At 46.6% G+C, this 72089-nt stretch overlaps 1 protein-coding gene across 1 annotated transcript; it reads left to right on the top strand.

Annotated features, from left to right (window-relative positions):
• Window positions 1-12065: 12065 nt before the first annotated feature.
• Window positions 12066-60118, top strand: LOC116989254 (hydroxysteroid 11-beta-dehydrogenase 1-like protein). The gene is made up of 7 exons (XM_033046446.1): window positions 12066-12249; window positions 26874-27004; window positions 35239-35350; window positions 37857-37948; window positions 50404-50497; window positions 55897-56062; window positions 59856-60118. The coding sequence occupies exons 1-7, from the start codon at window positions 12168-12170 to the stop codon at window positions 60049-60051; spliced, it is 873 nt and encodes a 290-aa protein (XP_032902337.1). The 5' UTR covers window positions 12066-12167; the 3' UTR covers window positions 60052-60118.
• Window positions 60119-72089: the final 11971 nt, after the last annotated feature.

Below are 72089 nucleotides of genomic sequence, written 5' to 3'. Positions count from 1 at the left end.
CAGTTGGATTTAGCGGCTCCGTGCGTCGAGCCCTATGACCCAGTGACCTTTCGTGCAACCACCCTATAATCCATAGCACCTAGTGTACAATTTCATAATATATACTAAATAACTGGGCTGACACACCTTGGCCGGGGACCTGGGGCCCACCAAAATTGTTCCCAATTGGGCCCCGCACATCCTAAGGCCGGCCCTGACTGCAGATGCTGGTTTAAACCAAAGTCAGACACAAAAAGCTGGAGTAACTCTGCGGGACCGGCAGCATCTCTGGAGAGAAGGATTGGGTGACGTTTCGGGTCGAGACTCTTCTTCAGACTGGTTAGGGATTAGGGAAACGACAGATATAGACGGTGATGTAGAGAGATAAAGAACAATGAATAAAAGATTGTATGCAATGCAAAAAAATAACAGTGATAAAGGAAACAGGCTATTGTTAGCGTTTGTTGGGTGAAAATAAAAAGCTTGGGTGGGGGAGGGATAGAGAGAGAGGGAATGCAGGGGCTACCTGCATTGAAGTGAGATAAATCAATATCATACCACTGGGCTGTAAACTGCCTAAGCGAAATATGAGATGCTGTTCCTCCAATTTGTCATGTTAGCCCAGAACCCAAAATTTTATACTTGACACAAATGGCTTCACATCTTCAAACAATTGAATCTTATCATTCAGACAGCTTGCACTCTTAGATAAAACGTTAAAGAACTTAACCTGAAACTACTTAGGGCAGCACGTGGCACGATAGAGATGTCGCCTCACACACCAGAGACCTGGATTCAATCCTAACTACAGGTGCTGTCTTTACAGTACGTTCTCCCCGTGACCGTGTAGGTTTTTTCTGGATGCTCCGGTTTCCTCCCACATTCCAAAGATGGGCAGGTTTGTAGGTTAATTAGCTTCTGTAAATTGTCCCCATGTGTAGGATAGAGCTAGTAAATGCTAGTTTAGCGTGGACTCATTGGGCTGAAGAGTCTATTTTCATGCCATATCTCTAATCTAAGCTAAAATAAAAACTAAACTAATGCTAGATTCACAAGGAAGTGCAGCTGCTAGAATCATGAGCAAAGCGCAAAGTGCTGGAGTAACACAGCGGATCAGGCAGCATCTGTGGAGAACAGGGATAGGCAACGTTTTTCGGGTTGGGTCTCTTCTCCAGACTAATTGGAGTAGGGGGAAGAAAGCTGGAAAGCAGGTGGGGATGGACAAAGCCTGCAAGTGATAGGTGGATGCAGGTGAGGAGGGTTTGTTTGGCATTTGGGTGGAGGAAGTGAGAAAGCCTAGAGATGAAAATGTATCAGAGAAAGAGAGGAATTAAATGTAAAGCCAGAGGGAGAGATATAGGTGGAAGGGAATGGGGAGGGCTGAGGAGGAGGAGGAGGGGGCGGGGGAGGAGGAGGGGGTGGGGTGGGAGGAGCAGGATGGTGGGAGAAATGGGGTGGGGTGGGTGTGGGAGGGGGGGAGTTACAGTAAAGAGAGAGGGGCTGGGGTAGTTTGTTACCTAAGCAGAATATGAGGTGCTATACTTCCAGTTTGTGTGTGGCCTCATTCTAGAAATGGAGGAGGCCCAGGACAGAAAGCTTGGTAAAGGAATGGGATGGGGGTATTAAAATAGTTAGCAAGTGGGAAATCCAGTAGACCTTGGTGGACCGAGCACATTTTTGGTGCAACGATCATTGAGTCTACAGTTCGGTCAGGCTGAAGTAAAAGAGACCACGTCAGGAGCACCAAATACATTAGATGAGGTTAGAGGAGGTACAAATGAACCTCTGTCTCACCTGGAAGGACTACTGTGGCCCCTGGATGGATGTGCGGGAGGAGGTGTAGGGACAGGTGTTGCATCTCCTGTGGTTGCAGTGGAAAGTACCTGGTGTGCGGGTGGTTTGGGTGGGAAGGGATGAGTGAGCCACAAAGTTGGGAGGGAGTGGTCTCTATAGAAAGCTGAAAGAGGTGGGGAAGGGAAGATTTTGAGTTTAGTTTATTGTCACGTGTACAGTGAAAAGCTTTTGTTGCCTGCTTACCAGTCAGCGGAAAGACAATACATGATTACAATCGAGCTGTCCACAATGTACAGATACATGATAAAGGGAATAACTTGAATAACGTTTAGTGCATGATAACGGCAGTAACGTTCGATCAAAGATAGTTTGAGGGTGTTCAATGAGGAACTGTAGATTGTAGTTCAGGACTGCTCTCCAGTTGTTGGTAGAATGGTTCAGTTGCTGGGAAGAAACTGTCCCTGAATCTGGAGGTGTGTGTTTTCACACTTCTATACCTTTTGCCTGATGGGAGAGGGGAGAAGAGGCGGGCGACTCATCCTTGATTATGCTGCTGGCCTTGCCGAGATGTAAATGGAGTCAGTGGAAGGGAGGTTGGTTTGTGTGATGGTGTGGTGTGACTGGTGGTGAGATCACCATGGAGGTGCTGGGAATGTCGGAGAATGATGTGTTGTTGTGGAGACGGGTGGGGTGAAAGGTGAGGACCAGGGGAACTCTATCCTTGTTCTATCTGAGGGGAGGGGGGGGGGGGGGGGGGAGGCAAGGACAGAGCGACAGGGCACAGAGGGAACATGGTGAGGAATCCATCCACAACAGCAGAGGGGAAGCCACGTTTACTAAAGGAAGATAACATCTCGGATATCCTGGTGGAAAGCATCTTGGGAGCAGATTAGTTTAGTTTAGTTCAGACATACAGCGTTGAAACAAGCCCCTCGGTCCTCCGAGTCCGTGCCGAACAGTAATCCCTGCACACTAACACTAACATACACGCACTAAGGAAAATGTACAATTTTACCAATTAACCTACAAATCTGTACGTCTTTCGAGTGTGGGAGGAAACCAGAGCACACAGTGAAAACCCATGCAGGACATGGTGAGAACGTACAAACTCCGTGCAGACACCACCCAAAGTCGGGATCAACCCGGCTCTCCGGCGCTCTAAGGCAGCAATTCTACTGCTGTGCCACCGTGCTGCCCTGCTGTGCCACCAATGTGGTGTTGACAGAGAAGTTGAGAGTACGGGATGGCGTTGTTACAAGAGGCAGGGTGTAAGGAGGAGTAGGCAAGGTAATTCTGGATTTAATGTGGTGTAGTGAACTGGCTTTGATAAATGAACTCATGGTAAAGGTGCCATTAGGAGGTAGCGAACACAATATGATAACTTTTAACCTGCAATTTGAGAGGGAGAAGGTGAAATTTGATGTGTCGGTATTACAGCTGAGCAAAGGTGAATACAGAGGCATGAGGGAGGAGTTGGCCAAAGTTGACTGGAAAGGGACCCCAGCAGGGATGGCGGTGGAACAGCAATGGCAAGAATTTTGGGGAATAATTCGGAAGATGTAGGATCTTTTCATTCCAAAGAGGAAGAAAGATTCTAGGGGAAGAAAGAGGCCACTGTGGATGACAAGAAAGTCAAGGACAGTATAAAATTAAAAGAGAAGGCATATAAATATAACGTTGCAAAGATTAGTGGGCAGCCAGAGGATTGGGAAACTTTTAAAGAACAGCAAAAGGTAACTAAAAAGGCAATACAGGGAAAAAAGATGAAATACAAAGGTAAGCAAAGAGGATAGCGAGAGTTTCTTCAGTTATATAAAGAGGCAAGAGTGGACGTTGTGTTGGAATATAGACGTGAGTGACTATCAATCTGTAGTTACTTTATTAGCAATAACTTGTCAGACAAAGAGAACTGTCAAGCAAGAGACTGACGATTCAAAGCATGCAGTATTTTTATATCATTTTTGATAGCATAATAGCAAGGTTAGTCACGTACACTTGTTTACAGGGTTAACTATTGTGATCCAGCATTCAGTAACTTTCCACTGAAAAATATCTATGTAGGAAGATTAGGGTGTCTCGGTGTGACCTTGAATTCACAAGCTCTTCTTTGTGTTTAGCAAACTTGTTTTCTTAACTCACTGGGCCACCTGCACCTGGTCTGTTTAGCCATTCACTGGAGTAAAGTTCGATTCCCACAGAGTGAAGTGCTGCCCATGTTGAAATACAAAATGGAAGAACAGCTCAGTTCTTCCCACAATTCCCATGGTTGGACCACTGGAAAATAATGCAGGAGAAATGATAATGGGGAATAAAGAAATGGCAGAGGAGGTGAATAACTTTTTTGCACCAGTCTTCACAGTAGAAGACACCAGCAACATGCCTGAAAGTCAAGAGAGTCAGGGGGTGGAAGTTAGTGGAGTGGCTATTATTAGGGAGAAGGTGCTGGGAAGCTGAAAGGGATGAAGGTGGATAAGTCACCTGGACCAGATGGACTACACCCTAGGGTTCTGAAAGAGGTGCTTTAGAGATTGTGGAGGCATTGATAGAATTTCAATTGATAGGCATTTCAAGAATCACGAGAGTCAGTAGTGGCTCCAGATTATTAGAAAATTGCCAATATTACCCCGCTGCACAAGAAGGGAGCAAAGCAGAATAGTTGGAACTATAGGCCGGGTAGTCTGACTTCAATGGTTGGTAAGATTTTAGAATCCATTATAAAGGATGAGGTTACGGAGTACTTAGAAGTTTACAATAAAATAGGCCAAAGTCAACATGGCTTTGTGAAGGGGAGGTCTTGCCTGTCAAATTTGCAGGAATTCTTTGAAGAAGTAAATAGCAGGACAGACAAAGGAGATTCAGTAGATGTTGTTTACCTAGATTTTCAGAAAACCCTTGATAAGGTGCCACATGGGAGGCTGCTAAAGAAGATGAGAGCCTGTGGTATCAAAGGGCAGATACTAGAATGGATATCAAGTTGGCTGGATGGCGGAAGGCAAAGAGTGGCAATAAAGGGGGCTTTTTCTGGTTGGCTGCCAGTGACTAGTGGAGTTCCGCAGGGCTCGGTGCTGGGGCAGCTACATTTCATGTTGTATATTAATGATTTGGATGAGGGGATTGAAGGCTTTGTGGTCAAGTCTGCAGATGATATGAAAATAGTTGGAGGGGCAGGTAGTGTAGAGAAAGCAGGGACTCTGCAGAAGGACTTGGATAGGTTGGGAGACTGGGCAGCGAAGTGGCAGAGGGAATATGTGTGGAGTCATGCATTTTGGTAGTAGGAATAAAGGCGTAGATTATTTTCTAAAAGGTGAGAGAATCCAGAAATCGGAGGTGCAAAGGGACTCGGGAGTGCTGGTGCAGGATTCCCAAAATGTTAACCTGCAAGTCGGATCAGTAGTAAAGAAAGCAAACGCAATGCTAGTGTTTATTTCAAGAGGGCTTGTACACAAAAACAGGGGTGTAATGCTGAGGCATTTGGAATATTGTAAGCAATTTTGGGCACAATTTCTGAGGAAGGATGTGCTGGCTTTGGAGAGGGTCCAGATGAGGTTAAGAAGAATGATCCCAGCAATTAGTAGGTTAACATATGATAAGCGTTTGATAGCTCTGGGTCTGTACTTGCTGGAGTTTAGAAGAAGGAGGGGAGACCTCATTGAAAAGTACAGGGTATTGAAAGGTTTGGACAGAGTGGATGTGGAGAGGATATTTCCACTAGTGGGAGAGTCTAGGACTAGAGGTGCTAGCCTCAGAATTAAAGGATGTTCTTTTAGGAAGGAGATGAGGAGGAATTTCTTTAATCAGAGCATGATGAATCTGTGGAAATCTTTGCCATGGAAGGCTATGAAGGTAAAGTCAGTGGATATATTTAAGGCAAAGATAGATAGATTCTTGATTAGTACGGGTGTCAGAGGTTACGGGGTGAAGGCAGGAGAATTGGGGTTAGGAGAGAGAGAGATAAATCAACCATGATTGAATGGTGGAGTAGACTTGATGGGCCGAATGGCCTAATTCTGCTCCTATCACTTATGATCTTATCAATAGTCAGTCTCCTGTGTTTAGGGTTGCCAACTGTCTCGTATTAGCCGGGACATCCCGTATATTGGGCCAAATTTGTTTGTCCCATACGGGACCGCCCTTGTCCCGAATTTGACTGCTAATACTGTACTCAGTAATCACCAGAGGGCACATTTACAGACAGATCCTAGACCTGATACAACAGTGTGCGTGCATGCGTGCGTGCGTGTCGCATGTGCTGTTGACACCACCACGCACGAGTGATTCACCTGTCCCCCTTATGCGCATCAGTTGTACGCTATAATTTGCCAATTTCTGCCAAAAAAAAAGTTTCATTACGTCTGGTGTTGTTCGGTCGGTTTGGCATGTGCAAATATGGATAAACCTGTAAAAAAGAAAAGACTGTGCAGTGATAACAAGCCGTGAGAAGCAAAAAAGACGTGGGTTTAGCCCGTCAGCGGTGACACGAGGAAGGACTTCTGTACTTTATGCCATCGGGAATTTTCAATTGGCCATGGAGGTGAGAATGACCTAACTCAACATTCTTCCACAGAAGTGCACAAGAAGGCCACACTAGCTAACGGTACAAGCAATTGGTGCATTCTTCATCAAATCTACTGCGGAAAAATGGCAAAATGGCGGCGAGTGAAGCCTGGTATGTGTACCATACGGTTAAACACGGACTCAGCTACAACAGCACTGACTGTCTTGTTAAGCTCAGTGGTGCTTTGTTTAATGCATTAAATGTTGTGAAGAAGATGCACTTCGAAAGAACGAAAGCTGAGATGATTACAATGAATGTTTTTGGACTAAAGACTGAGCAGGATATTATGGATGATCTGGTCCCGACTGAAGAAGGTGAGCCCGCAGAGCCCGCGTATTTCTCAGTTGCCACCAATGCTTTCAACAAGGGAGATAGAAAAATGTTCCCAGTGTGCGTGAGATATTTCTCTGTGTCTGATGGAGTGCAGTGTAAGTTATTGACTTTTATGAAGACAGTGATGTAGCAATGTTACAAAATTTTGAGATTTAAAAAATCAAGTCTTTAATTTATCCCATCAGATAAAGCATAAAAAGAAGTTTAATTTGACACCTAATTCACTTTCATATCCTCAGTATTAAAAAAGTTATGGCCATTTTCATACTCGGAAATTGGCATCTTGGTCCCTATTGCTTTTTCATTGACTTAACACAAAAGCTGTGAACGAGAATATTTAAAGGCCGATAACGTTCTTAAAATTTAAGAGAACTGAAATAAATTTTCAGTTATTATAGATTGAAGCATTCTGAAACAAATATGAAACAATCTTACTTAGATGACTTGAAATTAAAGCATACAATTAGTTAGTTGCCTAATTGTAGCTAATTACAAAATTCAATTACTAGATCTAAACATCTATCCATTTCTTAAGAATAGATTAACATTTTTAAATTGCCTAAGTGTCCAAATAACATTCACACAAGAATTCAGAATATAACATAATTTTTAAATCTCATTGTCATGGGTTTATAGGCCAAATGGAAGGAATTTAATGTTTAATACCTGTAAATTAATGGCCATTTAAATCAGCTTGCGAGTGGGATTTTCTGGAACGGGACCATTTAGAACGTTGAGATTGTGGTGAATTTATACACCCATATCTGCAGCAAATACACTGCCGGTTCCTCGGGGGGAAAAATCACCGTTTCGCAACTTAAAATGTGAATTAAATACATCTTAAGAAACACTTTTATACATAAAAATAAACTACTTTCTTTTACCTGGTCCTCCAAAAAATCCGTCCCTGTTGTCGGCATTGATGGCTTCAGACGCTGCTTTTAAAATCATTCCAGCGATTAACATGTCGGGTGAATTAAATAAAAAACCACACAGAACGGCCGTAGGAACGATTCTTTAGCAAAATCTTGCACTCCAACAAATATAATTCAGGACCCGTTTTAACCCCGCCCCCCCCCCCTCAAACGCGCCAAAATCGTGCACACGGCCAGTGGCAGAATTACAGCGCCGCTGAAGGTAAGTTTTGTAACATACCTAAGTGATGAAGCCGCAAATGGCATACATCAAGCTCTGATGAGCTGTCTCAAAGTATGAACTGGATATTAGACACGCCACAGCCTATGCAGCAGAGAATGCCAATGTAAACTTTGGAAAATACTAGTTTACCAGTTATTGAGCAGTGCCAACAATCACATTCTGAAAGCTAATTGCCCAGCTCACATAGCTCATAACGCCTGCAAGAAAGCCTGTGATCAGCTGTCAGTGGATATTGAGACAATTATTCTACAGCCACTTCTCAATATCTGCTTCCCAAAGAGAGGGACTGTGTTTATTGCTGTTGTCGTTGGGGCCTAGCACCGTGGAGCGGCCTCCAGCCGGAACGACCTGGGGGCTCCAGTCGCGGAGCCTGCGGACTTAGCATCGTGGGGCAGGCCGGCCTCGGAGCGTGGGGAGCTGTGATGGCGCGCGGTTGCGACCAGACTTCGGGGCTTCGGGGGATCCAGCTGCAGGCCTGTGGACGGTGACGTCGGGAGCTTGAGGGTCCCTGGTGGGAGCTCCCGTGGCGGCAGCTTCTCCCGCCCGAGTTGCAAGGCTGAGGGCGACCCGGAGAGGGGCTTGACATCGCCCGGCATGGCTATAAAGGCCGCGGGACTTGCCATCGCCCGCCAGGGGCTCCAATGTTAAGACCCGGAGCAGGGCTTGAAATCGCCCGGCACGGCTTTAACGGCCGCGGGATTTACCATCGCCAGCCGGGGGCTTTAACATCGGGGGAGGATGGAGAGCAGGGGAGAGACAATACTTTGCCTTTCATCACAGTGAGGAGGAGATTCACTGTGATGGATGTCTGTGTGAATTGAGTTGGTTGTGTGGCTTGTAAAATTGTTTATTTTTGTTGTATGGCTGCAGAAACCAAAGTTCCTAACGGAAAAATAAAGTTCATTGAATTGAATTGATTTCAAGAGTCAAGAGTCAAGAGTCAAGCAAGTCTTATTGTCATGTGTCCCAGATAGGACAACGAAATTCTTGCTTGCTGCAGCACAATAGAATATGTAAACATAATACAGAACAGGAGATAAAAGTTCAGTGTGTCTATATACCATAGACCATATATGTACACAATAAATAAACAGATAAAGTGCAATAGACTCTAAATGTTCAGAGCTTGTTTGATGTTGTATTTAGGAGCCTGATGGCTGTGGGGAAGAAGCTGTTCTTGAACCTGGATGTCCCAGATTTCAGGCTCCTGTACCTTCTTCCTGATGGCAATAGAGAGATGTGTGTGTGGCCAGGATAGTGTGGGTCTTTGATGATGCTGGCTGCCTTTTTGAGACGGTGACTGCGATAGATCCCTTCGATGGTGGGGAGGTCAGAGCCGATGATGGACTGGGCAGTGGTCCCAAATTTCTGCATTCTTTTCCGCTCCTGGACATTCAAGTTGCCGAACCAAGCCACGATGCAGCCAGTCAGAATGCTCTCTACTGTGCACCTGTAGAAGTTCGAGAGAGTCCTCCTTGACATACCGACTCTCCGTAATCTTCTCAGGATGTCGAAGCGTTACTTTAAAATTGCATCAGTGTGGTGGGACCAGGAAAGATCTTCGGAAATATGCACGCCCAGGAATTTAAAGTTTTTGATCCTTTCCATCCTTTGATATAAACGGGATTGTGGGTCCGTATCCTACCCCTTCCAAAGTCCACAATCAGTTCCTTGGTTTTGCTGGTGTTGTGAGCCAGGTTGTTGTGCTGGCACCATTTGGTCAATCGGTCGATCTCACTTCTATACTCATCACCATCAGTGATTCGTCCCACAACAGTGGTGTCGTCGGCGAACTTGATGATGGAGTTCGAACTATGTCCGGCTACACAGTCATGAGTATAGAGTGAGTACAGCAGGAGGGTGAGCACGCAGCCTTGAGGTGCTCCCGTGCTGATTGTTATCGAGAATTACACATTTCCACCAATACGGACAGACTGTGGTCTGTGGATGAGGAAGTCGAGGATCCAATTGCAGAGGGATGCGCAGAGACCCAGATTCTTGAGCTTGGTAACCAGCTTTTTTTTTTTTTTTTTTTTTTTTTTTTAAATCAAAAATATTTATTCAAATATTAAAATTGTATTTACAATACAATAAAACAAAACACCACCATAATGCAAGATCAACAATTATGCTAATCAACTGCTAAACAACTATATTACAATCCTTGTCAAGGATACATTCAACCTCCCTCGGTGCCCAGCGGTCGCGGAACTCCCTCAGGGTGCCCGTAGACAGGGCGTATTCCCTTTCCATCCGCACCCGGGCACGGACGTATCCCCGGAAAAGGGGCAGGCTGGTAACCAGCTTGGAGGGGATGATGGTATTAAGCGCTGAGCTGTAGTCTATGAACAAAAGCATGACATATGCGTTTTTGTTGTCCAGGTGGTCCAGAGCGGAGTGGAGAGTCAGTGAGATCGCGGTAAGCGATCCGAAAGTTCAAAATGAAGATGCTTCAGTGGAAACAGGACAGCTTTTTTTGGATCCCAGACCAAGCAGCTGATGGACAAACAAGTGCCAGCACAAAGGTCCAAGCAGCAACAGGACTTTGTGAAGTTCTATCACTCTGTCATTACATACATTGACAAGTGGTTTGATTTCTCACCAGAAAATGTAATGATGAAACTGAAACCGATCGGCCTCTATGAGGAGCTCTCCTTCACTGAGCTGGAGCTGGTGATGGCTGCCCTCAGAGACAATCAATAGGACCAACTCTATGAAGAGTTTTGCGCTAACTGGGAGGAAATACAGAAAACCAGACAGGATACTACAAAATCCACCAGTGAGAAGTGGGTGGCAGTTTTCCAAAACATAGGGAAAGCCAACTTGATTGACATGTTCAGGATTGTATCATTGGTCCTCAGCGGGCCAGCCTCGAATGCCTTTGTACAGAGGATCTTCTCTCTGATGACCATTAAATAGTCAGACTCAAGAAACGGATGCAGCACAGAGCTGATCAAAAATTTACTTCAAATATCTGTGAACTGTGACTTGTCATGTAAGGACTTCTCTCTGGCTGTGCAAAGGACAAAGGACTGCTTGAATCAGTCAAGAGCAGCAAGAAATATCCATGGAAAAAGTAGACTTGGTTAGTTCCCCCCTCCCTCTTTTCCACTTTTGCTGTAATTATATGTCTACTCTCATAGGCACACATAGAGTGGGTTATTTGGTGTTATTTCATGTCTGACTGGTCGTCAGATTATGCTCTGTATTATGCTTTGTTATAATTTGGTGTTACATTTCATATATAACACTGAAGATATGTATACATGGTTCATATATTGGATTTGTTTACCTATTCAGGGTTGTTGGGTTTTTTTTCTCTCTCTCTTTTGAGGAAGGTCCCTGTTACCATCTGCTAGCTGCCAGCCCCCTCAGTCACTTCATCCCGGCCCTGCACCATACGCACATCACCACGGCACGACACCTTTTGTCCCTTGTGTTTAAGAAAGAACTGCAGATGCTAGAAAATCGAAGGTACACAAAAATGCTGGAGAAATTCAGTGGGTGCAGCAGCATCTATGGAGCGAAGGAGATAGGCAACGTTTCGGGCCAAAACCCTTCTTCAGACCTTTTGTCCCTTATTTGGGAATGAGAACGTTGGCAACTCTACCTGTGATGGAGACAGAGAGATAAAGAACTGGGAGAGAGGTGAACAAGATAATCCACGTGAATTTCACAGCAGGATGACAAATAAATGTATCTTGTATCTTGTAATAGTTTAGAGTAAAATTGATGAAAACACAGAGAACTGCACACGTGCAGTGGGCAGCACCAATGCAGTTGTTGATGTAGCAGACAAAGAGTTGGGGAATGGTGCTGGGACACAGTTCGAACAAGGACTGTTGAAATGCAACTACTGCTAGTTGCATTTTCAAATGCTGCAGAATGACTTCTTGTTCTTAAATCTTTCCATGATGCTGCCCCTCCCGATCGTTGCCATTCTCCAATCTTACAAGGTTTCCACCGTTTTCCAAATTTTGTTTGACCATACAACATTGATAAAATGCATTTGGCTCCACAGATGCTGCCTCACCTGCTGAGTTTCTCCGGCATTTTTATCTACCTTTGACTTTGTTGACGATAGTTTGAAAAAAAAATGTTGTGGCTTTGAATGGCGTTTACATCGATAAGACTTAGCTCGCCGTTCATTTCAAAGACTCACAGAGCTGGCTGATAAAGCACCACCCACATACCAGGAAGTGTGCACGATATAGGTCAGCTCAAATTACATGCTGCAAGGCAAGGGTGTGTGCTTTATTTCCAATCAATTCCCTGCGCCCTGTCTGTCTCCCCTGGACATTTGCAGCATTTGAATGCTGCTTGACAACAATTTTGCGAAGACTTGGACATGGCAAGATTAACAAAGATCGTCATTTTAGCAATCTCAGTTGGCATTTTAGCAGTGTTATGGAGAGATACGTTTGAACCTGGTAAGGACTTTTAACATTGTTTGAAACACTTTTGCACTTAAAACGTTTGCTCTTAAAGAAATTAGGAGGAACTCAGTGAATTATGCAACTCACTTCTATTAGGTTTCTTCCTGGTAAAACATGTCTATGTGTTCTCACATCACTGGTTTGGTTGTTAGTAAAAGATTTTTCATTCAGCCTTTTATTAGCTTCTCATAAATGTACACAGCCTGATAAGAAGCATTATTATCAATATTTATTGACGTTTACTGAAACGCCTCTTTTGGATGGTGTTTTAACAAGGTCTCTGATTGCGTGCAATTTCTTACAACTGACATTTATTTCACTTGTGTAGTTTACCGGAACAAGATATTATCTTGAGGAACAGCAGTCGGTGCACAATCTGTGCTGTCAGGCAGTGCTTGTCAGGGCTTTGATTGTCCGGGGATAGAGAAGTAGCAATGTTACATAATTTTGAGATTTTAAAAATCAAGTCTGTAATTTATCCCATCAGATAAAGCATAAAAATAAGTTTAATTTGACACCTAATTCACTTTCATATCTCAAGTATTTAAAAAGTTATGGCCATTTTCATACTGGGAAATGAGCATCTTGTTCCCTATTGATTTTCTATGGACATAACAAAAAAGTTGTGATCGTGAACAGTCAAAAGCCCATAACTTTCTTAAAAATTAAGAGAACTGAATGAAATTTTCAGTTATCATAGATTGAAGCATTCTGAAACAAATATAAAATAATCTTACTTGGATGACCTGAAATTAAAGCATATAATTAGTTAGTTACCTAATTGTAGCTAATTTCAGACTTCAATTACTAGATCTAAACATCTATCCATTTCTTAATAAATGATTAACATTTTTAAATAGCCTAAATGTCCAAATAATATTCACAAATAATTCACAATAAAACATGATTTTTAAATCTCATTTACATTAATTTATAGGCCAAATGGAAGGAATTTAGTGTTTAATTGTTGTAAATAAATGCCCATTTAAATCAGCTTTCCAGTGGGTCCCTGTGGAACGCGCTGGTTTAGAACGTTCACATTGCGGTAGATTTGTGCCCCAAATGCCGAGAAAAATACTGCGGGATATAATGGGCCCAAATTGAGCTACTCGCAATATTAAACTTTGTATAAAGGGATCTTTAGAAGCCCTTTTTAATGTAAAAATATACAACCTAACTTCTGCTATTTGCTTTATGAGACACTGCGGTTGCTGGCGGTCGCGGGTTTAGAGATTGATTTTTAAACTACTATAACTATTATTCAAGGCCTTTAAACCTAATAATAGCTTTTGCGACGGGGTCTTCCAGCGATTTTACGTTAATAATTAACTAGGCTGAACATTTTCGATTGGAACAGCTTAGAGAAAATCGCGTTTTAAACCCGCCCCCTCTAAACAGCGCCAAAATCGCGCACACGGGCAGCGACAGATTTTCAACGACGCTTCAGGTAGGCTTTGCAACATACCTAAGAGAAGGGTGATTTCACGAAAGGTCACTGGATCATAGATCCTCACCCACGTGGACGCAAAATTTAACTGGGGTACAAACACTTCCGGTACATGTTATTGATGCTAGAAACGTGTACTTTCACACCCGTTAAAAACCGCGAAAACGGCCCATTTTTGAGCTGTAAATTACTGTGCCAGTCGGGGTGACCGCGAGACACAGTTATCTTACTTTACAGACCAGAAGATAAAGAAAAACGAAGGTAAAGACAAGAGGGAGCTGAAGGGGCAACAACAGCGGAAGTGTTTAGCGGACATTCGCCGTGGAGATATAAAGATAGCAAATATCGGGAATTATCGCGTTTGCTCGCTGCATTTCATCAAAAGAAAGGCATTATGATTTATCTTTATTAATTTGTTATATAAAAAGTTTTAAAAGTGAAAAATCCATCATTAAAATTGCAAAACTTCCATGGTTCTCAGGTGGGTTTTAACACATGCAAAAAGAAAATGCTTCTGATGCTACATTTACCATTTAAATAATCGTAAACCATAAATGCGTTTTGAAATGAATTTTACTCAGATGCAAGCTAAGGAATGGAATAATTGTCAGCTGTTAATTGGACAAAATTAGGACATTTTATTATTATTATCCAATTAACAGCTGACAATTATCCCATGTTCAGAACAAATCAGTGCCGGCACCGACGACCAAGGAAAGGTGGAGCCCACAATGGTCCATTGTTGGCTGCGGAAGAGGTGATAAGGAAGGGGTTATATGGATGCGACCAGTGGAAGTGGCATTGAAACAGTAGACCAGTAGCAGGACAACTAGGGTGGGGGAGGGAAATACAATACAATACAATTTATTTGTCATTTTATTTGTCATTTGGACCCCGTTGAGGTCCAAACGAAATGTCGTTTCTGCAGCCATACATACAAAACGAAAAAGACCCGAGACACAACACAATTTACACATACATCCATCACAGCGCTGTGATGGAAGGCAAAAAAACTTATCTCTTAATCTCTTAAAGCAAGGATGGCTTGGAAAACTGCAAAGGGGTGGTGTTTAAGAGCCTTTCGGATAAGCACACTGAATGGTATAGTATAGAATGATATGGCACTTTATTTCTCACATGAGGCCACGGGCATATTGGAGGAACAGCATCTCATATTTCGCTCGGGCAGCTTACACCCCAGCGGTATGAACATCCACTTCTCTCCGCCCCTCCCCCACCTCTGTGAACCTCTGCCTCACCTGGACGGAGTTGAGGGGGGAGGTATAGGGACAGGTGTTGCATCTCTTGCAGTTGCAGGGGAAAGTAACTAGGTAGGGGTGGCTTGAGTGGTAAGGGACGAGTTGACCAGGGAGATGCAGAGGGAACGGTCCCTGCGGAAAGGGGTGGAGATGGGAAGATGTGGCTGGTGGTGGGATCCCGTTGGAGGTGGCGAAAATGTCGGAGGATTACGTGCTGTATGTGACGGCTGATGGGGTGGAAGGTGAGGACTCTGTCCCTGTCATGACTGGAGGAAGGGGGAGCAAGAGAGGAACTGCGGGATATCAAGGTGACCCTAGTGAGAGCCTCTTCTGTAATGGAAGAAGGGAAAGGGGAACCCCCCATTCACTAAAGAATGAGGACATCTCCGATGACCTGATATGGATCATTTTATCTTGGGCACAGATGCGGCGTAGACGGAGGAATTGGGAGTAGGGGATCGGGTCTTTACAGGAAGCAGGGTAGTCTAGATAGCTGTGGGAGCCGGTGGGTTTTTATTTGATGTCAGTTGATAGTCTGTCTCCTGTGATGGAGACGGTGAGATCCAGAAACGGTAGGGAGATGTCGGAGATGGTCCAAGTGAATTTGAGTGCAGGATGGAAATTAGTAGTAAAGTTGATGAAGTCAGTGAGTTCTGCATGGGTGCAGGTGGTAGCACCACTGCAGTTAGCAGGATAAGGGATAGAGGGATATGGATCATGTACAGGCCGATGAGATCAGTTTAACTTGACGTCGTGTTTGTCACAAACATGGTGGGCTGAAGGGCTCGATCCTGTGCTGTACAGTTTTACATTCTAATTCTAAAAGCAAGTCTAGCTCTTGCTATCTGGTTGTTGACTTTGTAATCTGTGTAACCTGCAGGAGTTAATATCTAATGGTTAATACGCATTAGTTAATGTCTAATGCTTTCTTTGTACAATGCTAACATTTCCACAGGCACTGACAAGTTTGTCCTAAGCATTCCTGCACAGACATTAGCAGTGACAAGGTCCCTTAAGGGCTATTAAGTGGCATATTCAAGAGCAGCCATGGTGGCACAGGGGTAGAGTTGCTGCTTTACAGAGCCATAGACCCGGGTCCGATCCTGACTACGGGTGCCTCTCTGCATGGAGTTTGCACGTTCTCCCCGTGTGTTTTCTCTGGGACCTTCGGTTTCCTCCCACACTCCAAAGACGTACTGGTTCATGGGCTAATTGGCTTGGTATAATTGTATAATTGTTAATTGTCCCTAGTGTGTGTAGGATAGTGTTGGTGTGCGGGGATTGCTGGTCGGCGTGGACTCGGTGTACCGAAAGGCCTGTTTCCATGCTGTATAACTAAACTAAAAGATGTTTTTTCCTAAATTGTGCAGGAAGGAACTGCAGATGCTGGTTTATGCAAAGTGCTGGAGTGACTCAGCGTGTCAGGCAGCATCTCTGGAGGGAATGGATGGGTGCCATTTCTGGTCAGGACCCTTCCTCAGAATGAAAGTAGAGGGGAGGGAAACTGGAGATAGGAAAAGGCGAGAACAAAGCAGGGCCGGGAACAGATGACCAAGTATTGTTGGCTGGGGAAGCGGAGATAACAAAGGGATACAAGGATACGAACAGTGGAGGGTTAGGGTGGGGGTAGGGGAGGGAGGAGGACGCGAATGCAAGGATTACTTGAAATTAGAGAAATCAATTTACACCCCAGGGGTAGGAATATTGATTTCTCTAATCTCACGTAACCCCTGCATTCCCTCTTTCCCCCTCCTCCCCCACCCTTGTCGTTTTACTAGTTCCACTGTTCGCATTCTTGAATCCTTTAGTCATCACCTCTACTCCAGCCAACAATGAACCATTGTGGGCTCCACCCTTCCCTGGTCATCTAATGCTTGGTTCTGGCCTTTTCTTACCGCCAGTCCCCTCCCCTCTACCCTCAGTCCGTAGAAGGGTCCTGACCAAAGATCCTATTGCAGTCCCGACCTGAAACGCCACCCATCACTTTTCTCCGGAGATACTGCCCGACCCGCTGAGTTACTCCAGCACTTTGTGTCTATCTTCTCCTGCATTGTTTTTTTTTACTTCATGAACACATGCCCCTTTATGACACTTTGGTAGCCAATTCAGAATAGACTGGTGGGGAATGACTGACTGCATTAAATTTGTTCTGCTATTTATGAGTAGAAAATAGCTGCACCACTTTCCATACTGCTGGGTGTGTGCCAGTATTATAGCTCAACGAACACGAGGTGACTGCCAGGTCCGGAGCACGTCCTGACCATGTTGTTCAACCCATTAGATTTTGCCGTATCCGCTGTTACTTTACATCATGTGAAAGGAATCCTGTAAACAGGCAGCGAAGAAGGGTTTCGGCCCGAAACGTCGCCTATTTCCTTCGCTCCATAGATGCTGCTGCACCCGCTGAGTTACCCCAGCAATTTTGTGTAGCCCTGAGGGACAATCCACTTGTGGTTTCTGGATTAGAATAGGGCACAAACACTCCAGTGTGTCTTTCGTGCAGTTTTTCCGTTCCGCTATCTGCAATGATACTGATTTGAAATGCTTTCTGTCAAGAAGTGTTAAATATGGGATTACACTGACAGAGAAAGCATCTATTCTCACAATGATGGTGGCATAGAAGACTGGCACAATATAAAAATGGGGGGGAAAAAGGGGCTATGAATTAATTAATAAAACGGAAAATTAATGCTATGCAGATACAGAGCAAGTTCGTCGACTTCCTGGGCCAGGAATGCTCTGAGCCGTGGAGATTCAACAGGACGCAAAATCTCTGGTACATTTTTCAAACTAGTACAGGGGTGGCTCAATGACCCAGTTGTAGAGCTGCTGCCTCACAGCGCCAGAGATCCTCACTATGGCTGCTGTCTGTACGGAGTTTGTACGTTCTTCCTGTGACCGTGTGGGTTTTCTCCGCTCTGGTTTCCTCCAACACTCCAAAGACGTACAGATTTGTTGGTTAATTGCCTTTGTCACAATTGTAATAAATCGTCCCTAGTGTGTAGGATAATGCTCGTGTACGGGGTGATCGCTGGTCGGCGCGGACTCATTGGGCCAAAGAGCCTGTTTCTGCTCCATCTCTAAGTCTAAGAGTCCCGACCCTATCCATGTTCTCCAGCAATGCTGCCTGTCCCAAGTCCCACTTTGGCGTCATTTGGGCGACATCCTAAAAAGAGGTTGTCGCTTCGTGACGCGTGGTGAGGCGAGGTGACGCATGCAGTGACGCGCGGTAACGCACGGTGCTTCCCTGTCGCCCCAGGATTTTGGAATGTTCAAAATCCTGGGGCGGCATTTGGGTATCTCATCATATCATGTGCCCTGTCACACGCTGACGTATGCTATCCTGTGGGTGACGCCCGGTTAGGGTTAGGGTTACGGTTGGGGAAAGGGACCACAGATGGGGTGTAAAATATTCTTCCTTCAATGCATGGATTTTAAACATCAATATATTAAAATTAATACAATAAAATCAATTGTGCAAATGAAAAGTCTGAGTCATTCAGTTTTATTTATAGATGTATTGGTCCGCTTCCAGATCCGATCACTGTCTCTATAACTTTTCACAGGGATGGATTCAGTGTGTGTAGACTCTCCCCTCTTCCCCCCTCCCGCCCCATCCCTCCTTCTCCACTCCCCCCTACCCTTCTCCCCTCCCCTCTGCCCCCCTTCTTCCCTTCCCCCCTCTTCCTCCCTTCTCCCCGCTGCACTCTTCTCCCCCTTATCCACTACCCCCCTCCCCTCACATCCCCTTCTCCCCCTCTCCCTTCCTTCTCCCATTCTCCACCCCCCACTTTCCCCGAGGCACCCCGATTTGTGGACCCAGCCTGACACCAGCGATCCCCCGCACACTATCCCTCACATGCTAGGGACAATTTATACAAACCTGTGCGCCTTTGGAGTGAGGGAGGAAACCTAAACCCTAACCCTAGCTCTATATCTAGCTTCTGCCTGCTCTTCATGGGAACTAAACTGTTGGCCACGAGTTGTTAGTGGGATCTAGCTGTCACAGGCTGGGTCCACAAATGGGTGCCTCCCCCCTCTCCTCCCTTCTCCCCGCTCCACTCTTCTCCCCCTTCTCTACTACCTCCTCCCCTCACATCCCCTTCTCCCCCTCTCCTTCCCTTCTCCCATTCTCCAACACCCCCCTCCCCCCCACTTTCCCCGATGCCCCCCATTTGTGGGCCCAGCCTGTGACAGCTCGATCCCACTAATAGTACTGCACAAAGGCCACATCATCTGTTTTAGTAACATTGACTATGGAATAAATGCAGACTTTGGGAACAACAACCCCCCCCCCCCCGCACCCTCACCTTGCTTCACAATGGGTGGTGGGTATGTAGACTCAGTGGACGGAGCAGGTGGGTGGCACTGGTACATTGACAACATTGCCTGTACCCAGTTGAAAAGCCCACTGCATCTGGGGGTTTGGAGAGACCATTGGAAGAGAGATCTGCCTCTGGGACAACTCGTGGTCAACAGTTTAATTCCCATGAGGAGCAGGCAGAACATTGGGGGTTTGAGTCCAAGCCCTGGGGCCCCTGTTTCACATTTAGTTCAGAGATACAGTGCCGTTAGACTCACCGAGTCTGCACCAACAAGCAATCCCCGCACACTATCCCACACACGCTAGGGACAATTTATACTTATAACAAGCCTATCAACCTATAGTTAGGGTTAGGGCTAGGGTTTGGGTTTCCTCCTGCACTCCAAAGGCGCACAGGTTTGTATAAATTGTCCCTAGCGTGTGTGGGATACTTTGTGGGGGATCGCTGGTCGCAGGCTGGGTCCACAAATGGGGGGGCACTGTGAAAAGTGGGGGGGAGAGGGGGTGGAGATTGGGAGAAGGGAGGGAGAGGGGGAGAAGGGGATGTGAGGGGAGTGGGTAATGGATAAGGGGGTGAAGAATGGAGCAGGGAGAAGGGAGGAAGAGGGGGGAAGGGAAGAAGGGGGGGGGGAGAGGGAAGGGGAGACGTGTAGGGGGGAGTGGAGAAGGAGGGATGGGGGCAGGAAGAGGGGAGTTCAGTCTACACACACTGAATCCATCCCTGTGAAAGGTTATAGAGACAGTGATCGGATCTGGAAGCGGACCAATACATCTATAAATAAAACTGACTCAGACATCTTTTCACTTGCACTATTGATTTTATTGTATTAAATTTCATATATTAATGCTTAAAATCCAAGCATTGAAGGAAGAATATTTTGCAGCCTCAAACCTAAACAGGCGTCACCCGCATGACAGCAAACGTCAGCGTGTATGTCGTGCAACTTGACGGGTGTCAGTCACTGACGCTCCACAGTTGCCCAAATGTCGCCCAAGTTGGACAGGCCCTTTGCTCTAGCATTTCATATATTTTTAATAATAATAATACTAAAATGTTTTCCTGTTTTCATTAATGAGTAGTGTTAGGGTGAATATTCTCACCCCGTCCTACGAGGTGAACAGTCACACCCTGGCCACTCCCTCTTCTCCCTGCTCCCTTCAGGCAAGAAGTACAGAAGTGTGAAAATGCACACCTCCAGATTCAGGGACAACTTCTTCCCAGCTATTGTCAGGCAACTGAATCATCATGTCAACAACTAGATTGCAGTCCTGAGCTACTATCGACCTCACTGGAGACCCTTGGACTATCTTTAATTGGACTTCACTGGACTTTATCTTGCACTAAACGTCATTGCCTTCATCCTGTATATATGTACACTGTGGATGGCTTGATTGTAACCATGTATATCTTATCCACTGACTGGTTAGCACACAACAAAAGCTTTTCACTCTACCTCGGTACATGCTGAGGGTGGATGGGGAGTGGGTGGGTGCTTCGTTTTGTGGAAGAATCTAGAAGTGGGATTTCCGATTACAAGTGAAGGGTTGTCAAATTTAAGATAGAGAATGAGGTCATTTTGTTTCTGTGGGGGAGTGGGAGGTCTCTGGAAATCTCTTTCTGAAATTTTGATGGAAAAGAGAACTTTGAATATTTTTAAAGCAGACACTTGAAGAACAAGGGAGGAAAAGGAAAACATCGCCGCAGCTAGACAGGAATGTGGGTTTCAGGTTACTGTGCAGAGCAGCCATGATATTATTGAAAGGGAGGGCAGGTTTGAGGAGCTGAGCTCTGAATTTGTCTGTTCCTAAATCCAGGGAGGATTCAGTTCATCCACGACCAAGTAACATTGCACATTCCACAATTTCAACTCCAGTAAAATGCATTACGTTGAAAGCTGCATAATCTCCACATGGAGTTTCCCTGTACTGTAAATGTGTCTCCTATTCACCATGTCCTGTCATTATTATCAGTGTAGGCGTGGTTGCATTTGTGATTCTGGAATTGCATCTGTTAGGCTCACTGTTCCCTATTCTCAACACTTTTCATGCAAAAAGGGTCTGAAGAAGGGTTTCGGCATGAAACGTTGCCTATTTCCTTCGCTCCATAGATGCTGCCGTACCCGCTGAGTTTCTCCAGCATTTTTCTCTACTTTTCATGCAAGCTGTACAATTGGGTAGATTACAGAGAATAAAATTGCGATACTGGATGGTAGATCGGCCTTCCTGAGGGTGAACCTGCAGAAAGCAACTAGCCGGGACGGAGAGCCTGGCCGTGTACTTAGGAACTGCGCAGACCGATTAGCGGGAGTCTACACCATCATCTTTAATCTCTCCCTGCTCCATTCTGAGGTGCTCACCTGCTTCAAGAAGACCACTATCATCCCTGCATCGAAGAAAGACAAGATCTCCAGACTTAATGACTACCGGCCAGTGGACTTGACATCCACCATCATGAAGTGCTTTGAGAGACTGGTCATGGAACGCATTAAATCCAGCCTGCCAAGCAACCTTGATCCACTGCAGTTTGCCCAGAGGTCCATGGCTGATGCCATTTTCCTGGCCCTATACTCATCCCTGGAACACCTGGAAATGAGAGACACCTACATTAGACTACATTCATGGACTACAGCTCTGCTTTCAATACCGTTATCCCATCCAAACTCATCTCAAAACATGTGGAACTTGAAGTCAGCACTCATCTCTGCAACTGGATCCGTGACTTTCTGACCAACAGACCCCAATCAGTGAGGATAGATGACAATAATCTCAACACTGGTGCTGTGCTCCGCAAGGATATGTTCTCAGCCCCCTTCTTTACTCCTTGTAGACCTACTACTGTGCAAGCCAAGTACAAATCCAATTCAAGTTACAAATTCGAGGATGACACCACTGTAGATAGAACAATGATGTGACGGAGTACAGGAAGGAGACTGAGAACCTCGTAACCTGGTGTCACCAACCTTTCTCTCAATGTCAGCAAGACAAAATAGACTGATTCTTGATCAGCAAGGGTGTCAGGGATTACGGGGAGATGGCAGGAGAATGGAATTGAGAGGGAATGATCGATCTGCAATAATTGAATGGTGGAGTAGACTTGATGGGCCAAATGGCCAAATTCTGCTCCTATGACATGAACATATGAAGAGTTGCAAGAGCTCAGAGATCTCGAGAAGATCGTGGTTGGAGGCAATTACAGAGGTGGAAAGAGATGAGGCTTTGGAGAGGTTTGAGTCATGGATTCATAGAAATATAGAAAATAGGTGCAGTAGTAGGCCATTCAACCCTTCGAGCCAGCACTGACGTTGTTTTCGACACATGACCTTTGCTCCACTTTACGATACGATATGATATGATGGAAAGTTATTTATCCCAGGAGGGAAATTGGTCATAAAACCCAAGATACATGAAACATGAGGTGATGAGTAGAAAGTCCAGGATTGAGGATGTGCAAAGATTGGCGGTGGGGGGAGGGGGGGGCGGTGGGGAGTGTGGGGGGGGGGGGGGGGGGGGGAGGAGGTAAGGGGAAGGGGAGCCAGTCTACCCCACAACATAAATCCAGTTTCTGTGTGGTACTGTTCTATTGCATTTATGTGAGAAATACCGTTCCCCAACAAAATACTGATTTTCAGACTAGATTCAGATTCAGATTCAAACTTTATTGTTCTGGCCACGTGGGACTTCGAGCTTCGTGCTAGTGATGTGCGCTGCGTGCACATTATTTCACAAAAAAGTGTTGTAATCCTGTCATGCCACCCCCCCTTTTTGAAAAGCTTCGTATGGGCCTGTCTTGGGGTCGAAAGCCATAACTCCCTGAAAGTAGCAGAACAAGTAGATAGCGTGGTATGATTAGTTTAGAGATGCAGCACGGAAACAGGCCCTTTGGAATAGGAATAGGAGGAATTTATTGTCACGTGACTAGGCACAAAGGGATTCTTTGCTTGCATTCACAATGTACACAAATAGCAGCCACCTACAGCGCTGACAAGGTTACAGAGCACGCCGGCTCCCCCTTTTGTCCCCCCCCCCCCCAACCACAGCGGTTCCCCATGCCGGGTCCTTGTCCCCTCCCCCCCCGTTGTTCATTGTTCTTCCCCTCACCCCTTACGGCAGTTCCCCCATGCCGGGTTCTCCATTGTTTTTGCCCTCCCCTCCCCCCTCATGGTGGTTCTCCACGTTCTCATCGACCGCATGTCGACAGGGCTCGAAATTAGCGGTTGCCCGGGTGCCACTGACCACCCAAAGTGCCGCCGGGCAAACTAAACGGCGAGTCATTTTACCCGGCGATGGCTGTCGTGTGGGGCAAAGATACTAGGTGCATGGTGACGAAGGGTCGGAGCAAATGACAGGCCCCGAACTCCTCCTCCTCCCGCACCCCGCCCGTCCTGATAGCGGCAGTTGCTTGCAAACCCGCTAACGGCGCTTTCAAAACAAACCCTCCCGCACGCCGAGGCCTCCCCCTCCCTCCCTCCTCCCTGCCTCGGCGTGCGGGAGGGTTTGTTTTGAAAGCGCCGTTAGCGGATTTGCAAGCAGCGGCCGCTATCAGGGAGGAGGAGGAGATGGAGCCGCTATCGCGGCCGCTGCTGCCGCCGTGCGGGACCCGTCATTCGCTCCGACCCTTCTGAAGCAGCTGCACCACAGATCCTATAGCTATAGGATCTTTGAGCTGCACCGCTCGGCCCCGCACCTTGCTGTTGGCTGGCGGAGGAGGGAGGCCTGTTCAGACTGTTCCCCCCCGGCCTGGCCCCGACCCGGGCTTCTACGCAGCGAATCGGGAGGCATCAAGATCGCGGCGCCTCGATAAAGGCCTCCGGCCGCATTCCCAGTCCACAGGCGCGGCCCGTCGGGAAGCCAACTGAGTCCGCGCCGACCAACGATCCCAGCACACTTACAGGATCATACACACACTTGGGACAATGTACAATTATACCAAGCCAATTGACCTACAAACCTGTATATCTTTGGAGTGTGGGAGAAATCTGGAACTCCCGGAGAAAACCCATGTAGTTCACAGGGAGAACGTACAAACTCCGCACAGACAAGCACTCATAGTCAGGATTGAACCTGGGTCTCTGGTAGAGCAGTACCGTTGCACCACCATAGCATTCATGTACAGAGCGATCTTGGGGTCTAAAGCCATAACTCCTGAAATTGTCAAAGCAAATAGATAGTGGTACGTTTGTCTTCAAGTGTCAGTGCCTTGAGTATAAAGGTCAGGAAGCCATGATGCAAGTTTATAGGGCATTGGTTGGGTTGTATTTGGAGTATTGCATGCAGTTTTGGTGGTCCAGATACAGGAAGGATGTGGCGGCTTTGGAAAAGGTGCAGAAGAGGCTTGCCAGACGATGGCTAGATTGGAGGGTATTAGCTGTGAGCAGAGGCTGGACTTGGTTGGTTTTGTCTGGAACTTTGTAATTTGAGGGGAGACCCAATGCAAGTATATAAAATGATGAGAGTAGACAATCCCAACTTTTTTCTGGGGTGGAAATATCAAAAGTGCAAAGGGGATGTGCCGGGCAAGTTTTGGAGCGTGCTGCCAGTTGTGTTGATGGAGGCAGATGCGATAGTGGCATTGAAGAGGCTTTCAGATAGATCACGTGCAGAGAGATGCGATTTAACATGTTCGGCACAAACATTGGGTGTTTAAAGGCTTGTTCCTGTGCAGGAAGGAACTGCATGGGTTGAATTACACTGAAGATAGAGACAAAGTGCTGGAGTAATTCGGCGAATCAGGCTGCATCTCTGGAGAAAAGGAATAGGTCTTCTTCTTGCGTATGGCGTGCACAGCTTAAAGTTGTAGGACAACTTGTTCTATTTGATCTTATTTGATTGTGCACGCCCGGTTGATTGCATTCATCGAAACAGGGCGGACCACGTGAAGGTTGCAATCTCCCACCCCAAGGAATAGATGACGTTTTGGGATCGAGACTCTTTTTCAGACTGATGCAATGATAAAGGGGAGAGGAAAACGAGAGGTATGAAAAGGCTCATAACAAATCATAGCCGGCACCGATGGCCAAGGAGCCCACAATGGTCCATTGTTGCCTGTGGAGGAGGTGATAACAAAGGGATACAAACAGTAACGAACAGGTTGACTATGGTGAGGGAAGGATGGAGAGAGAAGAATGCAAGGGTTACATGAAATTAGAAAAATCAAGATTCATACGGCTGGGTTGTAAACTGCCCAAGCGCAATATGAGGTGCTGTTCCTCCAATTTGCATTTGGCCTCACTTTGATAGTGGAGGAGGCCCAGGACAGAAAGGTCAGTGTGGCAATAGTCATAAGGACATAAGTGATAGGAGTAGAATTTGGTCACTTGGTCCATCACTCTACTTCACCATTCAAGTTAAGTCAAGAGGGTTTTATTGTCATGTGTCCCAGATAGGACAATGAAATTCTTGCTTGCTGCAGCAGAACACAATATTGTAAGCATAATACAGAACAGTTCAGTGTGTTTATATACCATAGACCATATATATACACATTAATAAAGAGATAAAGTGCAATAGGCTGTTATTGTTCAGAGTTTGTTTGATGTTGTATTTAATAGCCTGATGGCTGTGGGGAAGAAGCTGTTCTTGAACCTGGATGTTCTAGATTTCAAGCTCCTGTACCTTCTTCCCGATGGCAATGGAGAGATGAGCATGTGGGAGGATGGTGTGGGTCTTTGATGATGTTGGCAGCCTTTTTGAGGCAGCGACTGCGATAGATCCCTACTGTGCACCTGTAGAAGTTTGAGAGAGTCCTCCTGGACATACCGACTCTCCGTAATTTTCTCAGGAAGTAGAGGTGCTGATGTGCCTTCTTTATATTGCATCAGTGTGCTGGGACCAGGAAAGATCTTCGGAAATATGCATGCCCAGGAATTTGAAGTTCTTGACCCTATCCACCTTAGTCCCGTTGATGTAAACTGGATTGTGGGTCCCCATCCTACCCCTTCCAAAGTCCACAATCAGTTCCTTGGTTTTGCTGGTTTTGAGAGCCAGGTTGTTGTGCTGGCACCATTTGGTCATAGCTGATATATCTATCCCTCCTAACACCTTTCTCCTGCCTTCTCCCAATAACCTAGGACACCTGTACTGATTAAGAATCTGTCTTTAAAATATCGCCACAGCCTTCTGTGGCAAAGTATTTTACCACAGAGGTCAGATTCACCACCCTCTGACTAAAGACATTTCTCCTCATCTCCTTCCTAAAAAAACGTCCTTTAATTCTGAGGCTAGTCCTAGACCCTCCCACTAGTGGAAACATCCTCTCCACATCCACTCTATCCAAGCATTTCACTATTCTGTATGTTTCAATGAAGTTCCCCTCATTCTTCTAATCACCAGCCAATACTGTGCCGATAAACGCTCATCATAGGTTAATCGACTCATTCCTGGGATCATTCTTGTAAATGTCCTCTGGACCCTCTCCAGAGTCAGCACATCCTTCCTCAGATATGGTGCCCCAAAGTGCTCACAATTGGAAGGGGAGATTGAATGTCTGGCACCCGGTTTGTTCCTGTACTATTCTGTTCTATGTTCTGTGAAGTATTCAAAAGCAAATGGTTCATGACTTTCTAATTTTTCTGATTTATTTTTTGAACAGAGATACTCTCTGGAGCCCATGTCCTGTTGACTGGAGCTAGTAAAGGGATTGGTGAACAGATGGCATACCACTACGCCCAGTTCGGCAGTGAACTTGTGATAACTGCACGAAATAAAACTCTACTGAAACAAGTAAGGCAGTAAATAATAAATAATGGTCAAACAAACAAAACCTTTCTTCAGCGCAGCACTCCACAAAGCATAGACACAAAATGCTGGAGTAACTCAGCAGGACAGGCAGCATCTCCGGAGAGAAGGAATGGGTGACGTTTCCGGTCGAGACCTTTCTTTTCTCCAGAGATGCTGCCTGTCCTGCTGGGTTACTCCAGTATTTTGTGTCTAATTTTGATTTAAACAGCATCTGCAGTTCCTTCCTCCACACCTCAAAGCATTTCAGTCAGTGAAATCTCTCAAGAGTATTTCCTGATGGTGAATCGTGTTTGATGCCCAGTAAGGCCTCAGGAACAGGAGTGAATTTTGATTTTTTTCTTCAAACACAAGTTCCTTGTCATAGAGTCATACAGTATGGAAACAGGTCCTTCGGCCCATCTCGTCCATGTCGACCAAGATGTCCCATCTATGCTAGTCCCATTTGCCTGCATTTGGCCTGTATCCCTCAAAATCTTTCCTATCCATAAAGAATCCCCAACATTCCCATCAATTCCCCTCCCAATTCTACCACTCACCTACACACGATGGTAATTCACAGTCCAAAATGAACCAGATTTAGCCGCGGGACTGACTTACTTACCATCACCCAGAGGGGTCACAACATCGGGGGCCTGGAGCGCCTCAGCGCAGAGGGAGAACAAGGAGGGAAGAAACAAAGACTTTAAGACTTTTGCCTTCCATCACAGTGAGGAGGTGCCTGGTGAACTCACTGTGGTGGATGTTAAATTTGTGTTTATTGTGTGTTTTTGTTATTTTTATTATATGTATGACTGCAAGGCACGAAATTTCATTCAGATCGAAAGGTCTGAATGACAATAAAAGATACTTTGACTTGACTTTGAGGCTGAAGAAGGGTCCCGACCCGAAATGTCACCCTTCCCTTTTCTCCAGAGATGCTACCTGACCCGCTAAGTGTTTATTGTTGATATAATCAAGCATCTGCAGTCCTTTGTTTTCACATTGAGCCCACAGATCTGATGTGGGAGGAGGCAGGAGATCCCAGAGAAACCCATGCAGTCACTTCCAAAAACATTAATTATTCATGAATTAAACTAATATACTCTGGGCAAGTTAATAGGATGGCACAGTCAATAGTCAATGGTAGACATAAATGCTGGAGAAACTCAGCGGGTGAGGCAGCATCTATGAAGCGAAGGAAATAGGCGACATTTCAGGTCGAGACCCTTCTTCAGTCAATAGACAATGGTGCTTGATTATCACATACACAGACGTACAGTGAAATTCTTTTTACGTACATAGAGTCATTGAGTGATACAGTGTGGACATAGGCCCTTCGGCCCAACGTGCCCACACCAGCCACCGTGTCCCAGCTACACTAATCCTAGCAATGTTACAAAATTTTGAGATTTTAAAAATCAAGTCTTTAATTTATCCCATCAGATAAAGCATAAAAAGAAGTTTAATTTGACACCTAATTCACTTTCATATCTTCAGTATTAAAAAAGTTATGGCCATTTTCATACTCGGAAATTGGCATGTTGTTCCCTATTTCTTTTTCATTGACTTAACACAAAAGCTGTGATCGAGAACATTTAAAAGCCGACAACTTTCTTAAAATTTAAGAGAACTGAAAGAAATTTTCAGTTATTATAGATTGAAGCATTCTGAAACAAATATGAAACAATCTTACTTAGATGACTTGAAATTAAAGCATATAATTAGTTAGTTACCTAATTGTAGCTAATTACAAAATTCAATTACTAGATCTAAACATTTATCCATTTCTTAAGAATAGATTAACATTTTTAAATAGCCTAAGTGTCCAAATAACATTCACACAAGAATTCAGAATATAACATAATTTTTAAATCTCATTGTCATGGGTTTATAGGCCAAATGGAAGGAATTTAATGTTTAATACCTGTAAATTAATGGCCATTTAAATCAGCTTGCGAGTGGGATTTTCTGTAACGGGACCATTTAGAACGTTGAGGATGCGGTGAATTTATATCCCCATATCTGCAGCAAATACACTGCCGGTTCTTCGGGGGGAAAAATCACAGTTCTGCAACTTAAAATGTGAATTAAATACATCTTAAGAAACACTTTTATACATAAAAATAAACTACTTTCTTTTACCTGGTCCTCCATAAAATCTGTCCCAGTTGTCGGCATTGACGGCATCAGAAGTTGCTTTTAAAATCATTCCAGCGATTAACTTGTCGGGTGAATTTTTTAAAAAAAACACACAGAACGGCCGTAGGAACGATTCTTTAGCAAAATCTTGCACTCCAACAAATATAATTCAGGACCAGGTCGGGAAAAAACCCCGTTACATGTACCTGTCTAACTGTTTCTTAAACTTTGGGATAGTCCCAGCCTCAACTACCTCCTCTGGCAGCTTGTTCCATACACCCACCACCCTTTGTGTGAAAAAGTTACTACTCGGATTCCTATTGAATCTTTTCCCCTTGTACATGTGCCCAAGGACCCAGACTATGGCCATGACCTCTCTGCTCAATGTTTTCTCTCACCTCTGCGCTGGAACTTTATATAGGTGCCCCGTGGCTGTCATGGTGAGAGTCCATTAATATCTGACACTCTCACTGGTAATAAACTTGGCAACACAACACAACAGTTCGATAACTCACCCCTTTCCACTCAAACCACCCCCTCCCCAGGTACTTTCCTGTCTATGTATCTGTCACTGTCTATGTATCTTGTTTCCCTTTCCCCTGGCTAGTCTGAAGAAAGGCCCGAAACGTCACCGATTCCTTTTCTCCAGAGACATTGTCTGACCCGCTGAGTTACCCCAGCTTTTTGCATCTACCTTCATCTAGAGTTTGAACAGTTCAGTCGAGCTCCCTATCTCAATCTTATGAGAGAGTTTTCCCAGGTTTCCTCAGCCTTTGTGTGAAGATCTAGTTCCTGAAATCTTCCTTAGATCTGACTTTTTAAGACACTGCCTATTTGTCCTCAGCTGCAAAAAAGCATCTGGTACAGCTGGTCATGCCACTGCCCCACTGCCCCACAGTGCCAGAGACCCGAGTTCAATCCTGACCTCTGCTGCTGTCTGTGTGGAGCTTGCACATTCTCCCTGTGACTTCGTGGGTTTCCTCTGGGATCAGATCCTGATCCGATTTCCTCCCACATCAGACCTGTAGGTTAAATGTGGAAACAAAGAACTGCAGATGCTGGCTTGTACCAAAGATAAACACAAAATTCTGGAGTAGCTAAGCGGCTAAAGGGCCTGACCCACTTTACGTTTTTTTCGGCGACTGCGAACGTCAGTGACTGATGCCCTAAAAACCGTCAAGTTGTATGACATTCCGCGTCACCGACACGTGAAGCACGTCACCCGCCTTCACACTACAGCGAAGTATAATAATCACATTGGAAACGAACACCCGTTTCCTTGTTGGTTTGCCCGCTGCTCGAACAGATTGTGCTCTGGGGTTTTTAAGTATGTCGCTCTCTGCGAGGTCTCTGTTTCGACCCAGCAGTATCCTGTTTCTATCTCGCCACGCTCCGCTCCCGTACTCCCAGCCGAGTTGGATCTCTGCTGCAGATATCGTTCTGCTTTTAATTCCCACTGTTCGTAATTCCGCCCCGCTCCCTTTCCCCTAGACATACCAAGGCCAATAATCTTTAAGCAATCGGCGCCCAGTCCCAGTACCCGAGATCGCTGTTTCTAAGCATTCTTCTCCGGCTTCAATCTAAACAAGCAAGCTTGTGTTCATCCTCGTGGATTGCTCAGACCCCCTCGCTAGCTCTTTAAATAGCGATACATTGCACGTGTGTCGATCTTTGTGATTACAAGAGCAATGAGGACCACCCTCGCTAGTCATTCTCACCTTGCCGAGTTGTGTGTGTACATCATAAGAAATAAAACAGCAAAGTTGCAGGTGTGGAGCGTCACTGGCCGTTACCCGCAGGACATATACGTCAGCGTGTGACAGGCCGCACGACATGAAAAGACACCCAGATGTCGCCTGAAGATTTTGAACATTCCAAAATCCAGGGACGACAGGGAGACACGGTGCGTCTCCGTGGGTCACTACATGCATCACCCTGCGTCACGATGCATCACGCCCCGACCACGCTGCGACAACCTCTTTTCAGGCTGTCGCCGAAGGTGTCGCTCAAGTGGGACAGGCCCTTAACCCATGACCGCATGAGTTTTCCCCGGGTGCCCCAGGAGAGAAAAGACTTTGCCTTCCATCACAGTGAGGAGGAGATTCACTGTGATGGATGTTTGTGTAAACTGAATTGTTTGTATCTCTTGTAGTAATTGTCTCTGGTTCTATAGCTGTGGAAACTAAGTTTTGTTTGAGCCTCACTGAGGTTCAAATGACATGTAATAAATATTCAATTCAATTCAATTCACTTCAATTTCCTCCCACATTCCAAAAGCGTGCAGGTTAATGGGCTTTGGTAAACATTGTAAGTTGTCCCTAGTGTGTAGGATAGTGCTAGGGTATGGGGATCACTGGTTGGCGTAGACTTTGTGGGCCGATAGGCCTGATTCTGCGTTGTATCTGTAAACTAAGCTAAATCTATTTGACTTAGGAAGTTGGTTAAGGACAGCTTAAAAACTTTATAGCGGTGGTTTTTACAACTTCTCAAAGATCTACCTTCGATTAGCCACTAATTTGTCGGAGATGGTTAGAAAAGTAGTCTCACGCTCTCCACGACACATTTGAGACAGCTAAGATGAGTCTTCCAGATGTAGTCTCTTGATTAATATCTTGTTTATTGTAGTAATACCAAACAATGAAATAAGTCATCACCCGTTCTTCATCGCCGTTCCATTCCTGTCATCTAAATCATAAAAAACTCTTCTTGTAAAAGTACATCGTCTGACAACATATATATGTCCCAATCATGCTCGTGGTCATGGTGGAAATCTGTTTCATCCCATGGCCTGACATCAAACTGAAACTAATCATCTGAGAGTCTGCGCCAGAATCCTCTCGCTAAAAACACGCCCCAGACTACGTATAAAATCCCACCCACATTTACACAGGCAGATAATAATTAAAGGTAACTAGACATGACTATAATAAACTTAAGTTAAATGGCTCCAACAAATTTTGTTTTGAAAATGTTCTCCATTGTAGCGTGGACTTCAGAGGTCAGAGTTGGTCATCCTACAAACAACTAGAGAGCAGTCCTGAGCTACGATCTAGCCTAGTCTGGGAGAGCATCAGACTATATTTAATCGGACTTTACTGGACTTTGTGTTGCACTAAACGTTATTCACATTATTCCCTTTATCATGTATGTGTACACTGTACATGGCTCGATAGTAATCATGCATTGTCTTTCCACTGACAAGCAACAAAATCTTTGCCCTGTACCTCGGTACACGTGACAATAAACTACGCTAAATTAAACTAAATCAGAAGGTAGACACAAAAAGCTGGAGTAACTCAGCGGGCCAGGCAGCATCTCTGGGCAAAAGGAATGGGAGACGTTTAGGGTTGAGACTGAGAGTCGGGGAAAGGGAAATGAGTGATATAGACAGTGATATGGAGAGACAGAGAACAAATGAATGAAAGATATCTCTCTATATCTCTCATTTCCTGTCCCTGACTCTCAGCCCTATCCCCAAGACTCTTGCTTTCACCGTGATTGACGCATCGTACGTCGACATAAAGAAATAACGACACAAAGTGCTGATGATCAGGGCAGCACGGTGTCGCAGCGGTAGACTTGTTGCCTCACAGCGCCTGAGACCCGGCTTCAGTCCTGACTACGGGTGCTGTCTGTATGGAGTTTGTACATTCTCCCCGTGGCCTGCGTGGGTTTTCTCCGGTTTCCTCCCACACTCCAAAGACGTACAAGTTTCTAGATTAATTGGCTCAGTATAATTGTAAATTGTCCCTAGTGTAAGTGTGTGGGGATTGCTGGTCGGTGCGGACTGATGGGCCGAAGGGCCTGTTTCCGCTCTGTGTCTCTAAACTAACCTAAACTAAATTAAAATTTATTGTCAAATGTATCTATGTACCTTGGTACAGTGAAATTCTTTGTTTTACATACAATTAGGGTTGCCAACTGTCCTGTATTAGCCGGGACCTCATATATTGGGTTAAATTGGTTTGTCCCATACGGGACCGCCCTTGTCCCGTTACTACCAGGTGCTCCTCAATTTACGATGGGGTTACGTTCCGATAAACCCATTGTCAATTACATTTAATACACTGAACCTACCGTCACCAGTGTGTTCAGGCTTGGACTGCCAGGCGCTTGTGGGTTTTCATTCTCCGGGATAAGGGCCTGTCCCACCGTACGAGCTAATTCAAGAGTTCTCCCGAGTTTCCTCTGATTCGATCTCGGAGAATTGCTGCTACGGTAGTAGGTACTCGGGGCTCTCGTGGACATTTTTCAACATGTTGAAAAATCTTCACGAGTCTTCACGAGCTTACCGCACTTCCCGAGAACCTGCCGTTAGCGTTACAAGCCGCTAAGAGACGTCCCGAGCACCGAAGTAGCCGCTACGCACATTCCACGTGCTTACCACGAGTCTGATTTTTTAAAACTCGGGAAAGCTCTTGAATTACCTCGTACAGTGGGACAAGCCCTTTAGTTTCCCCCCCCCCCCCCCCTCCCTCTCTCTCCTCTTCAGTCCTCTGCCTCTGGGAGTGTTTTTAATTTCTACGTTTTAATTATGAAATCTCTTTGGCGTCTCTCAACCGCCCACCCTGCCCCACCTCCACTCCCACCACCGCCCCTGTTTGATCGGAGTGCTCACCAATTCTCTGAACACCGACGCCCCTTAAACCTCCCGAGTGCCAGCCAGCCACTGCAGGAGCGAACACATGGCCAATTGTCACAGCCGGTAGCAGCTCTGAGATTTTATCAACCGGCTCATCAGATCTGTTGCCGTTCGATGTCCATCTCGCCTCCTGCAAGATTCCTCACGTCCCTCCCTCGTCGCTTCCTGCCACGGAAAGACTAACACGGTTTTCTTATCTCCCTGCAAAATCTCGCCGGACACCAGCCTTCGGTCCTGAAGCTCGCCTCTTCTGTATCCACTACTCTCGTTCTGTCTCTTGTTCTCTCTCTCTCTCCAGCCCCAGTTCAGATACCTTGCATACAAAATAGCTGACTCAATCGACCTTACATCAAGATAAATAGGAGAGAAAGTGCACAAGCTAGCTTTAGATACTAAAAAGCCAGCTCAGGCGAACGAGTGCGTCTGTTCCCGCCAAAACAACAAGTTCCAGTAATATCTGGTATTGTTCGGTCGGTTTGGCATGTGCAAATATGGATAAACCTGCAAAAAAGAAAAGACTGTCTAGCGATAACAAGCCGTGAGAAGCAAAAAAGACGTGGGTTTAGCCCGTCAGCGGTGACTCGACGAAGGCCTTCTGTACTTTATGCCATCGGGAATTTGTCCCTTATTTTGACCTTTTGTCCCTTATTTGGGAGTGATAAAGTTGGCAACCTACATACAATCCAGTAACATCATACTATAGATAAGCACAATCATAAATAAGCACAAACGTGCAATGAGTGTTGCGTAATTGTAGGCTTCACATTGTAGAGTCACCACATTTCTGACACCCACAAAGTTTCAAAGTTCTTAAGAGTGCAGTCTTATCTTGGCTGTAAAGGCCCGTTGTCATGGTAGCACCGATCCTCTCATCTGTCTGCCGCCATCTTGAAAATGGCCCTTTGTCCAGTGTTTGCCGCCGTCACCGACTGCCTGCACCCTCCTCCCCGGTTCTTGGTTCCCGGTCTTCGGGTCTCGGGTCGAACAGGAGACGAGCCTCGGACAACTCCGGGTGCGTTCCCGGTTCTGCGGCAGGCGAGCCAGGCTCGTGGCCGAAGTGCGGCCGCAGTTCACCCGGAGCTTCTACCACCCTGCTGCGGGTGGCTGGAAGCTGGAGTAACTCAGCAGGTCAGGCAGCATCTCTGGAGAACAAGGTTCGGTGACATTTCGGGTCGATGCACAAATATCTTGTTGCTGCTTCAGTGTAGCAGTGGGAGTTCACTCGATGGAGGTGCCATCTTTTGATCCCGTGTATGAAAAAGATTTTGTGGGTGATCGATGGTCGACGCGGACTCGACGGGCCAAAGGGCCTGTTTCTGTCCTGTACCTCTAAACCGAAGTAAACCCAGCGGCTACAACCATCGGGAAGTGGTCAAAGGAGCCACACTGCTGCTTTGTGTTTGTTTTGGTTGTGAGCCTACATTAACCTATATTTTCAACCATTTTGTTTTGATAGGTGGAGGAAAAGTGTTTGCATCTTGGAGCTCGGAAAGTCCACTCCATCTCCGCCGACATGTCTGATCCAAAGAGTGGAAATCAAGTGGTGCAATTCGCTCTGGAAAAACTAGGTTAATGTTTAATTCTTATCAGTGTGAAAGTAGATTGTGAGATTCTATTACTTTCCCGCAGAAAGTAATAAAATAATAAAATAAAGGGGAAAAAGGTTCGATGCTAACTGTCAGAAATGGGAAATCAAACGTCAAGAGGCTCACAGTGGTGCAGTGGTAAAGCTGCTGCCTTACAGCGCTAGAGATCCGGCTTCGATCCTGACTATGGGTGCTATCTGTACAGAGTTTGTACATTCTCCCCGTGACTGCCTGGGTTTTCACAGGGTGCTCCTGCTCCCTCCCACATTCCAAAGGCGGCAGGTTTGAAGGTTAAATAGCCTTTGTAAATTTCCCTTAGTGTGTAGTACAGAAAGGTTGGTCTGGACTTCGTGGGCCGAAGGGCCTGTCTCTGAACTAAACTAAAAAAGTAAAGAGCGTTTAATTGTTTAGTTTAATTTAGTTTAGAGACACAATGCGGAAACAGGCCCATCGGCCGACCGACCAGCGATTCCCGCACACTAACACTATCCTACACACTCTAGGGACAATTTTTACATTTATACCAAGCCAATTAACCTACATACCTGTATGTCTTTGGAGTGTGGAAAGAAACCGAAGATCTCGGAGAAAACCCACGCAGGTCACGGGGAGAACGTACAAACCCTGTACAGACAGCACCCGTAGTCAGGATCGAAACCGGATCTCTAGGGCTGTAAAGGGCCCGTCCCACTTGGGCGCCATTTGCGCGTCACGCAGATGGCGCCCGAAGATTTTGTACATCCCAAAATCCTGGGGCGCACCATGCGCGACGCAACGCGTAGATTACACGCAAATGACGCCCAAGTGGGACAGGCCCTTAAGGCAGTAGCTCTACCGCTGCGCCAGTGTGCCGCCTTAAATATCATATGTATTGGCAACGGGACGAAAATTCTTCCTTGCTACAACTTACAGGCCCGTTAACACAATAACACATGAATAGATGTTCAATAATCAATAATCTAATAAATGAATTACTGTAACACTGGGTAACTATAGTGTTTAAAAAAAACTACTTATAGGGTTATTGAGGAAGAACAATGATATTGGCACTAATTAGATGGATCTTGCAAAGAGCTCTTGCTGAGGGCAGCGCGGTGGTGCAGCGGTAGAGTTGCAGCTTTACAGTGTCAGTGACCCGGGTTCGATCACAACTACAGGTGCTGTCAGTACGGAGTTTGTACGTTCTCCCTGTGACCGCATGGGTTTTCTCCGGGTGCCCCAGTTTACTTCCACACTCCAAAGATGTGCAGTTTATAGGTGAATTGGCTTCGGTAAAATTTGTAAATTGTCGTTAGTTTGTGTAGGATAGTGTTAGTGTTTCGGGGGGATGGCTGGTCGGCATAGACTCAGTGGGCCAAAGGTGTAAGTGGAAGAATGTTACTGTGACTGAGGTGATAGTTAGAAGATTGTTTCTCATGCAACATATACCATTCCAGAGGTAGCAGTGGAGGCAGATTCAATCATGACATTGAAAAAAGAGTTGGTTAAGAAATTAATGGTGAGTAGGAAGGGGGGAGAGATAAGCAATTTTGCGGGAGAAGGCAGGAGAATGGGGTTGAGAGGGAAAGATAAATCAGCCATGATTAAGTGGATGAGTAAACTCGATGAGCCGAATGGCCTACTTCTGCTCCTGGGACTTATGATCTTATAAACACGCGCACACACACACACTCACGCGCACACACTCACGCACACACATGCACACAGGCACCGTTATCTGCAGAGTTATGTACCCAGCATTTTGCTTGAGTTACTCCAGCATTTTGTTTCTATCTTCGATATAGGGTGGAGGTTTGAATTTAACAAGTATCAGGAGGTGTGTGTAACACTTATGTGTGTGTGTAACATGCGACTCCATGCGGCAAGCGCGACCTAACGTGGTCGCTTGAGCCGTATGGCCTCCTGGGGCCGGTCGCACTTCGATCGCCGGAGCCATATGGAGTTGTGCGGAGCTGGTCCCGACATCGCGCGGGGCTCCGAAAAACCGACCGTGTTCAAAAATTCCGCGCGGCAACGGCCTGCCGGCCCGCAGCCGCCTCGACGGGCGTGCGCAGCTTCTCGACACCGTACGCACATCTTAACGCCGTACATCACGCGCGAACTTCCCGCGGACTTCGCTCGAACTTCACTCGACCTTCGCGTGGGCCCCGCTTCCGGTTTGGTCGCGCTCGCCACATGCAGGCGCATGCTGGTGGGATCGGCCCTGTACGGGGATCACTCGACCTCCGCGCGGCCCCCGCTTCCGGTTTGGTCGCGCTTGCTGCATGCAGGTCGCATGCTGGTGGGATCGGCCCTGTACGGGGATCACTCGACCTCCGTGCGGCCCCCGCTTCCGGTTTGGTCGCGCTTGCTGCATGCAGGTCGCATGCTCGTGGGACAGGCCCTTTACTCCAGCACCTTGTGTTGTATTTGGTATCTGGGAGGAAATGGCTGAGTGAGGCAGTGCTTGGAATAAAGTGAACTTTTACTCATCCCATCTTTTCCGCAGGTTCTCTGAACTATTTGGTTTTGAATCACATCGGATATGATCCTTTACAGATGTGGGGTGGGAACGCTGAGCACACAAGCTGGCTGATGCAAGTAAGGTTTTGGTTCTGTTTTAAATTACTTTATTTCCATAAGTGAGTTTGGCAGCAATGTGGAAGTCGATCCTAATTTGAGGAAGGACATTCTTGCTATTGAGGGAGTGCAGCGTAGGTTTACAAGGTTAATTCCTGGGATGTCATATACTGAGAGAATGGAGCGACAGGGCTTGTCTACTCTGGAATTTAGGAGGATGAGAGGAGTCTTATTGAAACATTTAAGATTGTTAAGGGTTTGGACACGCTAGAGGCAGGAAACATGTTCCCGATGTTGGGGGAGTCCAGAACCAGGGGCCACAGTTTAAGATTAAGGGGTAAGCCATTTAGAACGGAGATGAGGAAACACTTTTTCACACAGAGAGTTGTGAGTCTGTGGAATTTTCTGCCTCAAAGGGTGGTGGAGGCCGGTTCCAGAACAAGGGGTCACAGCTTAAGGATAAGGGGGAAGTCTTTTAGGACCGAGTTGAGGAAAACATTTTTCACAGAGAGAGTGGTGAATCTCTGGAATTCTCTGCCACAGAAGGTAGTTGAGGCCAGTTCATTGGCTGTATTTAAGAAGGAGTTAGATGTGGCCCCTGTGACTAAGGGGATCAGGGGGTATGGAGAGAAGGCAGGTACGGGATACTGAGTTGGATGATCAGTCATGATCATATTGAATGGCGGTGCTGGCTCGAAGGGCCGAATGGCCTATTCCTGCACCTATTTTCTATGTTTCTATGTTTCTCTGGATATTTTCACGAGAGAGCTAGATAGGGTCCTTAAAGATCGCGTAGTCAGGGGAAATGGGGAGAAGGCAGGAACGGGGTGCTGATTGGGGATGATCAGCCATGATCACATTGAATGGCGGTGCTGGCTCTCCTGTACCTATTGTCTATTGTGTATTGTCTATATCCTGTGCACATTTGAACAGAGCAAAGATACAAAGCCTGATGCTTGTAACTGCAGAAGGCAGCTCTTTCGTGGAGCTTGATCTTGTCAGCGAAGATAGACACAATATGCTGGGGAACTCCAGCATCTCCAGAGGAAAGGAATAGGTTACGTTTCGGGTTGGAACCCTTCAATCTGAAGAAGTATTCTGACCTGAAACATCACCTATTCTGAGTTATTCCAGCATTTTGTGTCTATCTTCCATCATCTGCAGTTCCTTCCTACACATGATCCAATCACCTATATCCACCCTTTTTCTGATGTACTCTGTACTTCTCCAACCACTGGACAAATTCCCTTGCCTTCTAAATAAGGAATGAAACTCTTTCTCTGGAGGCAAGGAACTGCAGATGCTGCTTGACAAACAAAGACACAAAGTGCTGGAGTAACTCAATGGGTCAGGCTCCCTGGGATCACATGGGATTTCTCCAGGTGCTTTGGTTTCTTCCCACGCACCAAAGACGTACAGGTTTGTAGGCTAATTGGCTTTGGTAAAAATGGTAAATTGTCCTCAGGACAGTGCTAGTGTACGGGGTGATTGCTGGTCGGCACGGACTCGGTGGTCTGAAGGGCCATTGTCTGCACTGTATTTCTAATGTATAAAGTCTAATATTTGGAGAACATGGAGAAGTGTCGTATCCTGAAACATCACCTATTCACGTTCTCCAGAGAGGCTGACTGACCCATTGAGTTACTCCACAGCATTTAACAATTTCCCTAGCATTTTTCACAGCTTCACATCATCATAAGTGCTTTGCATCCAGAAATGTGTATATGGTGTATAATGAAGAACGCAACACGGTGGCACAGCGGTAGAGTTGCTGCCTTACAGCACCAGAGACCCAGGTTTGATCCTGACTACGAGTACTGTCTTTACGGAGTTTGTACGTTCTTTCCATGACTTGCCTGGGTTTTCTCCGAGATCTTCGGTATCCTCCCACACTCCAAAGACGTGCTGGTTTGTAGGTTAATTGGCTTGGTTATAAATGTAAAATTATTCCTAGTGTGCGTAGGATAGTGTTAATGTGTGGGGATCACTGGTTGGTGTGGACTCGGGCCGAGGAGCCTGTTTCTGCGCTGTATCTCTAAACTAAAACAAAACTAAGCCTATTCACTTAGCAAGCTTCCAGCAAATAGGCCACATACAGACTATAAGAACAGCACCTCATATTCCGCTTGGGTAGCTTACTACCTAACATAGGAATATTGACCTGCAATTTTATATAACTAACCAACAGCAACCCTTCCTCTGTCCCATTCCACCTATATCCCTTCCACTGGCTCACATTTCTGTCCTTATCGTCTATCTCACAGCCTTTTGGCTTCTACCCAGAGCTGGCCATGGTCCACCCGTCTGCCAATCAAACCTCCCTCATCGGTATCCACCTATCACTTGCCTGGCTTTGTCCCTCCCCCATCTCTCTTCCAGCTTTCTCCCGCCTATCTGTCTGAAGAAGGATCCCAGCCAGGAATGTCCTCCATGTTTACTTTAGTTTAGTTTAGTTTAGACATACAGCATGGAAACATGCCCATCGGCCCACCAAGTCTGCGCCGACCGGCGATCCCCGTACACTAGCACTGCCTTACACACTAGGACCAATTTACAATCTTTACCGAAGCCAATTAACCTACAAACCTGTTCATTTTTGGAATGGGGGAGGAAACCGGAGCACCTGGAGAAAACCCACACGGTGAGGGGGAGAACGTACAAACTCCATACAGATAACACCCGTAGTCAGGATCGAACCCAGGTCTCTGGTGCTGTAAAGCAGCAACTCTACCACTGCACCATCGTGCAGCCCCAGAGCCATTCCCCAGATATGGTTCCTGGGCTGTTGAGGTACTCCAGCACTTTGTGTCTTTTTTTTGTAAACCAGCATTACCAATTGCTTCTATTTAGAAAAATATTACCGACTGGATCATGAATTTTTTTTTTGACTGAGGGATAAAGATTGGCCAAGACCTCTGGGTATTGTCCTGGTCTTGTACGAGACAGCATCAATGAAACATTAAAGCCGAGCTTTTTGCCCAAATTTGACCGGGTCCTGATTCTTGGTGACTTTAACATTCATGTCTGCTCTCCTACTAAGCCTCTTGTGAGTGAATTTATGAACCTGGTTGAGTCCTTCAATCTGTCTCTACTCACCACTGGACCCACGCACAAGCTTGGCCATACACTCCACCTGGTGCTATCGTCTGGTCTCCCAATTTGTAATATAGACATTATTGATGCTTGTCTGTCAGATCATAGCACAATCATATTTGATGCATCTTTGCCTTTCTCTCCCTCAAAATCCCATCTCCCTGTCGCTACTCCCGCTACATAAACTCTTCGATTGCCAGTAAGTTATCTGAGGCTCTCATAGCTGCTCCCGACATCTGCACCATCGAGGCTTCTCCCCCCCCCCCCCCATCTCAGCACTGACGACCTCATGTTTTTATTCAATACCACTTGCTCTTCCATCCTGGATTCTGTTGCTCCTCTTAAAATGAAAAAGCCTAAGCCTAAAGGCCGGCCCTGGCTCAATGACACCACCAGAGCCCTAAGAAGAGAATGCAGAAAATCAGTATGAATCTGATAAGCTTCAAATTTCCTTTGAACTTCTGAGAAACAATCTTCTCAAATACCAGGAAGCAGTAAAGTCTGCGAGAACACAATACTTTTACTACCTTATTTCCAAAAACGCCCAGAATTCCAAGGTCCTATCTAGTATCATTACCTCTGTCATATGTCCTGCCCCCAGTACCAGCTTAGCTGGGTCCCCTGCTAAGTGCGAAGAATTTACTACATTTTTCACCAGCAAAGTTGAGAACATTAGAACGAATATTTCCCCTCCCATCCGTGACCTAGCTGTCTCATTGGTCTGTTCTTCTAAATTAGACTGTTTCCAACCCGTTACTCTACCCTCCCTTGTAAAGCTGGTCTCCACTATGAAACCTGCAACCTGCCCCCTTGACATAGTCCCCACTGCCCTTCTGAAGGATGTCATTGCAATAGCCGGTCCCTGCATCCTCTCTATCATCAACAGTTCTCTGGCCACTGGCACTGTTCCTACCTGTTTCAAGCATGCGGTGGATCAGCCCCTCCTGAAAAAACCTAACCTAGACCCCACCTTGCCTAGCAACTACAGACCTATTTCCAAACTAGCTTTCCTCTCAAAAGTCCTTGAAAAGGTAATTCTAAACCAACTAATGCCTTATCTACACCAAAATACCACCGTGGAAAGTTTCCAATCAGGTTTCAGGGCCCACCACAGCACAGAGTCTGCCTTGTTGAAGGTACACAACGACCTGCTTCTCACCATCGACTCCGGCAACTGTGCAATCCTGCTCCTTCTCGACCTCAGCGCAGCATTTGACACAGTCGACCACACCATCCTAATTGACCATCTCCGGTATGGGGTTGGTATTGATGGCACTGCCCTGAGCTGGTTCATCTCCTACCTCAAAGGTAGGAGTTTCTCTACAAACATAGGCAACTCTTACTCTTCCCCAGCCAGCCTTTGCTGTGGGGTTCCACAAGGCTCCATCCTAGGCCCCATTCTCTTCTCCCTGTATATGCTCCCCTTAGGCCAAGTCATTCAAAGGCACGGCATTTTTTTACCACCACTATGCAGACGATACACAGCTCTATCTCCCTCTGAAACCCAACAACCTATCAAATCTACTCAGCCTTATGCACTGCCTCGAGGATATAAAGTGTTGGAGGGCGCAGAACTTCCTCCAACTAAACGAGAGCAATTCTGAGGTCATCCTACTCGGCCCCTCGGACTCCATCAAAACGATAGCAGGCAGCCTTGGAAGCCTAACCTCCTTACTCAAACCGCACGTCAAAAACCTTGCCGTGATATTTAACTCCGCATTAAAGTTTGACAAACAAGCCATTGCTGTGGTAAAAGCTAGCTTCTTCAAGCTTCGCACAATAGGTAAAATCAAACCATTCCTCCAATTCGACGACCTTGAAAACAATCATCCACGCATTTCTCCTCCCGCCTTGACCACTGCAACTCCCTATACACCGGCATCAGCCAATCATCCCTGTCCCACCTGCAATTGGTCCAAAGCGCCGCAGCAAGACTTCTGACGGGTACCCGTAAAAGGGACCACATCCCCCCAATTCTGGCCTCTCTCCACTGGCTCCCAGTCTGGTACATAATCAATTTCAAGCTCCTCCGAAATGTATACACAGCCCTTAACGGGCTTGCCCTCCCCCCCCCACCCCCCCCCCCCCCCCCCCCCATATCAAAAATCTGCTAACCCATCATTCTACCTCCAGGTCCCTCAGGTCGGCCGACTTGGGGCTACTGACTATCCCGCGGTCCAGGTTTAAGCTCAGGGGCGACCGAGCGTTTGCGGTTGCAGCACCTAGACCGTGGAACAGCATCCCTCTTCACATCAGAACTGCCCCCTCCATCGACTCCTTTAAGTCTAGACTTAAAAACTATTTCTACTCACAAGCGTTTCTTGAGGTCCTCTGAGGGAGCGTTGTATGTATGTATTTATGTATGTATTGTTAGATCTATGTACCATTGTATGCAGCACGTTAGTACCTTTGGTCAACGAGAGTTGTTTTTAAATGTGCTATAGAAATAAAATGGACTTGATTTTACTAACCTCATGGGCAACAGGTGAAATGGAAATGTTCTCGGGTGCGAATTGGGCAACATTCTCGAGTTGGGTAGGGGATAAATGAAGACTTGGAAAAATGGTTCAACAACGTTTCCAAGGGATATCAGAAGAAATGACAAGTCTTTGGGTTTCCTCTGGATGGTGCCATTGGTCCCTTCCATTAGTTTAGTTTAATTTGGTGATTCGGTGCAGAATCAGGCCCTTCGGCTCACCTAGTCCGTGTCGGCCAGCGATCCCCAGACACTAACACTATCCCACACACACTAGGGACAATTTACAATTTTTACCAAAGCCAATTAGCCTACAAACCTGTATAGAAACATAGAAACATAGAAATTAGATGCAGGAGTAGGCCATTCGGCCCTTCGAGCCTGCACCGCCATTCAATATGATCATGGCTGATCATCCAACTCAGTATCCCGTACCTGCCTTCTCTCCATACCCTCTGATCCCCTTAGCCACAAGGGCCACATCTAACTCCCTCTTAAATATAGCCAATGAACTGGCCTCGACTACCCTCTGTGGCAGGGAGTTCCAGAGATTCACCACTCTCTGTGTGAAAAAAGTTCTTCTCATCTCGGTTTTAAAGGATTTCCCCCTTATCCTTAAGCTGTGACCCCTTGTCCTGGACTTCCCCAACATCGGGAGCAATCTTCCTGCATCTAGCCTGTCCAACCCCTTAAGAATTTTGTAAGTTTCTATAAGATCCCCTCTCAATCTCCTAAGTTCTAGAGAGTATAAACCAAGTCTATCCAGTCTTTCTTCATAAGACAGTCCTGACATCCCAGGAATCAGTCTGGTGAACCTTCTCTGCACTCCCTCTATGGCAATAATGTCCTTCCTCAGATTTGGAGACCAAAACTGTACGCAATACTCCAGGTGTGGTCTCACCAAGACCCTGTACAACTGCAGTAGAACCTCCCTGCTCCTATACTCAAATCCTTTTGCTATGAAAGCTAACATACCATTCGCTTTCTTCACTGCCTGCTGCACCTGCATGCCCACTTTCAATGACTGGTGTACCATGACACCCAGGTCTCGCTGCATCTCCCCTTTTCCTAGTCGGCCACCATTTAGATAATAGTCTGCTTTCCTGTTTTTGCCACCAAAATGGATAACCTCACATTTATCGACATTATACTGCATCAGCCAAACATTTGCCCACTCACCCAGCCTATCCAAGTCACCTTGCAGTCTCCTAGCATCCTCCTCACAGCTAACACTGCCCCCCAGCTTAGTGTCATCCGCAAACTTGGAGATATTGCCTTCAATTCCCTCATCCAGATCATTAATATATATTGTACATAGCTGGGGTCCCAGCACTGAGCCTTGCGGTACCCCACTAGTCACTGCCTGCCATTGTGAAAAGGACCCGTTTACTCCTACTCTTTGCTTCCTGTTTGCCAGCCAGTTCTCTATCCACATCAATACTGAACCCCCAATGCCATGTGCTTTAAGTTTGTAAACTAATCTCTTATGTGGGACCTTGTCGAAAGCCTTCTGGAAGTCCAGATACACCACATCCACTGGTTCTCCCCTATCCACGCTACTAGTTACATCCTCGAAAAATTCTATAAGATTCGTCAGACATGATTTACCTTTTGTAAATCCATGCTGACTTTGTCCAATGATTTCACCACTTTCCAAATGTGCTGCTATCCCATCTTTAATAACTGACTCTAGCAGTTTCCCCACTACCGATGTTAGACTAACTGGTCTGTAATTCCCCGTTTTCTCTCTCCCTCCCTTCTTAAAAAGTGGGGTTACGTTTGCTACCCGCCAATCCTCAGGAACTACTCCAGAATCTAAAGAGTTTTGAAAGATTATTACTAATGCATCCACTATTTCTGGAGCTACTTCCTTAAGTACTCTGGGATGCAGCCTATCTGGCCCTGGGGATTTATCGGCCTTTAATCCATTCAATTTACCCAACACCACTTCCCGGCTAACCTGGATTTCACTCAATTCCTCCAACTCCTTTGACCCGCGGTCCCCTGCTATTTCCGGCAGATTATTTATGTCTTCCTTAGTGAAGACGGAACCAAAGTAGTTATTCAATTGGTCCGCCATATCCTTGTTCCCCATGATCAACTCACCTGTTTCTGACTGCAAGGGACCTACATTTGTTTTAACTAATCTCTTTCTTTTCACATATCTATAAAAACTTTCGCAGTCAGTTTTTATGTTCCCTGCCAGTTTTCTTTCATAATCTATTTTTCCTTTCCTAATTAAGCCCTTTGTCCTCCTCTGCTGGTCTCTGAATTTCTCCCAGTCCTCCGGTATGCTGCTTTTTCTGGCTAATTTGTACGCATCATCCTTCGCTTTGATACTATCCCTGATTTCCCTTGTTATCCACGGATGCACTACCTTCCCTGATTTATTCTTTTGCCAAACTGGGATGAACAATTTTTGTAGTTCATCCATGCAGTCTTTAAATGTCTTCCATTGCATATCCACCGTCAACCCTTTTAGAATTAATTGCCAGTCAATCTTGGCCAATTCACGTCTCATACCCTCAAAGTTACCTTTCTTTAAGTTCAGAACCATTGTTTCTGAATTAACAATGTCACTCTCCATCCTAATGAAGAACTCAACCATATTATGGTCACTCTTGCCCAAGGGGGCACGTACAACAAGACTGCTAACTAACCCTTCCTCATTACTCAATACCCAGTCTAAAATAGCCTGCTCTCTCGTTGGTTCCTCTACATGTTGATTTAGATAACTATCCCGCATACATTCCAAAAAATCCTCTTCCTCAGCACCCCTGCCAATTTGATTCACCCAATCTATATGTAGATTGAAGTCACCCATTATAACGGTTTTGCCTTTGTCGCACGCATTTCTAATTTCCTGTTTGATACCATCTCCAACTTCACTACTACTGTTAGGTGGCCTGTACACAACACCCACCAGCGTTTTCTGCCCCTTAGTGTTTCGCAGCTCTACCCATACCGATTCCACATCCTGCAAACTAATGTCCTTCCTTTCCATTGCGTTAATCTACTCTCTAATCAGCAACGCTACCCCACCTCTTTTTCCTTTCTCTCTATCCCTCCTGAATATTGAATATCCCTGGATGTTCAGCTCCCAGCCTTGGTCACCCTGGAGCCATGTCTCCGTGATCCCAACTATATCATAGTCATTAATAGCTATCTGCACATTCAACTCATCCACCTTATTACGAATGCTCCTTGCATTGAGCACAAAGCCTTCAGGCTTGTTTTTACAACACTCTTACCCCTTATACAATTTTGTTGAAAAGTGGCCCTTTTTGATTTTTGCCCTGGATTTTCCGGCCTGCCACTTTTACTTTTCACCTTGCTACCTATTGCTTCTACCCTCATTTTACACCCCTCTGTCTCTACGCTCACACATTTAAGAAACCCTTTCCCTTTAACTCCATCCTCCACTAGACCATTCGACACCCCACCCCCCTTATTCAGTTTAAAACCACCCGTGTAGCAGTGGCAAACCTGCCTGCCAGAATGCTGGTCCCACACCTGTTAAGATGCAATCCGTCCCTTTTGTACAGTTCCCCCTTACCCCAAAACAGATCCCAGTGATCTAAGAATCTAAATCCCAGCCCCGTGCACCAGTTCCTCAGCCACACGTTCAGGTCCCGTATCTCCCTGTTCCTGCTCTCGCCAGCACGAGGAACTGGAAGCAAACCGGAGATAACAACCCTGGAGGTCCTGCTTTACGCTGCAGAATATTCATCCCCTTCTTTCCGACATCGTTTGTGCCGACATGCACTACCACTTCCGGATGTTCACCTTCGCCCTTGAGGATTTTCTGCACTCTGTCCATGACATCCTGGATCCTGGCACCAGGAAGGCAGCACACCATCCTCGCATCCCGTCTGTTGCCGCAGAAACCCCTGTCCGTACCTCTCACAATGGAGTCTCCCACTACAATGGCGTTGCCTGCCTTAGGCCTTTTTGGTTTTGGCTCAACAGCCCTATTCGCATCACAAGCCAGTCCGCCGCCCAGTGTAAACACCTCTTCTGTCCCGACAGCTTCTAAGTGGGTGAACCTGTTCACAAGAGGTACAACACCCGGGGACGTTGGCATTCCATGCTTCCCTCCCGTTCTCACCGTCTCCCACCTTCTCTCTTCCAGTACCTTAGGTGTAACAATCGTACTGTAGGACTTGTCGAGGAACGACTCCGTTTCTCGGACGAACCGGAGGTCATCCACTTGCTTCTCAAGTTCCCCAACACGGCCCTTCAGGAGCTCTACCTGGATGCACTTCTCGCATTTGTAGTAGCCAGAGGCACCAGCGGTGTCCTTGACCTCCCACATACCGCAAGCATCGCACTGAATCAGCTTGCCTGGCATCTCCTTCTTTCGTCTCCTCTCCGAAGACTCTCAAGCCAAAGACTCACACTTTTCTCACAAGGCCGCTCACTCACTGCCGCTCGCTAAGAGCAGTCTTGCTTAAATTGACTGATAAATTGCCTGATTTACCAATTTACAAACCAAATTCCTCAGTTTTCAACTGTTTTCCCAGCACTGACTCACTTCTCTCCTCCCACTTGGGCTAGAGCCAATCAGTCATATCTCTTGCTTATCTCCTGCTGCTGTTGTTGCTCCCAAAACCTACAGCAGTTCTGAGTCAAGTCTGCCTGTCCTTGACCTGTACTTTAACTGTTTTCACTTCTCTCCTCCCCCTTGGGCTAGAGCCAATCAGTTGTATCTCTTGCTAAACTCCTGCTGCTGCTGTTGTTGCTCCCAAAGCTACAGCAGTTCTGTAGTATCTTTGGAGTGTGGAGGGAAACCGCAGCACCCAGAGAAAACCCACATCAGTCACGGGGAGAACGTACAAACTCCATACAGACAGCATCCATAGTCAGGATCGACTCAGGGTCTCTGGCTCTGTAAGGCAGCAACTCTACCGCTGCACCACTGTGCCGCCATTGATAAACAATGTATATTTTTGATATTTTTTGGGGCATTATTGTGTAAATTCAGCAGCACACTGCCTACAGTGAAAGAGAGATAGTGGAAAATATATAGTTCCTTTAAGGACTTTATAAATGTCGCAATCCAGAATGTTGAACAATGTGATTACTTGCCAATTCAGCATAGGGTGGGGGTGGGATCCACAGCCAACCGCACAGTAAGACTGCAGTGTTACACTGACTAATTCATCTCTATTTTACATGTTAGTTGGAGGACACATTTTGGCCGGGATATTGGGGAGATCTTCCCTTTTAAAGTCATACAGTGTGGAAACAGGCACTTCGGCCCAACTTGCCCATGCCAACCAACTACACTAGTCCCACCTGCCCGCATTTAGCCCATTTCCCTCAAGACCTATCCTATCCATGTACCTGTCTAAATGTTTCTTAATCTCTTTCTTCAAAAATGGCCTTCATCAGTCAGGGAAGTTGGAAGGTTATGTTGCAGTTGTATAAGTTGTCGGTCAGCCCACATTTAGAGTATTGTGTTCAGTTCTGGGCACCGTGTTATAGGAAAGATGTTGTCAAGCTGGAAAGGGTACAGAGAAGATTTACGAGGATGTTACCAGGACTCGAGCTATAGGGAGAGGTTGAGCAGGCTGGCAATCTATTCCTTAAAACCCATGAGGATTAGAAGTGATCTGATAGAGGTGTACAAAATCATGAGAGAAATAGATCAGGTAGACGCACAGTCTCTTGCCCAGAGTAGGGGAATTGAGAACTAGACAACATAGGTTTAAGGTGAAGGTGTAGAAGTTTACCGAGCTGAACGAGTAACATAATTAAAAAATACAAGTTTCAAAGTAAAAAGGTCTTTACTTGAAATGGCGCCCGGGCAGAGAATACAGACGGTCGCGTGCACCTAGGTCCACACAAAGTCTGGCGCTATTCTCTCTCAGCAATTCATGGAAATACACCCATATTTATGTAGCAAAAACAGGTTGAAGAACAATGGAGCACAGTTGGAATGATCCATGAAATACAGTTCTCAACATATTAATAAACCATGGGAATGTAAGGGAGATTGGGGAGTCTGGGGGGGAGTTACAAGGCTTCTATTGTTCTGTAGCCTTCATACTGCAGGACACCAGCTTTGAGAACTTCCCTTATCTTAGCTCCCGCAGACAGAACAAGGTCGCTTCATACGTGCCTTAGCGAAAATATTACTGCAGCTCTCAGGATTTTAAATTAGCATCCATACAAAATGGAGGCTTCAGTTAAATGGCTAAAATTGTTAGCATCTATATAAAATGATGGTTACAGCTTGAATAGCTAGAATTAGTTATATAAAATGGCGCCTATCGCGTTAACTCTTACAAAGGGGTAAAAATCTAGTAGGAATCTGAGGGGTAACTTTTTCACACAAAGGATGGTGGGTGTATGGAACGAGCTGCCAGAGGAGGTAGTTGAGGCAGGGGCAATCGCAACATTTTAGAAGCAATTAGACAGGTACATGGATTGTACAGGTTAGCGGGATATGGGACTAGTGTTGATGAGACATGTTGGTTGGTGTCGGCAAATTGGGTCGAAGGGCCTGCTCTACGAATCTATGACTAAAGATTGTTATGGTTTATGGGGCCTCATTCTAAAGTCTCATCCAAAAGGTACTTGCTACTAAGCTGTACCACAGACCAACCAGCGTTCCCTCAGTATTACACTATGACTGTCAGCTGAGTTATCCCTCATGCCTTGATGTGTAACATGACCTCACCACCTTCTGAGCCAAGCAAGCTCCAATATACAGCAAGATCATTGTCCCTCTTTTTATGGGTTTCATGATGAAAGTTGACGTGCGTGTTTGGATTTGAAGAGTTCCGTGTCACTGAAGACTCGTTGGAGATCTCCACCTGAGTGTGGAGGAGTTTGTGTTTGCTGTCCTCTGTGGTCAGAGTTATTTCATTTTGAGTGAGTTATCCCTTCTTCAACATTTCAGGTCAATTTCCTGAGCTACGTGCAACTGACTGCCGCAGCGCTGCCTTCGTTAATCGAAACCAAAGGATCCATCATTGTCGTCTCCTCTCTTTGCGGTAGGGTATTATCTGGAATTATCTTCTCATTGCTATCTGGCACGGTGCCAGGGTGGCATGGTGGCGCAGTATAGAGACATAGAAGAAACATAGAAAAATAGGTGCAGGAGTAGGCCAATTGGCCCTTCGAGCCAGCACCGCCATTCAATATGATCATGGCTGATCATCCTCAGTAAGTATTTAAGTTCCTGCTTTTCCCCCATAATCCCTTGATTACTTTAGCTGTAAGAGCTAAGTCTAACTCTCTCTTGAAAACATCCAGTGAATTGGCCTCCACTGGCTTCTGTGGCAGAAAATTCCACATACTGTATTCACAACTCTCTGGGTGAAAAAAAAATTCTTCATCTCAGTCCTAAATAGCCTACGCCTTATTCTTATACTGTAACCTCTGGTTCTGGACTCTCCCAACATCAGGAATTTTTTTCCTGTATTTAGCTTGTCCAATCCCTTAAGAATTTTATGTTTCTATAGGATCCCCTCTCCTTCTAACTTTCAGTGAATACAAGCCCAATCAACCCATTCTTTCATCGATAGAGCTGCCGCCAGAGATCAGGGTTCGATCCCAACTACGAGGGCTGTCTGTACGGAGTTTGTACGTTCTCCCCATGATCATCACTGACCAATGACCTGAATGAGTTGTACTGCAGGTTCGATAGACAGAAACCCATCCCTTCCTCCCCCATCCACTCCTCCCCAATCACCATTTCACATCTACTTACAGCCTGACCAGTCTGCAAAGACTGCGCCCTCGTCCACTACCCACCCCCTCCTTGCTGCCCAACATCAGTCTGGCCACTTCTCCATCACTAACAATAGAAATTGAGGAGATGGAGAAGCTATTTAGGAGACAGAAAAGCCGTAAATCTCCAGGACCGGACAATGTTTCCCCCTCTACCCTCAAGCTCTGTGCCGAACAACTGGCAACGGTCTACACAGATGTTTTCAGTCGGTCCCTGCAAACCTGCACAGTTCCTGCCTGCCTCTGAGTCTCCACTATTGTTCCTGTACTCAAAAAGCCAAGGATTACTGGTCTTAATGACTACAGGCCTGTCGCACTGACCTCTATAGTCAAGAAGACCCTTGAAAGACATGTTGGCCCACCTGAAAAATATCACAAACCCCCTGCTGGACCCTCTGTAGTTTGCATACTGGGCCAATAGATCAGTGGGTGATGCAGTCAACCTAGGCCTGCACTTCATCCTCCAGCACCTAGACCACCAGGGGACCAATGCAAGAATTCAGTTTTTGGATTTTAGCTCTGCCATCATAGAGTTTGTCCTCACCTTCTCCATCATGGTCTGGTTTGGCTCAGCCAACAAGCATGACACCCGGAGACTGCAGCGCATTGTTTGATCAGCCGAGAAGATTGTTGGCTGTAACCTCCCCCCCCCCTCGACGAACTGTACACTGCAAGGGCCAGGAAGCGAGCGGGTAAGATTATCCCTGACCCCTCACCCTGGCCACAAATTCTTTGAATCATTTCCCTCTGGAAGGCGACTCCGGACTGTCAAAGCTGCCACACCCAGACATAAAAGCAGCTTTTTTCCACGAGCAGTAGCTCTACTCAATAACCAAAAGTCTGTAGCCTCCTTTTGCTCTGCTATTTTATTTCATTCTTCATATGTTTAAATTATGTTTTATTATTAATTGCCTACTGTATATCGTGTTGTTACGTGCGAGCAAAGCACCGGCAAATTCCTTGGATGTATACATACTTGGCTAATAAAATGTATTCAATTCAATACAATTCAATTTAATCTGCGCGGATTTTTGTCAAGATGGCGGATGTGCGGGAGTGGGCGCCGTCTGTGTATGGCAGCCTGCCCGCAGTCCGTCTCTTCACCTTTTTTTAATTTTAAGTCCTGTCCAAAATGTTAGTGGAGGTCTTTTATGTGGTGGGTGAGGGGGGGGGGGGGAAGGGGGAAACTTTAATTCTTAGTCCCCTACCTGGTCGGAGAGGCAGCATCCCTCCGAGCTGCTTCTTCGCCCCGTCCTCGCGGCCTACCATCGAGAATGGAGCGGCGTTTCCTGTCGGGACCGGCCGGGACTGCAGCTTCGGCGGCGGCGCAGCGCAAGGACACTATCACGAAGCGGAACCACGGAGCGGGCAATGCCTTGCCGGGTCGCCGTGCGGTAAGCTCCGGAGCGCTGTGGCCGTCGATCCAAACATCGCGGAGCTGTGGCTGCGGGCATCCGGCCGCGGGCGGCGCTGGATTTGGACCGCCGCGGAGCCAGGGATCGAGTTCGCCAGGGTCGGAGCTCCAACCAGCGCGGCCTGAAGTCTACGAGTTCTCCGGTCTCCGGGGAGGAGGCAGCCGCTCCAGACTTTCCAAGCCGCTTGAGGAATTGTTTCACCCGACGCCAGTGTTCCAGCTTCACGGCAAGAGGGCCCTGAAAACATCGGACTGGCTGCAAGGCCACAAATGGGCCCCGACCTCGGGTGTTTCAGAGGAAGTGGACTTAACTTTCTGTTGCCTTTCCCCACAGTGGACATTTTTGATTCTGTTGTGGGGGGATGTTTGTGTTGAACTCTATAATGTGTTGTGTCCATTTTCTTTCTTTATTTATTTTTAACCTTTTTCTATGGTTTGTATGTAAATTTATTATTTAATTTATGTAAAGCACTTTGGTGTCAATGCAAGTTGACTTAAAATGTGCTATATAAATAAAGCAATAATAATAAAAGATCTTCAGTTTCCTTCCACACTCCAAAGACGTACAGATTACTAAGCTAATTGGCATGGTATAAAATGTAAATTGTCCCTGGTGTGTGCAGGATAGTGTTAGCGTGCGGGGATCGCTAGTCGGCGTGGACTCGATGGGCCGATGTTTGCATGCTGCACCCCTAAACTAAACTACACTGTGCTGCACTTTTCCTCATGAGAGCCCGGCTCACCAATAATCTTCTCACTTGTCCTAACTCATAATTTTCTGATAGGAATTTGATTTGGCTTTGGATAGTACAGATTAGGTAGGAGATGTTAGCCAAGGAGAAGAGTCACTATTAACCCATACTCTAAAGGGGGGGGGGGGGGTGAATGAGGGGGGGCAGCACAGTGGCGCAGCAGCAGAGTTGCTGCATATTAGTGCCAGGGACCCAGGTTCATCCAGGTGCTGTCTATACAGTGTTTGTACGTTCTCCCTGCGACTGCGTGGGTTTTCTCTGGGTGCTCTGGTTTCCTCCCATGCTCCTGTACATTGTCCCTATTGTGTAGGATACAACTAGTGTATGGGGTGAGCACTGGTCGGCGCGGACTCTGTGGGCCGAAGGGCATGTTTCCACACTGTATCTCTAAACTAAACTAAACAAATAAACCCATTATTGATCCCTGTAGATGTACTTTGTTGTCCTTGAACTATTGACCAGTTTGGGAATCAATTATAGTGAACCACATTGCCGTGAGTCTGGAGTCACATGGTTAAAGGGACCACACTTCCTTCCTTAAGGGACAATAGGAAAATGGGGGAATGTTTCAATAAACGGATAAATTGATGGGCACTACTAATAATTTATCAACTGGTTCAATTCCAAAACCACCTGAAATCACTGCATTGAAGCTGGCAAAGAGAGAGCGTTCAGCACACAAGGTCTTATGGTATATAATCAATAATGAAAGGCACAGATAGAGTGGATGTGGAGAGGATGTTTCCACTGGTGGGAACGTCTAGGACCAGAGGTCACAGCCTCAAAATTAAACGGCGATCTTTTAGAAAGGAGTTGAGGAGGAACTTCTTTAGTCAGGTGGTAGTTAATCTGTGGAACTCATTGCTACAGAGGGCTGTTGAGGTCAAGTCAGTGAATATTTTTAAGGCAGAGATAGACAAATTCTTGATTAGAACGGGTGTCAAGGATCATGGGGAGAAGGCAGGAAAATGGGATTAGGAGGCAGAGATCAGCTATGATTGAATGGCAGTGCTCGATGGGCCGAATGGCCTAATTGTACTACTATAACATGAACGTGGCTATTTCAAACAAAGCCTTGGACAAGGGTATGGGATGGTTTGGTTCAGCTCTTCATTCTTGTCTGACTTTCAACAACATTTGGGCCAAATGGTCTCCATTCTAACGTTCTCCCCATTGTGAGTTTCCACTAGTTCAGTCAGGTACTGAGCCTCTGCCTCTGGATAATTAGTTCTGATCTGGGGAATGCTAGTAACATAGCAGGAAAATGGAATTGCAGACGCTGGTTCACACAAAAGGATACAATGTGCTGGAGTAACGCAGTGGGTCAGGCAGCATCTCTGGAGAACATGGATAAGGTGATGTTTCAGGTCTGAAGGGTCCTGATCCGAAACGTCACCCATCCATGTTCTCCAGAGATGCTTCCTGACCCATTGAGTTACTCCAACATTCTTGTGTGCTTTTGCTGGTAACGTGCCTGTACCACTGTTGTTTATTATTGGGACAATGTGCATGTGAACAAATAGCAAGTTCAACTTTGATGGCGTTTCACCACCCTCATGCCATTTCGTAGTAATGAGATAACCCAACATCTAGGATGCCAACACATGAATGGTTATAGTCAGAGACAGAGGGCAACCAGAACCATGGGATGAAACTGAAGTGTGTAATTGAGACAGAGAGTCATAGAGTCATACAACATGGAAAAAGGCCCTTCAGACCACCATGCCCACATTGACCAACATGTCCCATCTACACTAGTCTTACTTACCCACATTTGGCCCATATCCCTATTAACCTATCCTATCCACGCACCTGTCCAAATGTCTCTTAAATTTTATGATAGTACCTGCCTCAACTTCCTCATCCGGCAGCTCATTCCATATACCCACCACCCTTTGTGTGATAAAGCTGCCCTTCAGGTTCCTATTAACTATTTCCCAATCACCTTAAATCTATATCTTCTGGTTCTTGATGCAACTACTATGAGCAAATGCCTGTGCTCATTTACCCGATCTATTCCTCGCATGATCTTATACACCTCGATACGATCACCCCTCATGCTCCTCTGCTCCAAGGAATAGAGTCCCAGCCTACTCAACCTTCCCTTATTTTGGGCAGCACGTGGCACAGCAGTAGAGTTGCTGCCTTACAGCGCCAGAGACCTGGGTTCGATCCTGACTACAGGTGCTGTCTGTACGGAGTTTGTACGTTCTCCCTTTGACCATGTGCATTTTTTCCCAGTGCTCCGATTTCCTCCCACACTCCAAAGACGTCCAGATTTGTAACTTTAATAGGCTTCGGTAAAGATTGTAAATTGTCCCATGTGTGTAGGATAGTGCTGGTGTACTGGGTGATTGCCGGTCGGCGCGGACCTGGGGCTCTTTCCCCGCTATATCTCTAAAACTAAAAAAAACATAGCTCAAGCCCTCGAGTCCTGGCAATATCCTCGTAAATCTTCTCCCTGTATCCAACATGCAGTTTGCTTTCTCAACAGGCAAGATTGCCATTCCATACGCCGCTTCTTACTCCGCATCAAAGTCTGCTTTGGAGGGATTCTTCAATTCCCTGCGGCACGAGCTGGTAATACAGAAGAGGGAAGTGTCAGTCACGCTGTGCGTCCTTGGACTGATCGACACTCAGACAGCAATGGAGAAAATGAGGTGGGTTTGTTACTGACTGACTAATCGATCGATTGATCGCTTGATAGATGGAGCAATTGATTGGTTGGTTGGTTGGTTGGTGGTTGGTTGGATGGTGGATACTTCTTGTCACGTGTATTTAGTGCAGTGAGATTCTTTATTTTTCCCACAATACACAGGTTTGCAAAGAGTCGCCACATAAAGGCGCCATCAAAGTGGCAAAAGTATTCAATGGAGTCCAGATGTTCCCTCTTCCTTCTTGCGGCCCCTCTGATTCCCTCGTTGTTCTCGGGTCACCCCCCCCCCCCACCACGCTGGGCCCGTCTTTGTTCTTGGTGGCCCATCTGGGGAATGGAGGAAGGCAGAGAGAAAATCACTGGACCACAGGGCGGGTTGGTAGCATTGAGGGCGGCACAGTGGCGCAGCTGGTAGAGCTGCTGCCTCACAGCGTCAGAGACCCGGGTTCAATCCCGACTTTCATTGGTGAATTGACTCCCAGAATGGTTGCCAATCTAATTGGATGTAAACGTAGATGGGTTGGTTGGTGAGTTCGCAGTCGACACTAAGATTGCTGGAGTTGCGGAATGTGAGAAACTCTGCCAAACAATACATTGGGATTTCGATCACAGAAATGGGCTGAGAATTGGCAGATGGAGTTTCACCCGAGTCAGTGTGGGATGTTGCACTTGGGGATATGCTTCTGGTTGAGGCTTTGATCATATGAGGCAGGAAGTCTCTCTCATGAAGGAACTGCAGATGCCGGTTTATACCAAAGATAGACACAAAGTGCTGGAGTAACTCAGTGGGTCAGGCAGCATCTCTGGAGAAAAATGATAGGTGACGTTTCGGGTCAGAACCCTTCTTCAAACCTCAGGATATCTCTCTTGTTGGTTAAGCTTCATTTGTAGCATTGCGTGCAATTCTGGTCGCCTCATTACAGTAAGGGTGTGGAGGCTTAGGAGAGCGAGCAGTGGAGGTTTACCATAACCTGCCTGGATTAGAGGTTATTAGCTATAAGGGAAGGCTGGACAGACCTAGATTGTTTTCTCCAAAAAGCCAGTGATTAAGGGGAGAGGGGTGAAGTTTATGGCTGTGAGCCATTGCCAGTAGAAGCAGAAACTTTGGGTGGCACAGTGGCGCAGATGTTAGAGGTGCTGCCTCATGGCCCCTGAGACGCCGGTTAGATCCTGACGTTGGATACTGTCTGCGTGGGGTTTGCACATTCACTCTGCATTCATGTGGGTTTCCTCTGGGTGCTTCTGTAGGTTAATTAACCTCTGTAAATTCCCCATAGTATGTGGGTAGTGTCTGAGAAAGTGGGGGAGGTGAGGAGGGAGAGTGGGGGAGGAGGAGGGATAGAGGGAGAGGAGGGGGGTAGGGAGGGGAGGGGGGTTATGGAGGGATGGAGGGAGTGACTGAGGGTAGGGGCGAGGAGTGGGAGGGAGAGGTGGGGGAGGTAGTGGAGGAGGAGAGGGGAGAGAAGAGGAGGGGAGAGAGTGCTGGCGGATGGGGGATTGGAGGAGGATAGGTGTAGCACGAGGGATGGCGATGTAATGGAGGAGCGGAGGGGAAGAGAGAGCAGGGGAGGGAGGGGGTGAGGGGCGGAAGCAGAGGAGGGTTGGTGGAGGGTGGGGTGAAGGAGGATAATGGAGGAAGGGAATAGGGGACTGAAGAGGGAGAATGATATGCATTCACATTGATCTGATATTTTACAAGTTATTGCCATTTTAAACCTGTCAGCCGCCTGCGCAGTTGGGGGCCTTGGGTGAGTGGTGGAATATTGCGTTCGGGGAATGGGACCCAATGGGACCGCACTTAGTCTAATATAATATATAATATAACTTCTATTCTATTCTATTCTTTTCTATTATATTAATAATACAATACATTTAGAATATAACAGCAGTGCAGCCCACAAACAGGCCTTTCAGCCTATTATATTATATATTATATTATATTAAATTATATTATATTATATGATGTTATTGATAATACAGTATAACATTATATTAGACTGAAAGCCTGATTGTTTTATTGTAAAATGGGTCACGTTCCAGTGGTCTGCCATATTAAGAGTTTATATTATTTATATAAACCACTAGACCAAGTGGGACCCGTCACATGGGAGGCCTGGTCCCCCAATGCAACCCATTCCCCAAGGCAATATTCGACCACTCACCCATAGCCCCTAACTGTGCAGGCACGGCTGATAGGTTCCCGTTGTGACGCCGCTGATACCCCCCCCCCCCCCCCACTCTGCCTCTTGCCTCTTGCCCCCACCCCCCATGCACTCACTCCATCGCTCCTCAACCCCACACCCACCATCCACTCTTAGCGGCACTCCGGTGACGCAGCCATTCCCGCCCATTGGGATCTCATTGTGATGTAGAACACGCAGGTATTACTGCGCAGGTGCAGTTGACGGGCACAGCAAGTGGAAATGGGATTTATTAAAGATTAAAATGTGAATCTCTTAAAATATAACAACAATTTAAACATTAAAGATGAGATTTATTCAATCCATTCTTTCTTGTTGCGTCTTTTGTTGCATTCTGCAGCCGGGGGGGGGGGGGGGGACGGCTTCGGGCGGGGGCTGTGGGGAGCCGGTGGGGAGCGGGGGAGCGCTAGTGTGGCCTACCGCTGCCTACACCTGCCGCTGCCTACGCCTGCCTCTGCCTACGCCTGCCTCTGCCTATCGCTGTTGTGGCCCACTGCTGCCGCTCCCCACCTGCATCAGGCGCGGACAGGTGGGGGGGAGCGTCCTGCAGCGGGGGGGGCGGACGGCTTCCTGAGGGGGCTGTTGGGGGCCAGGGGGGATGCGTCCTATAGCTGGCGGGAGGGAGGTGTATGGGCAGGGGAGGGGGAGTGGGTAGTTGTTGGGGGAGGGGGGATGTGGGCAGTGGGGAGGGAGGTTGTGGGGGGAGGGGGGTGTGGAGTGTGGGTTGTGGGGGAGGGGGATGTGTGGGCTTTGGGGGGGTTGTGAGGCGGGGGGGTATGTGGGGGGGATGTTGACGGGGAGTGGTGGTGTCAGGGTGGGTGTGTGGGCGGGGGGGTATGTGGGGGCGGGTTGTGTGGGTGGGGGGATGGGGGTGTGTGGGCGTGGGGGGGAAGTGTGTGGGTGGGGGGGGTGTGGGGGCGGGGGGAGAGAGCTCGGAGAAAAGACGGGGCTTGTGCAGGGTATCACGGGGGAGGGGGGCAGGAGCCTGCGAGGGGGACCAGAGGGGAAGGGGCTGGAATGGACTCACAGCAGGCGCTGGTTGCTGGTCGTTCTCCGCTGCCGGGATCAGATTCTCCGCTTTCCGTTTGGCAACATTTCCCGCGCCGGGCCGGGCCGGGCCGGGCCGTTTCCAGTCCCTCTGAAAATTGTGTCTGGTTGGAAACCTCTGCCGGCCAACCTCAACTCCAGTAAAGACACGATGGTGCAGGAAGGGGCGGGCTGTCCCGCGGAGTGTCAGGAGAAAAGACTAATCCACGCGGCGCTGAACGGCAGGAGAGATCGATCTGCGCACGCGCTGTATTTAAGATTTTTAAACCTCACTAACTCTTAAATTAGACCACCGATCGGAACGAAACTTGGTGCAATCGCAGCACATGAGAACGGCGAGTAAGCTGGCGAAAAATCATAGCACTATCGCATACTGTTTTTGCACAAATAGAATGCCCGCGCAAACTGGAAGATAACAAAATCATAGGTTTAGTTATGTAAAATATATAGATAATAATGATATATAGATAGTAAGTACAGATGTGTTAAATTTATGAATGAGGCACGGTAACACGTACACTGACCATTTCCTTCTCTGTTTCCGTTCAGAGCCAGGGGGCTGCCGATAGTGAGCCCCCACCCTGCTGCCGAGGCAGCGCTGGACATTATCCGAGGAGGAGCGATCAGGGCAAAGGAGATCTACAGCCCTTGGTGGGTGGAGGGGATTGTGCGTACACGTGACTGGTTCACCGACTTGAAGGACATGTTCATGCACAGATATTTTCGGCCAATGGATGGGCAATAAGCATCAGTGTGGTGTGGTCCTGGGGAGCTGTCGATCCTGCCACACGGCAATAAATGGAAAACAACACGGAACTGGGACAACTACTTTATTTAGTTTAGATTAGAGATACAGCGTGGAAACGGGCCCTTCGGCCCACCGAGTCCACGCCAAACTACGACCCCCGCACATCAACACTATCCCTACACACACTAGGGACAATTATACATTCATACCAAGCCAATTAACCTACATACCTGCACGTCTCTGGAGTGTGTGAGGAAACCGATGATCTTGGAGAAAACATGCAGGTCACGGGGAGAACGTACAAACTCCGTATGGACAGCGATCAGGATTGAACCCGGTTCTCTGGCGCTCTAATGCTACGCCACTGTGCCGCCCATTCTGTATTCTGTACTTCAAATGTAAACAAATACTCCACACATATTTTTATTTTGATTTGTATTTTTCCCAACAGGTTTATCCTCTTTTCTAATAGTTTTACCTTAATTTCTGGTAGTTGGAATCTATAACGAAAAGATATTTCAGGGACTTTTGCGTAGGAACATGGATGTGCATGGAATGGAGGGTCAAGGATTATGTGCAGAGTTGGTCCTGGCATCGTGTTCTGCACGGACATTGTGGGCTGAAAGGCCTGTTCCTGTGCTGTACTGTTCTATGTTCAATTCTATTCTAGAATAGGTTAGTTGAGTTCATTTTCTTCACCTTCTCCTGATTCAGATTCTTCTTCAATGTTTTGTAGCCACTGGATAAATGTCTTCATCTGTTTAAGAAAGACGCTTTTGCCCTTTGCAATATGTACTTCCTCATATGGCAATCCTTAGGGTGGCATCTTCACTCAGAACTTCAGCCGCACATTGCTGCCTTACAGCGCCAGAGACCCGGGTTTGATCCTGATGATGGGCACTGTCTGTACGAGGTTTGTACGTTCTCCTCGTGATCTGCATGGGTTACCTCCAGGTACTCCAGTTTCCTCCCACACTGCAAATATGTACAGGTTTGAAGTCGAATTGACTTGGTGAAATAATAAATTGTCCCTAGTGTGTGTAGGATAGTGTTAGTGTGCGGGATGATCACCGATCGGCTGTATCTCTAAACTAAACTAAACCAAACTATAGGTTGGGTCACATTTCAGTGGTTTGCCGTATTATGGACATCATAATCATAATCATACTTTATTAGCCAAGTATGTTTTGCAACATACGAGGAACTTCATTTGCCAGTCATACCAATAAAAAGCAACAAGCCACACTAAATACATTTTAACATAAACATCCACCACAGTGACTCCTCCACATTCCTCACTGTGATGGAAGGTGAAAAAAAGTTCAATCTCTTCCCTTCTTTGTTCTCCTCGAGCCTTCCGTTGACGGGGTGATCTTGACCCCCGCAGCCGGCGGTCGGGCCCTCCATGTCGGGGCGATTAAGCTCCCAATTAGGGGGGGATCTCAGCTCCCCCGCGCTGGGCGATCGGACGCCGGGTCGGGGCTGGTTGAACCTCTTGCAACTTTGGAGCTTACCGACATCAGTCTCTACACGAGACTGCGAGGTGAAATCTGCAGGCAAGGGATCACAGGCACCGATGGTAAGTCCACGGCCCCGCGGTGGGGCTCAAAGTCAGTCGAGTAAGGCCGCCAGCTCCATGATGTTAGGCCGCAGAGTGACCGGAGATATGGCAGATGAAGTTTAATGCGGATAAATGTGAGGTTATCCACTTTGGTAGCAGAAACAGGAAGGCAGATTACTATCTAAACGGCGTCAAGTTGGGAAAAGGAGAAGTACAACGGGATCTGGGGGTCTTTGTACATCTGTCTATGAAAGTAAGCATGCAGGTACAGCAGGCAATGAAGAAAGCGAATAGCATGTTGGCCTTTATAACAAGAGGAATCAAATATAGGAGCAAAGAGGTCCTTCTGCAGTTGCACAGAGCCCTGGTGAGACCACACCTGGAGTATTGTGTGCAGTTTTTGTCCCCTAATTTGAGGAAGGACATTCTTGCTATTGATGGAGTACAGCGTAGGTTTACAAGGTTAATTCCCGGGATGGCGGGACTGTCATATGCTGAGAGAATGGAGCAGTTGGGCTTGTACACTCTGGAGTTTAGAAGGATGAGAGGTTATCTCATTGAAACATATAAGATTGTTAAGGGCTTGGAGGCAGGTAACATGTTCCCGATGTTGGGGGAGTCCAGAACCAGGGGCCACAGTTTAAGAATAAGGAGTAAGCCATTTAGAACGGAGTAAGCCATTTAGAACGGAGTAAGCTATTTAGAACGAACACTTTTTCTCATTGAGAGTGGTGAGTCTGTGGAATTCTCTGCCTCAGAGGGCGATGGAGGTAGGTTCTCTGGATGCTGTCAAGAGAGAGCTAGATAGGGCTCTTTAAAATAGCGGAGTCAGGGGATATGGGGAGAAGGCAGGAACGGAGTACTGATTGGGGATGATCAGCCATGATCACATTGAATGGTGGAGCTGGCTCGAAGGGCCGAATGGCCTACTCCTGCACCTATTGTCTATTGTCTATTGATCCGGAAAACAATCGCATCTCCAGCAAGGTAAGAGTTTGAGATAAAAGTTCCCCCCACCCCCCACCCCCACCTAAAACAAACCAGAGAACATTAACACATAGTTTAAAAAAAAACAAAAAGACGAAAAGGCAGGCAGTCAGCGAGGCTGCCATATCTGACGGCACCACATGGTGTTGAAATATCACCAGGATTAAGTCCCAGGAGGATGTGGATTCGAACCCTATCCCACTGCTGTCCAGGGTATGTCATGTTTGATTGGAACATCTAGAGCTTTGGTTTTACCCACATGTAATTTTCATGAGGTATATTTGCCCATACTCCACATTGCCAACTTCACCAGAGATAATCGTCACAGCATCTACTGAGGCAAAGGGGAACTTGACATGGGGACAGTAAGGGTCACCCTCCTGTGGCCAGGGGTCATTGTGGGACAGTGCTCTGTGCCTGTAATGTTTGACACAAGTTCTGGATGGCAGTAATAAATAACACTTGATATAGTGGGCGGCACAGCAGGTAGAGCCGCTGCCTCACAGAGCCAGAAACCCAGGATTTATCTTGACTTCCGCTGTGGATTTTGCACGTTCTCCCTGGGACTGCGTGGGTTTCCTCCGGGTGCTCTGGTTTCCTCTCACATCCCAACGATGTGCGGGTTTGTAGGTTCTTCTTCTTCTTCTTCTTCTTCTTGCGATTGAAACATAAACCAAAGGAATTGTTAGATCTCAAGCCGGGTGTTGAGCAGCCAGGTTGTTGCCCCTGCGTCAATGTCTGCCAGGCCCTGAGCTCCATTCGGTGGGTGGTAGAGCGGGCACCCAGAGATGACATGGTTGGCTATAGGTTAATTGGCCGTCTGTAAATTGCCCCTAGTGTGTAGGGAGTGGATGCAAAAGTGGGATAACACGGAACTAGTGTGAGGCAGCATCTCTGGAGAAAAGGAATAGGTGACGTTTCTTGTCGAGGCCCTTCTTTAGACATCTCGTCCCCGAAACGTCACCTATTCCTTTTCTCCAGAAATGCTGTCTGACCCGCTGAGTTACTCCAACTTTTTGTGTCTATCTTTGGTAAACCAGCATTTGCAGTTCCTTCCTACACATATGGTGTGAAGGTTGGCATGGACTCAATGGGCTGAAGGGCCTGTTTCCATGCTGCAACTCTAAACTAAAGTCAAATAAACTAAACTCGTTTTCATTGCAATTCTCTCATTTGAACGATTCCCACATTTGTGCACAATGATTCCCAATGATTCCCATGTAATCAGTACTCACAAAACACTGTAGATGCTGGAATCTGGAGCAAATTATGAACTGCTGGATAAGCTCAGTGGGTCAGGCAGCATCATGGAGGCAAAGGAATGGTCAACATTTCTGGTCGAGACCCTGCCAAATGTGTACGCTTTGTTAAATATATGATTATTGCATGATGTGGTGATGGTGTATGATGCATGACATGTGGTTCTTTCCAATAAAAGATTTCTGTTAACAGTTACTGGGGTGAATGCATGGGTGGCAAAATAAGTTGTAACAAGGAACGGCTGGTTTACAAGGTAGGCACAAAGTGCTGGAGTAACTCAGCGTGTCAGGCTGCATCTCGGGAGAACATGGATGGATGACGTTTTAGTTTGGGACCCTCGTCTTCAGAATGATTGGGGGGGAATAAAAGAAAAATGGAAGTGAGGAGGGGCAGGACAAGTCTAGAGAGAGGTCTGAGGGGTCTATTTTTTTGTAAATGAGCATCTGCAGTTCATTGTTTCTACGGGGGGGTGTGGGGCAGAAAGAGGGGGGGGGGTTGTTAGACGTTATCTTAATAATGAAGGCTAGAATACAAAACACGGATGTAATGCTGAGGCTCTATGAGGCACTGATCGGCTTGCATTTGGGGTATTGTGAGAAATTTTGAGCTGCATCTGAGGAAGGATGTGCTGGCTCTGGAAAGGTTGCAGAGGAGGTTTACACGAATAATCCCAGGGATTGAGTGGATTAACACATGATGAGCGTTTGAACGCACTGGGCCTGTACTCGCTGGAGTTTAGCAGAATGAGCGGGGACCTCATTGAAACATACAGAATAGTGAAAGGCTTGGATAGAGTGGATGTGGAGAATATGTTTTCACTGGCGGGAGAGTCTATGACTAGAGGTCACAGCCTTGGAATATAAGGACGTTCCTTTAAGAAGAAGATGAGGAGGAATTTCTTTAGTGAGACGGTGGTGAATGTGTGGAATTCTTTGCCATGGAAGGCTGTGGAGGCCAATGGATATTTTTAGAGCAGAGATATAGATAGATTCTTGATTAGTCAAGTCAAGTCAAGTGAGTTTAAGCACACAGAAAATAGTGCAGGTGTGACAGGCTATAGGGAGAAGGTTTCAAGGTCAGTTTATTGTCATATGTACCAGTTAAGGTACAGTGAAATTTGAGTTACCATACAGCCATACTAAATGAAAAGCAACAAGACACACAACCACATAAAGGTTAACATAAATATCCATCCCAGTGGATTCCACATTCCTCACTGTGATGGAAGGCAACAAAGTTCAACCTTCTTCCTCTTTGTTCTCCCGCGGTCTAGGCAGTCAAACCATCCGCAGTCGGGGCGATCAAAGCCCCCGCAGCCGACGATCGAAGCCCCCGTCGGGGTGGTTGAAACTCACTCCACAGCATGAGCCAAGACACTGGCCCAGAGACCGCGGGCTCCACGATGTTAAAGTCCACAGGCCCCGCGGTTGGAGCTTCGATCCCTGGCAAAAGGATTGCAAGCTCCGCGATGTTAAATTCCCACACTCCCGCGGCTTGGAGCGCCCGTCGGTCTCCATGTAAGGCCGCCAATTCCACGATGTGAGGCCGCAGTGGGGACGGAGATACCATACGGAAAAAATTGCATCTTCGTCGAGGTAAGAGATTGAAAAAAAGATTCCCCCAACCCCACCACCCCCCACATAAAACAAACCAAGAAACACCAAAACATACTTTTTAAAACATAACAAATAGAAGATAGAACAGACAGACTGTTGGCGAGGCAGCCACTGCAGGTAGCACCACCCGGTGTTTTTAGTTGTTCTTTGGAGTTAGCAGGGAAAGATAGATCATCTGTGGTTGAATGACGGGTGTAAACTTAATGGGCCAAATGGCCTAGTTCTGCTCCTATCACTTCTGACCTTAAAGGGAAGGTGGTTATCCAGAGAAGTTTGTTTGAGTCAAGTATACTGACTTCACCTCATTTTGGAATTAATATTTTTCACTTTTCGAGAACAGAGTTTATTTTCAAACGAAGAGTTTTCAGTCTGAAGAAGAGTCCGACTCGAAAATGTCCTCCATCCTTTTTCTCCAGAGAACCTGCCTGACCCGCTGGGTTACCTCAGTACTTTGTGTCTATCTTTGGCAGAATCTGTCATTCTTATTTTCCTATTCTGTGTATCTGAAGGTTTACTGCAGTGAGGTGACAGGCGTGTGTAGAGGTGCCCAGCGCTGTGCAGTATTCATCTGGGTAAATGTTGTGGATGTTTCATTGACAGCAGAGTGGCCAGTGCACCACTCACTCATTTCAAGAAGGAAATCTGTATTGTTCTGGTCAACAATTACTGCAACTCGTCCAGTGTTGGTTGAAGAGACAATTTAGCGTCAGACAATAAGAAGCAACGTTACCATTCACATCCACATACTGTGAACAAATAAAGTTTTAACAAAGTAAAAACTTGTGTGGAAACATTGCTTCAGTGATCAGTGGGACCTACATTGTGATCATTTACATGGAGCCTTTTCAAGGAACCAATGTTAGGTAGGTGCACACTAATTTTAAAAGGCCATCGCCCAGTACCACAAAGATACCACCCCACAGTTTGATCGTGACTCCAGAATCGACACTAAGTGCTAGAGTAACTCAGCGGGTCAGGCAGCATCTTTGGAGCTTGTCAGGCATATCCCAGAGATGCTACCTGATCCGCTGAGTATATCAAGCACTTTGTGTCTATATTTGGTATAAACCAGCATCTGCAGTTCTTTGTGTGGGAAGGAACTGCAGATGCTGGTTTACACCGAAGATAGACACAAAATGCTGGAGTAACTCAGCGGGTCAGGCAGCATCTTTGGAGGAAAGGAATAGGTGACGTTTCGGGTTGAGACCCTTCTTCAGAATGACAGAGACTCTGACTTCTCAGACTGAAGAAGGGTCTCGACATGAAAAGTCACCCATTCCTTTTCTCCAGAGATGCTGCCTGACTCGCTGAGTTTCTCCAGCATTCTGTGTCTATCTTCTGCGGTTCTTTGTTTCTACATCCAGCACTTTGGTGAGACCCCATTTGGAGTTTTGCGTGCAGTTCTGGTCGCCCCCAACACAGGAAGAACGTGGAGGGTTTGGAAAGGCTGCAGACGAGGTTTACCACTATGATCGCGGGATCGGAGAGCATGAGCTAAGACTTGGATTGTTTTCTGTAAAACACTGGAGAGGTTATGGAGAGACCTAACAAAAGTATTTTGAGAGACCTAATAAAAACTGTTAGGCTTAGATTGGGTGGACCGTCACAACCTGTTTTGGCGGGGTAGAATTATCAAACACTAGTGGGCATAACTATATGGTGAGAAGGGAAAAGTTTGAAGGTGGTATGGAAGGAAAGTTGGTGGTGGTAGGTGCTTGGAACGCGCTGCCAGGGGTGGGGATGGAGGCAGATATGACAGTGGCATTGAAGAGGCACATGGATATGATGGGAATGGAGAGATATGGTCAACAGGGCTTCAGATGAGTTGCCATTGATGGAGGTGTGAGGCCAGGGTGTCGTACAGTTGTCCAGGGTTAACACAGTGATGAACACCGAACCCAGAACGGAGAGACCTGGGACTGGCCCGGTATAGAGTGAGCCAAGACACTGGCCCAGGGTTGTCCAGGGAAGGATGGGGAAAGTACGGGATACCAGTGACGGGAAACGCCTTAACGAAGAGTCGAGGAGGAGGGAGCCACTGGCGATGACTGACGCGAGGAGTCATAAGGTCATAAGCAATAGGAGTAGAATTCAGCCCATCATGTCTTCTCCGCCATTCAATCATGGCTGATCTATCCCTCCCTCCTAACCCCATTCTCCTGCCTTCTCCCCATAACCTCTGACACCGGCACAAATCATGAATCTATCAATCTCTGCCTTAAAAATATCCATTGACTTGGCCTCCACAGCCTTCCGTGCCAAAGATGTTCCACAGATTCACCACCCTGTGATCAACAAAATTTCTCTTCATCTCATTCATAAAAGAACGTCCTTTAATTCTGAGGCTACGACCTCTAGTCCTAGACTCTCCCACTAGCGGAAACATCCTCTCCACATCCACTCTATCCAAGCCTTACACTATTCTGTATGTTTCAATGAGGTCCCTCCCTCATTCTTCTAAACTCCAGCGAGTACAGGCCCAGTGCCGACAAACGCTCATCGTAGGTTAACACACTCACTCCAGGGGCCGGTAGGAGAGGGTATTGCCTCCAGCGCGTGCAAGGTCGGCTGCAGGAGGCGCCCCCTGTGACAAAGGGGCTGTCGGGCGCGGAGAGGGACATAGGTTCATGGGTCAAGCCAGTCGATAATGACGGGGGAGGCCCTGCTACAGCATAGGGCTTACCTGGACTTACCTAACTCACGGGCACTCCAGTACATCTAGCGTGTGGACGGACTTTGGTAAATGGAGTCAAAATCTGGCGACCTGTGCAAGAATTTCACTATGCAGTGCAAACGTGACAATAAATAACCATTGAACAAGTGCATTATATTTAACTCCACTCCCTTTATCCGTGTCAAATGTGTAACTCTAGTGGGCCTCAGCTATTTCTCTGATGCTGAGATACACAAAGACATCATTGTTCCAGTCCTACTTAAAACTCCCACTTCAAATAACTTGCTACCATGTCAGTGTTGGCGTGTATTGGTGCTGCTTTCTTTATCCATAAAGAACTAGGATGTTTTGTTTCCAATTTCTATCTGGGTTTCACCTTTACGTGGCCCATCTCTGATTTCTCCACTCCCCGATATCTCCATCTATATCTCCTTTTGAGGAGATATTTGACTAATCGCAAATATCCATTCCAGGCCTGTAGACTCCCACAGCTGTATTGACTGTGCTTCCTCCGACCCTGCCTCCTGTAAGGACTCTGTTCCATTCTCCAGTCCCTCTACCTCCATAACAGTTGCTCAAATGATGGGACTCTGCACACAGGTGCCTCTCAAATGTTTTGCATCTTCCTAAATCTTAGTTTCCCCATGGCTGAGTGGACAGAGCTACTGGTTGCATCTCATCCAGTTTCTGGACCTCGACTCTTCCACCTGGATAGAACAAGGATGGACTTGCCCTGATGTGGATACAAGGAACTGCAGGTGCTGGTTTGCAAAAAAATGACTCAAAGTGCTGGAGTAACTCAGCGGGTTAGGCAGCATCTCTGGAGAATCTAAAGTAGGGTCTCGACCTGAAATGTCACCTATTCCTTTTCTCCAGAGATGCTGCCAGACCCGCTGAGTTACTCCAGGTTGGTAGTTTAATTGGCTTTGGTAAAAATTGTAAATTGTCCCTAGTGTGTGTAGGATAGTGCTAGTGTGCGGAGATCGCTGGTTGGCGTGGACCCGGTGGGCCGAAGGACCCGTTTCATGCTGTATCTCTAAACCAAACTAAACTAAACATAGACGTATAGAATTGTACATCACGGGAACAGTCCCTTCAGCCCACAGTGTGTGTGCTGTGCATGATGCCAAGGCTAACTCTTATCAGCCTGCATGAGATCCATATCCCTCCATTCCCTGAATATCCATGTGACCATCCTAAAGTTTCTTACTTGTCATTATAAGTATCTGCCTCCAGCACATTCCAGACGCCCACCCATAATGAATACCTAACTCAGTAATGAATTCTCCAACCTCCGATAACATACCTACTCCATCTGTATCAGAACTGGAATTGCCGTCTGTGATTTAGGTTCCATCTTCTCTCATTCTCTATTAGTTTCATTTATTAGTGTAGAGATACAAAGCGGAAACAGGCCCTTCGGCCCACCAAGTCCGCGCCAAGCAGCAATCCCCGCACACTAACACTAACCTCCACACATGAGGGAGAATTTACAATTATACCAAACCAACCAGCCTACAAACTAGTATGTTTTTGGAGTGTGGGAGGAAACTGGAGTACCCGGAGAAAGCCCATGCAGGTCACGGAGAGAACGGACAAACTCTGTACAGACTGCACTTGTCGTCAGGATCGAACCCGGGTCTCTGACACTGTAAGGCAGCAGCTCTACCCCCGAGAATTTTACTTTGGAGATGTTTGGGGGATTACAATGCTGTGCAGGTCTGTGACAGAACCAGTTGATGCCATAAGACCATAAGACATAAGGTTTAAAGGTGGGTTGAAGTAGAAATTAGCCATTCAGCCCATCGAGTCTGCTCTGCTATTCAATCATGGCTGATCTATTTGTCCCTCTCAACCTCATTCTCCTGCCTTTTGCCAGTAATCGTTGATGCCTGTACTAATCGAGAACCTAACAACCTGCGCTTTAAAAATACCCAATGCCTTGTCCTTCACAGTCATGAATGAATGGCAATAAATTCAACAGATTCACCACCCTCTAGCTAAAGAAATGTCTTCTCATCTCCATTCTAACAGTATGGACTTTGATTTTGGACATAGAAAATAGGTGCAGGAGTAGGCCATTCAGCCCTCTTGCCAGCACCACCATTCTAGACTCCCCTGTTACTGGAATCATCCTTTCCATGCCCACTCTATCTTGTATATATAATATCAAAATAGGGAGTCTCTTTCTGTTCGATTTAACTCCATCAACATGGACTACTTCCTTTCTCCCCCACCTTCCTAGAGCTTAAGATAGACACAAAATGCTGGAGTAACTCAGCGGGACAAGCAGCTTGACACTAAATACTGGGACTCACTTCTTTATTTTCCACTGTGCATGTGGCGTGATCCACTGATCACCATGATGCATATAAAACTTAAAAAATAAATAAAGAATCATTATATCCGTATCACTGTCAAATAAAGAGATCTGATATTCCTCTAGTTAATATTTATCCCTCTGGCAATGTCATTCATATCAAACGATTCTCCATCCATCTATCTTATTATTGCCTGAGGGAACAAGAATCTCTTCACAGGGAATTAACTAATTGATTTACCATCTGATTGAGTCCATGAACTGAACTGTGTGCAATGTGCTACATGAATGCCATATTCCTCATTTTCACCTGGAGTGCATAGACGCATAGAAACATAGAAAATAGGTGCAGGAGGAGACCATTCGGCCCTTTGAGCCAGCACCGCCATTCAATGTGATCTTGGCTGATCATTCAAAATCAGTGTCCCGTTCCTGCTTTCTCCCCATATCCCTTGATTCCGTTAGCCCAAAGAGCTATAGTATATCCAACTCTCTCTTGAAAACATCCAGTGCCTTTTGTGGCAGAATATTCCACAGATTCACAACTCTCTGGATGAAAATGTTTTGTTCTCATCTCAATCCTAAATGGCCTACCCCTTATTCTTAAACTGTGACCCCTGGTTCTGGACTCCCCCAGCATTGAGAACATTTTTCCTGCATCTAGCCTGTCCAATCCCTTAAGAATGTTATATGTTTCTATAAGATAGCCTCTCATCCTTCTAAATTCCAGTGAATATAAGCCCAGTCGATCCCTTCTTTCATCATATGTCAGTCCTGCCTTCCTGGGAATTAACCTGGCGAACCTATGCTGCACTCCCTCAATAGCAAGAATGTCCTTCCTCAAATTAGGAGGTCAAAACTGCACATAATTCAGATTCAGATTCAGATTCAGAAAACTTTATTGTCTGTCGCAACAGAAAATCTTCTTTGACGTGGCTCCACATACAAACAGGACAATGAACTGACAAGCAGTCATACAACACAGACTTCTGCGAGCACACACAGTGTGCACAGATCTCAAAAGCAAGTACAAAGATTACCGTGGTAGTCATACTTGCTGTCGTTAAATACCGCACTTAATGACTCTCAGAAAACCACTAAACAACTCAGAAAACATGCAAACATACGGGAGCAGCGCGCTGCGAGTCGCTCACAGAGTAGCGCCCCGCCCCTTGGGTTGTCAGCAGCGATACAATAATAAAGAACACACAAAATGTAACACAAACATCCACCACAGCATTCATCACTGTGGTGGAAGGCACAAAAATTTGGCCAGTCCTCCTCCACTTCCCCCCCGTGGACCGGACCAGAGTCCAGAGTCAGTCCAGGATCGGCTCTTCCTCACCGGAGACCGCGGCTTTAAGTTGTTGTAGGCCGCAGGCCGGCAATCAAGATTTAAAGTCCCCGCCGCAGCCAGAAGCACCGTAGACTGCAGGCCGGCGGTCGAAGCTCCCCTCCAGGGGTGATGGTAAGTCCATGCCGGCCCCGCGGTAGAAGTTGGCCGCGGGCCGGCAGTGACGGCTTCTTCTTCCCCTGGGTCCCCCACGAGGGATCCCGTGCTGTAGACGCCGCGCCAGCTGGAGCTCTGCAGACCGCGACTTCAGGCTGCCGGCTGCC

Source organism: Amblyraja radiata, chromosome 29, assembly GCF_010909765.2.
Source record: "Amblyraja radiata isolate CabotCenter1 chromosome 29, sAmbRad1.1.pri, whole genome shotgun sequence".
NCBI lineage: Eukaryota > Metazoa > Chordata > Chondrichthyes > Rajiformes > Rajidae > Amblyraja > Amblyraja radiata.
This window is presented reverse-complemented; position numbering and strand designations above follow the sequence as displayed.

Excerpts from the sequence above, each read along its gene's own strand:
- LOC116989254 (XM_033046446.1), top strand. The coding sequence starts at position 12,168 with ATGGCAAGATTAACAAAGATCGTCATTTTAGCAATCTCAGTTGGCATT. Across the intron at positions 12,250-26,873 it reads GAGAGATACGTTTGAACCTG|AGATACTCTCTGGAGCCCAT; the intron begins GTAAGGACTTTT and ends TTTTTTGAACAG. Across the intron at positions 27,005-35,238 it reads ATAAAACTCTACTGAAACAA|GTGGAGGAAAAGTGTTTGCA; the intron begins GTAAGGCAGTAA and ends TTGTTTTGATAG.